This window comes from Phaseolus vulgaris, chromosome 4 (genome assembly GCF_051622355.1).
Source record: "Phaseolus vulgaris cultivar YP4 chromosome 4, ASM5162235v1, whole genome shotgun sequence".
NCBI lineage: Eukaryota > Viridiplantae > Streptophyta > Magnoliopsida > Fabales > Fabaceae > Phaseolus > Phaseolus vulgaris.
In genome coordinates, this window is record NC_143501.1 from 37,664,323 (window position 1) to 37,736,411 (window position 72,089).

Consider the following 72,089-nt stretch of genomic DNA (forward strand, 5'->3'; position numbering starts at 1 on the left):
TTTTGTTGTTAATTGTATGCTTGTGGATCATCATTTGGTTCGACCATGTCCACCATTGATGTTACCTCATAGCTTCTCTTTTCCACTTTGTATTCCATCTATCACCATATACTAATTTTGATTTTTGCTTTTGTGAAGTGAACCTTCAAACTTACTTAACCACTTGGTTAAGTTCGTGTCTAGTGAGAATCTTCCTTAGGTTTCATCACTAATTGTTAAAATCCCAACTCTAAGTAAAGTGTCACCATAAAATGGAACCCTTTAAAAATCAACTCACATCAGGACTCTAACATTGATGTCCAACATGTTGATATAGCAACAAAGCTTCAAATTTGGAAGGAAGTTGCTAGAGGAAAGAGTAGAGGTTGAGTGTATAGTACGACAAACTTAGCTTATAACTTCCACCAAGGAGTCTCTTCTCTCACTCAACCCTACTTTGCTGCCGGCGCTTCTCAATCTGATTATTTGACTGAAAAACAACAACTTTGTGTAGATCTTAGTGTGTAGGGTCAAAAGTATACACACTTGGAGGATGAAATGAAGCAAATAAAGGAATACCTTGTCTCAGTATTGCAACGTGACAATGCTTCTTCCACTAGCACAAGTCAATTCCACCACCAGTATGCTTCAGAGCATGATGATTAGCCCCTTCCTTGAAGTGCATCCCAAACTATAAGTTTAATTATTTCACATTTTTATTATATACTAAATATTTTAGTTATTCACATTGTTTGTATTTTTTTACAAGTTTTTATGGATCACATTGTTATTCATGGGATGCATTTTATATTTTCATTTTTAATTTTTTTATATAATTATATTATCGTACATTTTAAGTTCAAGTACTTTTAGTTAATTTCTAAATTAAAATTTTATTTTATAAGTGTGAAGTTAAAATAAAATGATGATTAGATAACACATATGTGCTATAATTGGATTGTAAGTATGTTATTCTTCTTTAAAATATGCATTTTGTTATCTGAAAAACTAATGCTTTGTGGAAGCCCAACCTCATTATAACCTTGGAAAAGACCTCAAGATTCATGTTTCTAATATGTTTGTGATACGAAGATGAAAAGAAAAACAACTATGACTTATTGTGATTCAATAAAAATAGAGAGAAATACTTACATGTGAGCATATGAGAAAAAATTCCTTAATGAATTGTCATTTTATTGTTTTGATTTGATCTTGGAAGTTGATTATATCTACATTTTTCTATATTTTAATTTGGAAACATAAGTTTCTGATTTAATTTGTTGTTTAGTCAATTAAGCTGTTTTGATATTTAAATTTAAATATGATTTAGCTATATTCATTTACTTTGCTTGAGGTCAAGCAAGATTCTAAGTTGGGAGGAGTTGATAAGTGCCAAATTTTAGTAATTTTTCATATTAAAATATAGGCACTTATGGATATTAATTGATAAAATAAGTATAGAATAAACCCTAATTTATGAATTTAAACATTTTTACATAATTTGTGATTTTAATTTGAATAAGAATGATTTATTCCCAAATTTGTGTTAATTTCAAGATTTTAGGGAAGAATGGAGATGAAAGGGCAACCGGAGAATATACAAAGCTAAAAAGGGAAAGTTGGAACGCACAAACACTCACCCAAGCTGACCCAAACTCACCCAAGATAGAAGCCCCAGAGGATCTTTCCCAGAGGATCTCGCCCAATCGAGATCACTCAAATGACGTTGGGCCTTTTTTTGTGCAACTCGCCTAGGCGAGCCCAATCACGTCCAAGCGAGAAGTCAGATAGCCTAAACCCAACTAGGTTAAATATGAGGAGTGAGGCACAACCCTAGACATTCAATTGAGAGAATAAGAGGTGTTAGAAACCCTAGAGAAGGTAGTTGTTAAGGAGAAACATCCTGGATCTTCTTTTCTTGCTCTCCATGCTTGTAACAGCCAACATGAGTGGCTAATTCTACCCTTTGGGATTGGGAGTAGTCTGTTAAAACTCTATGTATTGAGGAGATATTTAAGTATAATATTTTGTTCTTGATTGATGATTGCTATTGTCATTTTTTTTGTAATGCTTGTTTACCATGATCTAGTTCCTTAGATTTGACTGGAAAGTACTTTTATGTTTTTGACTCAATGATATTACTTAGCATATTTGAATGCTAGGAATAAATTTGAAATGTTAATTGCTATCGACGTTTGATCGTAATGATAAGAAGTGTTTATAAATATGCAAGGAATCAATATTTAGGAGACTTCTTAATAATTTTATATGTGAGGAATCGATATAAATGATTTTTATACGGGCATCAATATCAATCAAAGGATAAAATATTATCATGCTAATCAAAATACAAAAGAGTAAGAAGGATGAACCCCAATCCTAAATTTCTCAATTGAATTAACTAACTCTTTTCTTTGTTTTTATTTATATTTCATGTATTGTCTATATCAAATCAAATAATTTTTTTGTACATATTCTTATACTTAGTGAATCTTACTATTAGAATTTTAAACAACTGTTCTTATGAGTTCGATATCCTTTCTTAGGGACAAATTATTACTTCTGACCACACGATGCACTTGTCGTAAAAGAGTCATCACCAAGGTCACAAATAATTTTTAGTTTTTTTTTTTTAACTTCGATTTATGCATAGTCTAGGCCCACAAAATATTTTTTTTTCCAGTTTTCACCAAACAAACTCTAATTTGACCTTTTTTTTATTTCTTTTTCATCGGCTAGCCAACGATATTATGTTTGTGTTCTTGTCAGCCAAACCAACAATACTGTTGACGATATTATGTCCTTTTTTACGTTGGCCTAACCAACAATTTTCGTGTCCGTCTAACATCGACTTGATCCACGCAAATTGCGTCGCTCGTGTTGGTCGATGCAAAATGTACTTCGCTTCTGCATTATTTTCATCCGCTTCTTGACCAACAGAAATCCAACATTTGGTTTTGGTTCATTTGCGTCGATTTTTGACCGATGAAATACACTGTTTTTTTCTGGTGTAAACAAAAGGATGAACCATGATAATAAGACCTACCTGTTGATTTTGGCTTAATCCCAAGTCCCACATCGGTGGGTTCATTGTTTGGGAGGAGGTTTGAGGGTTATAAATTAACCTCTCCTCCTTCACTGTTAGATATCCCAATTTGTAATATCTTCTCCCATAATAATAAAAGCGGGTTGTTTCAGCTGTGCTCGGAGATTAGGCTAAATTGGCTGAACTCCGTTAACAATTTTCTGGTGTGTTTTTTCCTCTTTATCTTTTTTATTATTCCGCTATATTTATTCAATATTATTTTTCGGGTAGCTCTGTTAGTGTTCTGTTTTAGTGGGAAAATTACCCATTTTTCCCAACAAGTGGTATCAAGAGCCGAAGGTTCGCCCTTGGGTTGTTTGAAATTGTTTGTAATATTAATACTATATTTTGAGTTTGTGATGGCAAGAGGTCGTCAGCAAAGCCAGACAAAGGGGAGAAGAGGGAGGTCTAAGTCTAAAGGTCGAGCCATTGCCAAAGATGAGTGTGCTTTCTGTCATGAGAAAGGACACTAGAAGAAAGACTGTCCAAAATTGTAGAAGAAAGGGAAGGCTTCGCAAGATGCAAATGTTGCAGAATGCAAAAGTGATGTTGGATCAGATATCTCTTTAATTGGATGTTTACTATGAAGAACAAAAAAGATGTGCTTGAAAATTTCCTTAAGTGGAAAGCTCAAGTTGAAAACCAGATAGGAAGGAAGATTAAGGTTCTCCCAATAGACAATGGAGGAGAATACAAGAGTGATCCGTTCCTGAAGGTATGTCAAAATTATGGCATAGTTCGACACTTCACTGTTAGAAAAACACCACAGCAGAATGGGGTGTCGGAGCGTATGAACAAGACACTTGTGGAGAAAGTTCGTTGTATGTTGTCTAATGCTGACTTAGGTAGAGAGTTTTGGGCTGAGGCTGTGACATACGCTCAACATCTCGTGAATCATTTGCCATCATCTGTTATAGATGGCAAAACCCTGCTAGAGGTATGGTCTGGAAAACCTACAACTGATTATGATTCTTTGCATGTTTTTGGTTCTATTGCATATTATCATGTGATTGAATCAAAGTTGAATCCACGGGAAAAGAAGGCTCTTTTCATGGGCTTTAGTCCTTGAGTGAAGGGATACCGTTTGTGGTGTCTAAAGGCAAAGAAGACGATTATCAGCAGGGATGTTACCTTTGATGAATCTGCCATGTTAAAGAAGGTAAATCCAGAAGGAGCTGATAGTACTCCGCAACAGGTGGAGTGTGCCCGGAAGCATGTGGAGTTTGAGCAGACAGTGGTGATCCCAACACGAAATACCACAAGTGACTCTCCTATGGCAGAAGAAGAGTTAGATGAGGAAGAGGTTCCTACCCAAAAATCTCAACAACAATCAGAACCAATTGCAGTTAGAAGACAGAGACGAGATATTCAGAAGCCTGCTCATTTCATGGATATGGTTGCCTATGCACTTCCAGTTGTTGATGACATTCCATCCACTTACCCAGAAGCCATTCTGAGTTCAGAGAGTGGTAATTGGGCAAGTGCGATGGAAGAGGAGATGCAGTCTTTGAAGAAGAACAAGACGTGGAAGCTGGCACAATTACCAAAAGGTAAGAAGGCAATTAGGTGCAAATAGGTATTTGCAAAGAAAGAATGATTTCCTAATAAAGAAGATGTTCGCTACAAGGCAAGGTTGGTTGCTAAAGGCTTTGCTCAAAGGGAGGGAATTGATTATAATGAGGTATTTTCTCTAGTTGTTAAACATTCCTCCATTCGAATTTTGTTGGCCTTGTTGAATTTGGAGCTAGCTCAACTTGATGTAAAGACCGCGTTCCTACACGGTAATTTGAAGGAGGAAATCTATATGACTCAACCAGAAGGATACAAGGTTGCTGGTAAAGAAGATTGGGTTTGTAAACTTAGCAAATCGTTGTACGGACTGAAACAATCTCTGAGATAGTGGTACAAATGATTTGATAAGTTCATGAAGGATCAGAAGTACAAGAGAACCAAATATGATCACTGTGTGTATTTGCGCAAAATTCAAGATGGTTCCTACATTTACTTACTCTTATATATTAATGATATGCTGATTGCAGCAAAGAGCCAAGTTGAGATTGACAGGTTAAAGGCTCAGTTGAGTAAAAAGTTCGAGATGAAGGATTTGGGGGAAGCCAAGAAGATTCTCGGCATGGAAATAAACAGGGACAGAGAGAGGGGAAAACTTTGGCTGTCATAGAAGCAGTATTTGCAAAAGGTACTACAACGTTTTTGTATACACGAAGATACAAAACCTGTAAGTACCCCGCTTGCTTCTCATTTGAAATTGAGTAACCGTTTATCTCCGACGAATGATGAAGAACGAGAATACATGGCGAAAGTCCCATATGCAAATGCAGTTGGAAGCTTGATGTATGCAATGGTGTGTACGAGACCAGATATTTCACAGGCTGTGAGTGTTGTTAGCAGGTACATGCATGATCCAGGCAAGGGTCATTGGCAAGCTGTGAGATGGATTCTACGGTACCTCCAAAATGCCTTAGATGTTGGATTGGCATTTGAGCAAGATGAATCACTTGGTCAATGCATAGTTGGATATTGTGATCCTGATTATGTAGGTGATTTGGATAAGTGACGGTCTACAACTAGCTATTTGTTCCCTTTAGCAAAAGCGCCAGTTAGTTGGAAGTCTACCTTGCAGTCTACGGTAGCTTTGTCTACGACAGAGGCAGAGTATATGGCGATTACAGAGGCTGTGAAGGAAGCAATTTGGCTTCATGGGTTGCTTAAAGACTTGGGAGTTGGTCAGAAACAACTTGAGTTATATTCTGACAGTCAGAGTGTTATTCATTTAGCAAAGAATCAAGTCTTTCATGCACGGACGAAGCACATTGATGTTCGCTATCACTTTGTGCGTGAGATTCTCGAAGAAGAGGAGATTATTCTCCAGAAGATTCACACTACGGAGAATCCTGCAGATATGCTCACCAAGGTGGTTACAAAGACCAAGTTTGAACACTGTTTAGACTTGGTTAATATCTTGCACATTTGAAGTTGGCACCCGGAGGCGCAAATTTGAAGCACCGCAAAGTTTGTTTTTGTTATGTTTTGAGAAGATTTGTATTGGGTGGGACTTGAAATTAAGCCAAGGTGGAGATTTGTTGATTTTGGCTTAATCCCAAGTCCCACATCGGTGGGTTCATTGTTTGGGAGGAGGTTTGAGGGTTATAAATTAACCTCTCCTCCTTCGCTGTTAGATATCCCAATTTGTAATATCTTCTCCCATAATAATAAAAGCGGATTGTTTCAGCTGTGCTCGGAAATTAGGCTAAATTGACTGAACTCCGTTAACAATTTTCTGGTGTGTTTTTTCCTCTTTATCTCTTTTATTATTCCGCTCTATTTATTTAATATTATTTGTCGGGTAACTCTGTTAGTATTCTGTTTTAGTGCGAAAATTACCCGTTTTTCCCAACACTACCTCCAATAATAATAGATGTTATTCCAAAATCATATATCCTCCGATTGTTTTCTAAAAAAAATTGTATTACCAACAATCTAAATCAATAGGTAAAACCAAAAATCCATTAAAATTACATATTTTGACAAAAAAACGATGACAATAAATCCTTCAGTAAAACTATTGTTTTTAAATTTATAAATTTTACCTACAGATCTTGTAATACTCACAGTAATTACGTATGAATATATTCTTCGATAATTAGTCACGGATATTCTCCTTCATTAATTATGATCGAACATAACATCCATAGAGCATGTGCATGTTCCGACATACAACTTATATACTAATGTATAATTATTAACAATAATAGAATGAGAATAACATACCTAACAAAATAAGATAAAAATAAATCTAAACTTATTACAACCAATATCGACATGAAATACAAATGAATTATAAGTATCATTAATTAATATAAATATTATTTATATTCTTAATTTTTTAAATAATTTCAAAAGTAATTTTAATAAAATTTCTACAAAAATCAACCACTCCACGTATACATGTATGAAATATTAATAGGTGCATAATTTTTTGTTTATACAATATGCATGAAATACGAAGTTTAGACTTTAATTGCAATGGCATGATTTTCAAGGTGTATTTTTTTGTTTTGTTCCTACAAAGTCGTATAAGGGACCGTGCCACTTTATACTATATCCACATTTTTTGTCTTTATCTGGCAAAGTCATATCTATAAGGTGGTCATGTAACTTCGTAACAACTTCTACATTTATTGTTATTGGAATGCGTGCAATTACTCAAGTATTTTCTCTAAGTCTTTCGTCTTTCTTTCTTTTCTCCAACATATAGAAGATAATTTAACATATATTTTTCAGAAAATTTGAAGGAAAATTAAACATGTTAAAGTTCTTACTTTTTTTTCTAACATAAATACAAGTTTATGACTTATTTGTTAAATTTAAAAGAGTAAGCATACTCTTATTTAAATAGTTTAGACATAAAAATTTAATTTTCTCTGGAAAAGATAAATTGATTTATGGCCATGATAATAACTATTTATAGCTATCACTAAATAATAAAAACTATTTATCGTTTTCAAATAAAAAAAAGGAAAATGATTATTTGACACCTCCAAACCGTTTGCTCCAATTTACACCTGTGTGACGTGGAGGAATGGATGATGTGGCATGGGCAGTTTTGGTATTTTTGTTAAAAGCAACGTGGCATGGGCAGTTTTGGTATTTTTGTTAAAAGCAATGTGGCATGTGATCTGAAAAGGGGGAAGAGTGTATTAGGGTTTGAAATTCAAATTTTACAGCAAGCATAGGAACGTGTAGAGATAGAGGAACGGTGACTTTGGTGACTGCGGAGAAGAAGTTGTGTACGGTGACGGCGGAGAGGGCAAAGGTACGAACTAACGGTGACGACGGAGTAGTGCTAACTTAGGGTGGTTTATTGCGAAGTGACAGCGGAGTAGTGCGAAGTGACGGTGGTGTGCGAAACGCTGCGAGGAAGGAGGAGAAGGTGGTTTGCGAAACGGTGCGAGGTAAGTTTGTTTATTTTGGTGTAGTGATTGACCAAATTTGACTGCTATAGTGGATGTATTTGAGATTGTGCATGCATAGGTAATCCTGGGAACTGAATCTGTATGGGGTGTGTGACTGTGAAGGATTTTGGATTGATGTTCTATTTCGTTGGCTGACGTCCTGAAGGGCAGTTATAGGTTTTTGGTCTCCTAATCCTTCATATGAAATTTCATGAAAATAAACGAAGTCAGTATAACACATTTGGTAAGTTGGAAAATCATGTGTTCATAAAAGTACTTGTAATTCCAAATGCCTCCTCTAAGGTTATTCTTTTTTGGACATTTTGTTAACAGCAAATAGGTACCATCATTTGGTGTACATGTATTATTTAGTTTTTTACCCTTGAGTATGTATTTGTTGTCTAGAATTCCAGTCTCTTATTTTATGTTTCAGCCGACAAGAGGAATTGTCGCACACACCTAGAAACGAAGTCAGTATAACACATTTGGTAAGTTGGAAAATCATGTGTTCATAAAAGTACTTGTAATTCCAAATGCCTCCTCTAAGGTTATTCTTTTTTGGACATTTTGTTAATAGCAAATAGGTACCATCATTTGGTGTACATATTATATTTAGTGTTTTACCCTTGAGTATGTATTTGTTGTCTAGAATACTGCAAATATTTTATGTTTCAGCCGACAAGAGGAATTGTCGCACACACCTAGAAACAAAGTCAGTATAAAATTACTTTCTGCTTGGTCATTGTCTTAAATTTTGTTTTTGCATTCCTGTAAGTGGAACTGATTGTTGTATGTAGTTTAGACATATTTGGATGGTATCAATGTTAATTAGGTGGGTTTTAGCATGATTTGGTGGTCATTTGTACCGTTATAGTGTAAGTGGGGACCCATGTGTTAATAAGTGGGGACCCATGAATTACTTTCTGCTTGGTCATTGTCTTAAATTTTGTTTTTGCATTCCTGTAAGTGGAACTGATTGTTGTATGTAGTTTAGACATATTTGGATGGTATCAATGTTAATTAGGTGGGTTTTAGCATGATTTGGTGGTCATTTGTACCGTTATAGTGTAAGTGGAGACCCATGTGTTAATAAGTGGGGACCCATGAATTACTTTCTGCTTGGTCTTTGTCTTAAATTTTATTTTTGCATTCTTGTAAGTGGAACTGAATGTCATGTGTAAGTGATACATAGTTGGACTGTATTAATGTTAATTGAGTGGGTTTTAACTTGATGTGGTGGTCATTGGTTTTTTGAAGTTTTAGAGAATGGAAACTTCACGGTCCAAGAATTTTGTCCGTCATGCAAAAGCTGATATGAAGGTACTAATTTTACATTTTGTTCATAATAGTTGAATATTTTGTGAATTGGCATGGTTCAATAAATAAAGTTGTTGTTATTGGTTTATGTTCTGATGTTGCAGGTACGAGTTAGGCACAATGTGCTGACTCAATATATTGTTGATGTCAACCGTAAACTTAGTAGGTTTCAACAAGAAAGGATTAAACAAACTCCATTTAAGTGGATGCTTGAAATGGACAAAGTGTTGGATATATCTAACAGCCTCATGAGAGAACTATTAAGTAGATGGGCAGCCGATAAGGAAGCATTTAGGATTAGAAAAAGTATAGTTCCATTTTCAACTCTTGATGTGTGTTTTGCATTAGGATTGTCGGTTGTGGGGGAAGAGGTGAAAATGGAGAATGATGGGGGAGGTGTTGTGAATACATTGTTTGAAGAAGGGGAGGAAATGAATTTGTCAACAATTTTGAAAAAGTTGGAGGATAAAAATTTGAACAAAAATGTTGATGATTTTGTTAGGTTATACATATTGCTAGGGTTATATGTATTTTATGTTCCTAGAACTTCTAGAACCTTTACTTCTTTTGCTTTTAAGTGTTTAGACAATTTAGATGCATTACAATTATATAATTGGGGGGGTGCAGTGTATAATGTCTTAGTTACAAGTTTGACGAGGGCATCCCAAGTTTACTACGAAGACAAGAATGTTAGTGAAATATATTTGGCAGGTTGTGTCGTTGTTTTGCAGGTTAGTTAAAATTTGTAAAATTATGTTGTCTTAAATTATTAGTGATTTTGTTTAATTGTTAATTAGTTACGTATTATATTTTTGGAAATAGGTGTGGGCGGTCCACCATGTGGGTGTTGGCGACCGTGCCCAGTGTATTGGTTTTCCACGATTTTTGCATTAGCCGAGTGTTAATAATCGTGGAAGAAGGTTACATGAAGTTTTTTTATCTGCTGAGGTATATTTGCGAATTGTTTAGTTTTTTGTGCATGTTATTGGGGAAAATTAAAATTTACTCAAAAGTAATTGTTTTTTCAGATTGTATGCGATTGGCCAGTAAGTGCTGAAGAGGAAGGAATCCAAATTTTGAAAGAAGCCTTAGCAGATTCTGATGATGGTGTTGGGGAAAATAGTGGTGGTAAAAGTGAGTGGGACGACTTAGTTTACCAGCACAAACTTTGTGAGAAGAAAGTTGTAGATAACGAATTAAAAATTGATCATTTGGACAAGCAAATTAAAGAGGTCCGACAAATGCTTGTTAAAGAAAAGGAGTGGTCAGTTGGATTTGTGCGTGGAGCCAACCCAAGCTCTCATGGAGCAAGCTGTGCTGGTCCAAGCTCATGCAGTTTGGATATTTCCAAAATTTATAAAACATTTTTTGCATTCAAGTTTGGCATGAAACGGTAAGTACATATAATTGTAGGCATTACTTCATTTGTTGTTATTGCTTGATTATTGAGTTGGTGTTAAATGTTGATGTAGTGTCATTGTGGATATACAAAACAACATGTTGACGAGGCTGGATTTGCAATCATTAAGGCCGCAATCAAGAGTTGACAATATGGTAAAAATGTACACATTGTATTAGTTGTTCTATTTACTTGTAATATTTACTTAGTTATATTTAATGTGTTTGTAGGTTATGCTATTTGTAACCGGCTTCTTAAATATGAATCAAATTGTTCATTTTGGAGTGGTGAATCGGTTTTCATTCAATCCGTTTTTTGCGGTTAGTGTCGATTTAAATTCATTTTGATTTCTTTTAAGTTTTGGATTTTACTAATAATAGAAATTGTTGTTGCAGACTCGTGTAATTGAGGAGATGATCAACAAAAGGGTAGAAAATTCATGGTCCAGTTTGGATTACATGTCATTTTATGAGAATGCTTTATTCCCATATCAGGGAATATCTTATTGTGATTATGTAAGTTAATATTATTGATGTTTTCTGTGAAATTTGTTGGTGTTTGTTAGAATGGTGATGTTGAGTGTGACTTTAAACTTTGCAACGTTTTGTAGGTGTTTGTCCCAACCGTGTTCCAGGAACACTGGTGGCTGTACGCACTCAATTCTCGAACCAGGCAATTGCATGTATTGGACTCCATTGGTCATGGAATTCAAGATCGATTCAAGATTGATAAAGCAATGGTAAATACCTGCATGTTGTTGAATACTTATGAATATATTTGGTTTGGATTTCTTCATCATTGTTGTTAAATTGCATGTGGTAGGTTGATCGTCTACAACACCTTTTTGAAATTCTTGACGAATTTTCTGGAAAGAGTGGTCGTCAAATGTTATTGGTAAAAGAAAATGTTCCCCTACAACCGAATAGGTTAGTATTGACAGTAATATTCATATTTATTTTGATTTGATATTTTCTCTAATTTGGTTTGGAGTTAATATTTTGAATTCTCCTTTAGGGTTAAATTTATTTTGGTTGTATGCAGTTATGACTGTGGTATTTTAGTTGTGAAATATATGGAGTTGTGGGATGGTTCACAACACTTGGAAGGGTATACCTTTCCAAATTACACCACAGTAAGAGTTATTTTAATAACTTAACACGTTTTATTTATTTATAGTTTGGTGATTGCAAACTGATTCCATGATATATTATTTAGAAGGAGCTCCTACGCTTTCGTCAAGAGATGCTAACTTCGTGGGTGCTGCATGAGTCTAACGTTCAACGAAAAGCTGTATTGACAGATTTGGAAGTAGATTGCCCTTGATTTTTATTGGACACTTTCAATTGTAACAAAAAAAAGTGTTACTTATTATGAGTTTATGTCAACAATGTAGATACTTTTATTTAATGAATGGAAGCATTCTCAATTTCATTTAATTTATTTAATTTAAGAATTTTTTTATATCATATTTTGGGCAGAAAGTTGTCACTGGAGCACATGAATGTGAAGGTCTTTGTTAATAAATTAATTGGAACCCTTATAGTGTAAGAGGGACCCTTGTGTTAATAAGTGGGGACCCAACAATAACTTTGTGCATGGTCATTGATTTCAAAAAAAAATTTGGATTCCTGTAAATGGAATTGAATGTTGTGTGCAAGTGAGACATACTTCCAGTGTATGGATGTTAATTGGGTGGGTTTTACCCTGATGTGGTGGTCATTGGAACCCTTGTACTGTAAGTGGGGACCCATGTGGTAATAAGTGGGGACCCAACAATAACTTTGTGCATGGTCATTGATTTAAAATAAAATTTTAGATTCCTGTAAATGGAATTGAATGTTGTGTGCAAGTGAGACATACTTCCAGTGTATGGATGTTAATTGGGTGGGTTTTACCCTGATGTGGTGGTCATTGGAACCCTTGTACTGTAAGTGGGGACCCATGTGTTAATAAGTGGGGACCCAACAATAACTTTGTGCATGGTCATTGATTTAAAATAAAATTTTGGATTCCTGTAAATGGAATTGAATGTTGTGTGCAAGTGAGACATACTTCCAGTGTATGGATGTTAATTGGGTGGGTTTTACCCTGATGTGGTGGTCATAGAAACCCTTATACTATAAGTGGGGACCCATGTGTTAATAAGTGGGGACCCATGAATTACTTTCTGCATGGTTATGGTTTTCATGTTGCTTTATCTCACTGCAACTGCATGCATGCAGGGGAGGGGATTACAATAATTTTATGACCAACCTAATTGTCATTCAATTCAACGAAATTCAATGCAACAAATTTAAAATGATTGTATTTTGAAGACATCATGGTTATCATTTTGTTCAATACACAAGGTACAACCAAATGGTGCAAGAATGATTTTTATATAACCATCTGTTGAAACAAAGAAGACATGAAATTGATTTGTAACTTAACATTGCAGTACAACAAGTATTATCAATACATATAGGAATTTATCCCATGTACGATGTTCAAATAGTGAGGAGTTGTGATGCACCAAAAATGATAAAGGTTCTCTTCTATGTCATATAAAAGACTTCCTTGTGTGCAAAAAGTTTTGTGGATCCTTCATTACAACCTGCAACCAAATAATGAATTTAACTTACATGAACAAATTGATATGTATAGAACATTTGTTGGGTTTAAGGTCACAAACCTAAACAACTCTGAAGCATTTGATTCTTCAGATATTGGTAAATTACTTTGGACTGAGTTCAACAATGAAAGAAAGCCAACAGACCCCGTATTTGACACCTACACTTTATTTCGTAGTAATTAAACAAAACAGGTAGTTCCAAACGTGAAAAATAGTGAAGAAGTACAACAACAAATACAATAGACACGTACCCCTGCAATTGCATTAGTCATCCCATTGAATGTATTCATGTTTCCTTCAGTTTGATCAGGCAGATTTGCTTGAACACCTCCCACATAACTTCCTTCCTCAATTCCCTAAGGCATTTAGTTTTGAATTAGATATAATATTTACATTTGACATATCAAAGTAAACAAAATAATGAAAAGAAATTGTTTTACTAACCGTAGTTGGCTGACTAGGAAGTTGACGTCTAGTACATGTATTTTTTCTTCTCGGAGCCTTTTCACACCTGGATTTTTGTCGTGTTGATCGCGGCCGACCCTTTCTTTTCACAAGTATAGGGCTACGGATATCACCGTTCATGTTGATTGTTGTGGTAGGAGTACTTGGTGTTGGTTGTTCAAGAGCTCCACAAATGTTATGCTTTGTCCTATGTTGATCATGTCTTTGTTGACCATATTCCAACACAAATTTGTCAAGTTGTTTATGGAAGATTTCTGTTGTATTAATTTCCCCGCTGGCATGTTTAGCTATGTCATAAAACTTCTTGCACAATCCATCATACCTTTGAACTTGTGGATCCTTGTCTTTTGTGCCAAAGGATGATCTTATGTACGTGTGCTTTCGCCTTAGATTTTTACTCCACCTTTCCAATACATACTTTTTTGGGACTTTCGTCACTTTTTCTTGAGCAAGGACAACAAGGCAGTGCCGACACAAAATTCCCCTAAATTCAAATAACAAGCAAGTGCAACATACATCTAGTTGTTCACGGTCAAAAAGAACTACTACATTGCGGTGTTCAGGTTTACCATTTTGGAAAGACTCCTCTACAACAGTGAAACGACATGCATGACCCTCAATATAGGCATTAGTAACAGCACAATTCATTTTTCCTCTAAACTCCCCTTGCACCTCATTCAATTTTGCATGTGTGTATTCCGATTGGAACTGTCTTTCAATGCCTGATTGAGATGTGCAGGGAATTATGGTGTTAAGAGAAGCAAAATCCGCTTCACACTCTAATTCGGCCTTATGTTGCAGAGCGTTCTCATACTGTTGCACAAATTGTTGGAGACTTGTGCTTGAATTAATGTACCCGTCAAAAAAAGCATTCATGCTTTCACTCCTTTGCGTTGTTGACATTCCGGCCCAAAAAAATGATTTTAGATAACAAGGAACCCAACGATGTCGTTCTTCAAATAATGTACTAAGCCAATCGTTTGTACTTAAGTTAAACGTATTTATCAAATTTGCCCACGAAGACAAGAAATCATCAACACTTGTGGACTCATACACTACTGTCTTCATTCCACGTTTCATTTCCTTGTACTGACTATATCCTTGAAGTTTTTCTGGAATTTTTTTCATAATGTGCCAAAGACACCACCTATGACGTGCATTTGGGAACACAACTTCAACTGCAATTTTCATTGCCCTGCATTGATCGGTCACAATGCCTACGGGGGGTCTGTTTGACATGCAACGCAACCAACTTTGAAAAAGCCACACAAAAGCATCAGTGTCCTCAGAAGATAGGAGTCCACATCCCAACAATATTGATTGACCGTGATGATTTACACCAACAAAAGGTGCAAACGACATATCATACTTATTTGTTAGGTATGTGGTATCGAAACATAAAATGTCTCCAAAACTATCCCATGCTGCCCTGCTTCTAGCATCAGCCCAAAATACATGTCGTATGCGGTTATCATCGCCCAAATGAATGTCAAAATAAAATTGTGGATTCAATTCCCTCATGCGACAGAAATGATTTAAGAGAGCTTTTCCATCACCTTCCTTCCCCAATGCTCTCCTACTTTGGGCAACATAATTACGCACATCTCGTTCAACAAAGTTGAGATTCTCGTAACCACCAGCAGCAGACACAAAAGACCTAAAAGTCTTATTTATACGAACCCCAGCATTGTCATTAATATCCAACACTCTTTTTGTTTGCAAAGATATTTTCCTATTACCGTGAAACAATCTAGAATTCGTCGGGCTCAATTGATGTGAGTGTTCCTCGTGTACCGACATAATATACCACTTGCCTTCTTTTATTCCAACAGTTATACGAGCCGGACATTCAACCGTCTGAGTAGGGTGAGTGCTTAATTCTGGTGGAATCGCAGACATGTAATTTCCCGCCCTAGCACATACCAAGATAAAGTACCTTAATTCCTTGTCAGGTCCTTTTTTTGAACTTCGAGTTCTAATTGCAAAACCCTTTTTAATGCCATATTGTCGGTAATAACTTTTCACGGCATCTGCAGTGTCAAAACACATTCCAACTGTAGGAGCTGATTCATCAACTACATTTGGAACAGACTCATCAATATTGATCTGGGAATCTGTATCAGGAAGTATATTTTCCACATAATCATTCCCAGCTAAATGATTCGAATGCTGAGATTCTTCTAAGAACGGAATGTCATCAAGTGACAAATCTGCCATTACCTTAAACCTGTTGTGTGTACAATGCTTAGCTTAATTGACGTTCACAAAAAACATTAATGCACATGTATACTATTTTCTTTATATAACTTAACTTAAAAATTTAAAACAATGAACAAAATAAATCTACTGCATCATTAAAGAACTATGACTACTTTTATGCATTATTTAACAATTTGCACAAAGTTACAAAATAAGCTATGTATTGAATGCAAGAGTACCTTCACCAACAGAACCTTCAATGGATGCTGACCGTGGTGGACGTTAACTGCTCTTGAATTTGTATTTAATGCAATGAAGAACAATGAAGATTAGTGAATGCTGACAGTGCTGGACGTTATCTGCCCTTGAATTTCTAGTTAATGCAGTGAAGAACAATGAAGAAGAACTGTTGCTATCAATGAATGCTGACAGTGGTGGACGTTATCTGCTTTTGAATTTGTAGTTAATGCAAGGAAGTAGAATGAAGAAGAACTGGTGCTATAATGAATGCTGACAGTGGTGGAGGGGATGCTGGACGTGGTGTTGGACGTGGTAGAATGAAGGGCACACACTTTCTCTTTAATGTGTGAATGGAAAAATCAGCATTTGTGGCATTGAGGAATGAACCCCACCTGCAAAAAACTAAAGATAAAGTTGGAGCAAAACTATCTTTGCACGTAACATTCATGGCAAATTAGCATTTATTGCCATTTTAAGAAGTACCGTACTGCACCTCACTTTAAAACATATTTTAAATTAAATTATTGATGCATTTATGCTAAGTTATTATTAGACAAGACATTTACTTTTTCCTTGCTTGAAACGTGAACATGTGCCCAAAGTTCATCTTTAAATGCCACTCACCTAAACTGTACCACACCTAAACTGCACCTGATATTAAAAATTATTTAAAAAAACAAATTATTGTTGCATTTATGATATGTTATTAAGGGTTATTAATTAGACAATACATCTGCTTTTTCCTTGCTTGAAATGTGAACATGTGCCAAACATTCATCTTTATATGGCACCCACCTAAACCGCACCTAACCTTTAAAAATATTTTAAAAAACAAATTCTTCCATTTTCGTCCCTTTTCCTTCCTTCAATAACATGTGCCCAACGTTCATCTATATATAGGGCATGCGATAGGATGAATTTGTTCAACTATACATCCATTCCAAATGGAGTCATGGGAAGGGCTTGATATCGACGACAATGACATTGGTAGTTATGTACGACGTTGCAACTCTACTACCAATGTCATTCCGGGACCAGCTGGTAATGTGCAAGCCATGATCCTTAATCGGAACTCTGACCAGCCAGTGAACACTCAAGAATTTATAAACTGTATAGGTCAACAAACTTATGATCGTGATTTTACATCCAACCAATGGAAATGGGCAGAAAAATTCCTTCAATTCCAAGGTAATACTCAATCACCTTTTTTAGAATGGAACAACAAAAGTTTATGTCTAATGATGTTTTCATTTTATTGAGAAGGAGAAATTGAAGGACGTGGTTCTGAACAGAGATCATTCCTGGGAAGTTTGAAAGAATTAGATGTTTTCCCACTCTTAAGTTGTCTAATCAAATCATGCAAGCACAATGGTCTAGGAGACATGTTAATAACAATTAAGGTAATATACCTATTATGTAATCTTTCTTACATTTTGCAAAACAAGTTGTATATTAAATTTCTTGCTTTAGAGGATCGGACGGGGACTGCAAGTGCAAGTGTTCATGGGAAGGTTTTAAAGAATGAAGAATTTGGTTCTCTAATTGAAGTTGGCTCTGTTTTAGTCTTAAAGAATGTATTAACCTGGTGAAAAACAAACTTTTCTTTTACAATTCCATATGTCATGTCATTCATACAAGTATTTTTGTGTGTTTTTTAGGTGGGCATTTTCACTCCAAATCAAAGGAACTTCTACCTTAATATCACTCTTAACAACATTGTCAAGGTATGTAGTCAATCAAAATAAATGTAATACAACTGTGCAAGTTAAAATAATAATCGTCTTCTTTAGATTACATTACATGGTTGAAATTAAATTGTCATTCATGTAGGTTTTCAATTCTGACATATGTCCACCCACTGATGACTTAGTTCGTGCTTGTCATCCAGTAGTAAGACTTCCACCCACGACTCTAGGTAAAATACAAGAAATGAACAACACTTTAAAAATTATAATGAAAGTTGCCCATGTATATTGTCTAACATTTGCCTTCCTCATCAATTTTCAGATGCAGAAAAGATGGAGTTATTATTCAAGGCCATCAAAAAATAAGGAATTAGACAATCTTCAATATTATGTAGTTCGAACTTGTATGTGACGTCAAATAATGTTAAATGACGATTATTAACATCTCAGTTTTTTTGCTGTTTTTATGTAAGTGGGGACCCCATTTATTTTAACTGGGGACCTATGTTGTAGTTTGTGAAAAGTAATTTAATCCTACAACTGGGTAATTTAATCCTTAATTTCTGGTGTATTTATATAAGTGGGGACCCCTGTTATTTTCACTGGGGAGCTATGTTGTAGTTTTTGCACAGTCACTTAATCCTACAACTGGGTCATGAGTTTTGGATTTTTCGTCTGCAAAGAGGGTTCAGATGGGAGTCCAGGGACCTCATTGGAGGTTCAGGCCATTCATTGGTGAAAGTCTACCTCAATTTCTGGTGTATTTATATAAGTGGGGACCCCTGTTATTTTAACTGGGGACCTATGTTGTAGTTTTTGCACAGTCACTTAATCCTACAACTGGGTCATCAGTTTTGGATTTTTTGGCTGCAAAGAGGGTTCAGATGGGAGTCCAGGGACCTCATTGAAGGTTCAGGCCATTCATTGGTGAATGTCTACCTCAATTTCTGGTGTATTTATATAAGTGGGGACACCTGTTATTTTAACTGGGGACCTATGTTGTAGTTTTTGCACAGTCACTTAATCCTGCAACTGGGTCATCACTTTTGGATTTTTCGTCTGCAAAGAGGGGTCAGATGGGAGTCCAGGGACCTCATTGGAGGTTCAGGCCATTCATTGGTGAAAGTCTACCTCAATTTCTGGTGTATTTATATAAGTGGGGACACCTGTTATTTTAACTGGGGACCTATGTTGTAGTTTTTGCACAGTCACTTAGTCCTGCAACTGGGTCATCAGTTTTAGATTTTTTGGCTGCAAAGAGGGTTCAGATGGGAGTCCAGAGACCTCATTGGAGGTTCAGGCCATTCATTGGTGAAAGTCTACCTCAATTTCTGGTGTATTTTTATAAGTGGGGACCCCTGTTATTTTCACTGGGGACCTATGTTGTAGTTTTTGCACAGTCACTTAATCCTGCAACTGGGTCATCAGTTTTGCATTTTTTGGCTGCAAAGAGGGTTCAGATGGGAGTCCAGGGACCTCATTCCAGGTTCAGGCCATTCATTGGTGAAAGTCTACCTCAATTTCTAGTGTATTTATATAAGTGGGGACCCATGTTATTTTAACTGGGACCTATGTTGTAGTTTTTGCAAAGTCACTTAATCCTGCAACTGGGTCATCAGTTATGGATTTTTTGGCTGCAAAGAGGGTTCAGATGGGAGTCCAGGGACCTCATTGGAGGTTCAGGCCATTCATTGGTGAAAGTCTACCTCAATTTCTAGTGTATTTATATAAGTGGGGACCCCTGTTATTTTAAATGGGGACCTATGTTGTAGTTTTTGCACAGTCACTTAATCCTGCAACTGGGTCATCAGTTTTGGATTTTTTGGCTGCAAAGAGGGGTCAGATGGGAGTCCAGGGACCTCATTAGAGGTTCAGGCCATTCATTGGTGAAAGCCTACCTCAATTTCTGGTGTATTTATATAAGTGGGGACCCCTGTTATTTTAACTGGGGACCTATGTTGTAGTTTTTGCACAATCACTTAATCCTGCAACTGGGTCATCAGTTTTGGATTTTTTGGCTGCAAAGAGGGTTCAGATGGGAGTCCAGGGACCTCATTGGAGGTTCAGGCCATTCATTGGCGAAAGTCTACCTCAATTTCTGGTGTATTTATATAAGTGGGGACCCCTGTTATTTTAACTGGGGATCTATGTTGTAGTTTTTGCACAGTCACTTAATCCTGCAACTGGGTCATCAGTTTTGGATTTTTTGGCTGCAAAGAGGGTTCAGACGGGAGTCCAGGGACCTCATTGGAGGTTCAGGCCATTCATTGGTGAAAGTCTACCTCAATTTCTGGTGTATTTATATAAGTGGGGACCCCTGTTATTTTAACTGGGGACCTATGTTGTAGTTTTTGCAAAGTCACTTAATCCTGCAACTGGGTCATCAGTTTTGGATTTTTTGGCTGCAAAGAGGGTTCAGATGGGAGTCCAGGGACCTCATTGGAGGTTCAGGCCATTCATTGGTGAAAGTCTACCTCAATTTCTGGTGTATTTATATAAGTGGGGACCCCTGTTATTTTAACTGGGGACCTATGTTGTAGTTTTTGCACAGTCACTTAATCCTGCAACTGGGTCATCAGTTTTGGATTTTTCGTCTGCAAAGAGGGTTCTGATGGGAGTCCAGGGACCTCATTGGAGGTTCAGGCCATTCATTGGTGAAAGTCTACCTCAATTTCTGGTGTATTTATATAAGTGGGGACCCTGTTATTTTAACTGGGGACCTATGTTGTAGTTTTTGCACAGTCACTTAATCCTGCAACTGGGTCATCAGTTTTGGATTTTTTGGCTGCAAAGAGGGTTCAGATGGGAGTCCAGGGACCTCATTGGAGGTTCAGGCCATTCATTGGTGAAAGTCTACCTCAATTTCTGGTGTATTTATATAAGTGGGGACCCCTGTTATTTTAACTGGGGAGCTATGTTGTAGTTTTTGCACAGTCACTTAATCCTGCAACTGGGTCATCAGTTTTGGATTTTTTGGCTGCAAAGAGGGTTCTGATGGGAGTCCAGGGACCTCATTGGAGGTTCAGACCATTCATTGGTGAAAGTCTACCTCAATTTCTGGTGTATTTATATAAGTGGGGACCCCTGTTATTTTAACTGGGGACCTATGTTGTAGTTTTTGCACAGTCACTTAAGTCTGCAACTGGGTCATCAGTTTTGGATTTTTCGTCTGCAAAGAGGGTTCAGATGGGAGTCCAGGGACCTCATTGGAGGTTCAGGCAATCCATTGGTAAAAGACTACCTCATTGGGTTTTTCAATAATCAGAACAAAGTTCATTAATAAAAACAATACTACAAAAGTAATGAATAACAATACTGTTAATGAATAACAAAATTAATCCACTTACACATTCAGAGTTTCCACAATAATTACTCCTCAACAAAATTATTGGTGCAATACTACAAATTACAATGGTTTCAACAATGTCAGCAAAGCATACATCCACTAACTTAAAAACAAAAAGCACCTATAAACATATCCATTAATGAAGTATCATTTTTTGGGTTTTTTTGGCTTCCTCTTTGAATATGTGGTCCAAGGTGTTTTCAAAACAGCACTCTTGAAACGTTTCCTCGGTTCAACGTTCATTTTAGGAAACATGTTGACTTCTTCATTAGGTTGGACTTCTTCTACATGTAATTGTTTATCTTCATGTACATCTTCATGACTGTTAAATTCTTCATTTGGTTCTACTTCATCTACATCTTCATAACTGCTTTCTGCCTTTTTCAAGTATGTGCAATCCATTGCAAGAGGTTCAACTTCAACTACTTCTGACTGAGTATCACGACGAAGACAATTTCTCCTTGCAATTAACTCAACTATGTCATTAACCTCTTTCTCCATACTTGTGATTAATAATTCCTGCTCCTCAGATTTCCGCATCAGTTGAAGAACTTTCACCCTCATTGCACGGACTTCATCCTTTGTTGGTTTCTTCTTCGTAATTCGACACCCAATTTGGTCAAAAGCTTCTTCAACAAATTTACTGCAAACTTCTTCATTGGAAGCACATAATTCAACAACAACCTGTTTGTTGACATATATAATTCCAAAAATAATTATCTACATTCAAAACAACATTAAGGTAATACAAATTACAAAAAAAAAAAAAATACCTTATTCTTACGTAGACCACGTTCAAGTTCATGGTCACCAACTCTAACATTCATCCAATGCATGATACGGGGATATTTATTCCCACTAGTAGGTACTTGACGCTTATAAGAGAACAAATGTTCCATCGTCCATATCTGAACAATGAATACAAAAAAGGCATTTATTAAAAGGTCAACACAGATGCACAATTATTACAAACATTTACTGATAACAAAAATGTTTCATTTTACCTGCAAGAGGTAAACGCAACCATCCACATGGATATACGACATATTTCACCGCGTAATCCATTTTGAAGCTGAACACAAACTATCAACCAAAATCTCATACACTAAACCCCCCCAATTATACATATCAAGTTTGTCTAAATCATCAACAAGGTTAAATAACCCATCATGAACTAAACCCAATCTAGTAGGGAGAATAAACTCCGACAAACCTAACAAGACATACAACTTACAAAAGTCCTCTGAGGAAATATCATTCCCAAGTTTCAAAATAACAGAATATATCATTTCCACAGTTACATGACCTTCTTCAAAAAAACTCCTTATGTGAGATATAATACTACTTTTCCTTAAATCAATTTTTCTACCACCTACTCTAAGACCACACCTAAACACACATCTACCAAACTAAACGACACAAATTGATTATGAATTGAAAAACATTGCTTCCTCTCCACCCAAGAACTACATAACTTACTTAAAAGTCCACGGCTCAATTTGATGTCCTCACGAACAAACAAAAGCCATCCAAATGGGGTGGACTGTATAATACTCTTTTGTTCCAAAGTTATAACCATGTTCACAACAGCCAAACACTTTGACCTGCAATTATGCCTAAACACCTGTATATCAAAATCAAATACAAATACAGTATAATAATTAAAATTAAAGATAAATAAATGTAATTGTCATGTCTACTTAAAAACAAAAAACATCATTTCAAACAAACCTTAGCTTGACCCTCAGGATAACGATCAATTGTAAGAACCTCCTCATCTGAACATCCGCTAATTGACATTATATCCTCAAACAATTTTGTGAATGTTTCCTGTTGAGAACGAAACCACCATACACTCTTATAACATCAGTATGCTTATGCTTCAATAATAGAACATTCAGTTAATTTAGAGCAACATGAATTGTTGTGCAGTTCTATTAATACCTCAATTCTTAAATATATGTGCAGTTCTATTAATAAATAAGTTTTTTCATTTGAAAGGGGCAACATACACTTATAAATGGGAGCAATCAGATTTTCATTTAACCAAGCCTTTTCCATCACCACCTGGCGCCACATCATTAACAACTACAAAGGGATTTAGAGAGAACATAAAACAATATTGTCCCACAATTTCATCAATAACTAACATAAAAGAATACTGCCCTATAGTTGTTTGTTACATTAGTGTCTCACAACCCATCCATTGCAAATTTAGGAACCAAATACCAATTTCAACATAGTTGCAAATTTTAAAACTAAATAACTATTTCAACAAATTTACAATTTAAGAACCAAAGAACAGAATAATTTAAAACTAATTTAGAAGGTACATGGTGGAATCTTCACTCTAACAGGAAGGCTTGTAACATCAATGACGTAAGGCTTTTCAAGACACCAATAACTAAATTGGGGAAACAAAGGTTTAATGATATTTTCAAAAAAATTTCACAACGAATGTAGAATGCAAATGAGTCAAATGTAGACCAAATTTACTCAGCTAACTAAACTGCCAAGAAATTAGATGAAAATAAAATAACATTTTAACAAAAATTGATTCTACTAACCTCTTCTTCATCTTTGGTCGGATCCAATATAATACAATAACTATCTGTTACAGAACGACATATTGAAACCAAACAGACAAGGATGACAATTAATTACTATTAATAGAATTAAAATGTAGAAATAAACCAACAGACAAACTAACTAGTGTACATTACCAGGAACATGCTTTGACGAATTCCAGTCTCTATAGGTGCATCACATGCTGCATAAACTGTACATGGAAGAAGATATATGTTAAGTTAAGTTAACAAAAAGAAGCAAAAATACAGAAGCATATATTTTAAATATTAAGTTAGGATAGGATTACGTTTTGGAAGCAAGCCTGGTTAGCCAACAAGAACTCATTGGCTTGAGATGCAGCTGCAGCTTCAGACACCAACGCCTTTATGACCAAAGTCTTAACCTCCCGGGATTTGTAAGGAAAACCCTCTCTCCCATACGAGTTAACCAACACTGCACTTCCCTCCGTCACCAATTGCTAGGAAACCCTAAAAAGTCAAATCCAAACCAATACAAAGGTCATTCAACATATAGAAAATCAAAACACCAATAAACCCCAGTGTCCAACAATCCAAAACCCCAACATCCAACAAATAAACGAAATCGAAAAACCCTAAGTCCTAAAAAATCAAAACGAAACCAATGAAAACTTGACGAAAAATTATATGAAAATAGATGCCAAATCAAAGACCTCACCGGAATCAGAATCGCAGACGTTACCGGAATCAGAATCGCACACGTTACCAGAATCAGAATCGCAATTTCAGAAATATCCAAACAAAAACGAAATCCAATGTAATGCGGTACCGATATCGCACTACAAATGGTGTTGATCGTAGACTTCACCGGAATCGGAATGAGAATCGCTACCACTCCAAATCGCACTGAGAAAATGGGGCTGAAAACGAATTCCAATGTAATGCGGTACCGATATCGCACTACAAATCGTGCTGATCGTAGACTTCACCGAAATCGGAATGAGAATCGCTACCACTCCAAATCGCACTGAGAAAATGGGGCTGATTTTGCCTTTCTAAAACCTAATTTTTTACTACAGAACCCTAAATTTTAAAATTTTGCCACCTCAACAATACTGCCCCACATAATACTTTATTATATTTTAATCCACATCAGCGGGCGTAATCTGGGGCAACACTTAATTGGGTGTCAAAATATCGGTTCCAAAAAAAAATATGCCACTCATTGCATTTTTACTGGTTCAAGTCATATAAGAAATTAAGATTGAAGCAGTCATGAGTTGTTTCGCAATAAACAAGGCAAAGTCCGCTTTTTTAATTTTGTAAGCAGAGACTGAAGTTGTCTTCTGCTCTTACTGTCATACTTTGTTTGGTGAGTTATGGATGCAAGAAATGTAATATATATATCGTTAATATTGACAGAGTTAAACTCATACTACCAATCTATTTCCAATATTGAGTGTGTTTGATCCATTACCTTTCCTTTGTGAGGATGACGAATTCAGTTGGTTTGAAATTCATGATTTTGATGGTGTGTTTGGTGACGCAGGTTGTTTATGGTGAAGAGGAAGTAAGATGCATAGAAAGAGAGAGGGAAGCACTTCTCCGATTCAAGGCTTCCATTGTTGATCGCTATGCCATGCTCTCTTCTTGGACCACTCCCGATTGTTGCCAATGGGAGGGAATTCGCTGCAGCAACCTCACCAACCATATTCTAATGCTCGATCTACACGGAGAGTTTCATTATGAAATTACTTTCAATTTTTACATTGAATTTATGTCAAAACGTTTTATCAGCGGAGAGATCCACAAGTCGTTGATGGAGTTGCGGCAATTAGAATATTTGAACCTCAGTTCCAATTATTTTCGAGACATCAATATTCCAGAGTTTCTTGGCTCTCTTAGCAACTTGAGATACTTGATCTTTCATCATGTGGTTTTGACGGAAAAATTCTAACCCAGTTTGGGTCTCTTTCTCACTTGAAATATTTAAATCTTGCTGATAATTTTTTGGGGGGTTCAATCCCTCACCAACTTGGAAATCTCTTCCAGTTGCAGCATCTTGATCTCAGCGGCAATGATTTGGAAGGAAATATACCAATTCAACTCGGAAATCTCACCCAGTTGCAGCATCTTGCTCTCAACGGCAATGATTTGGAAGGGAATATACCAAGTCAGCTTGGAAACCTTTCAAACTTACAGGAGCTTTATATTGGAAATGGTGGCAGTCTGAAAATTGATGATGGAGGTCAGTGGTTATCTAATCTTATTTCTTTAACCCATCTTTACTTGTCATCCATATCAAATCTTTATCGCTCTCATACTTGGCTGCAAATGATTGCTAAGCTACCAAAATTAAGGGAACTAAGTTTACGAAATTGTAGCCTTTCTGATCATTTTTTACTTTCATCGAGACCATCTGAATTCAATTTTTCTACTTCCCTCTCAGTCCTTGATCTTTCGGAAAACACCTTCATGTCACCAATGATATTCCAGTGGGTCTCAAACTTCACTCCCAATCTTGTTGAGCTTCAACTTTATAGTAACCTCTTGGAGGGTTCCATATCCAATCACTTTGGTTTGGTAATAATGAATTCACTCCAACACCTTTACCTCGACCATAATTTATTCAAGGGTGGGGATTTGAAATCCTTCATGAATATATGTACATTGCAGTCTTTAGACATGGGTGGAAACAGTTTCAACCAAGATCTTCCATCAATTCTTCATAATTTATCTACTGCTTGTGCTAGATATTCACTACAAGAATTGGATCTGAGATTTAGCCAAATCAATGGTTCTTTATCGGATTTCTCCATATTCACATCTTTGAAAATATTACATCTTGCTGGTAATCATTTAACTGGGAAGATTCCTGAAGGCTGCATATTACCATCTCGATTGGAGTCATTGTCAATCGAATTCAACTTTTTAGAAGGTAGAATTCCAAAATTATTTGGAAATACATGCACTTTACGCTCATTGGACATGTCTGATAATATGTTGAGTGGAGAGTTTTCAATGATAATTCAACACTTATCTGGATGTGCTAAAAACTTGCTACAACATTTGAAATTGGGAGGGAATAATATCAATGGTACGTTCCCTAATCTTTCAAGATTTTCAACTCTTAAAATATTGGATCTTTCAGAAAATCAATTAAGTGGAAAGATACCAGAAGGGAGTAAATTGCCATCTCAATTGGAGTCTCTCTCAATTGGATCAAACACTTTAGAAGGTGGAATTCCAAAATCATTTGGCAACTTATGCTCTTTGCGGTTGTTGGACATCTCTAACAATAGCTTGAGTGAAGAATTTCCATTGATAGCCCATCACTTATTTGGGTGTGCTAGAAATTCATTGGAAATCTTATATCTAAGCATGAATAAAATTAATGGTACATTACCTGACCTCTCAATTTTCTCATCTTTACAAAGTTTAAATCTTAATGGAAACAAGTTAAATGGAGAGTTTCCTAATAATATTCAATTTCCACATCAATTGGAAGCACTATATATGCAATCAAACTCATTAAAAGGTGTGCTAACTGATTACCACTTTGCCAATATGTCAAAGTTACTATCATTAGACTTATCTGACAACTCTTTATTAGCTTTGACATTTACTCAAAATTGGGTCCCACCTTTTCAATTACGGGGAGTAATATTGCGATCATGCATTCTTGGTCCAACATTCCCCAACTGGTTGCAAACACAAAATGAGTTTAAGGATTTGGACATTTCAAATGCTAAAATATTAGATAAGGTTCCAAAGTGGTTTTGGACTAAATTAGCATTGCAAAAATGGGTTTCGATGAATATTTCATGCAATGGTCTATATGGTATAATTCCGTATTTTCCAACAAAGAATCCTTATTCTTCCCTAATTCTTGGATCAAATCAATTTGAAGGCCCTATTCCCCCATTTTTGAGAAGTTCTACATTGCTTGATTTATCCAAGAATAAGTTTTCAGGTTCTCTTTCATTTCTGTGTGTGGGTAATTCAGTTGAAATATTATATCAGTTAGACCTTTCAAATAATAAATTGTCTGGAAAAATTCCAGATTGTTGGAGCCATTTCAAGTCTTTAGCTTATTTGGATTTGAGTCAGAATCAGTTGTCAGGAAAGATTCCTAGTTCAATGGGATTCCTCATTGAACTTCAAGCATTGCTTTTGAGAAATAATAACTTAACAGATGACATCCCTTTCTCCTTAATGAGTTGCACAAAGTTGGTGATGATAGATATTGCAGAAAACAATTTATCAGGATCTATCCCTATTTGGGTTGGGAGCAAATTAGGAAACTTGCAGTATCTAAGTTTAAGAATGAATCATCTCCATGGAAGCTTACCATTGCAAATTTGTTACCTAAGAAACATTCAACTATTGGATCTCTCGCTAAACAATTTGTCTGGTCGAATTCCTAAATGCATAAAAAAATTTACTTCAATGGCTGAGAAGACATCTTCAAGAGAAGGTCATTGGTATAGAGTTGAGACCATACATTTCTATGGTTATCAATGGTATAATTTGAATGCATTCTTGATGTGGAAAGGTTCACAACAAATCTTTAAGAATAATGGATTACTACTTTTAAAAAGTATTGACCTCTCAAGCAATTACTTTTCAGAAGAAATTCCAGAAGAATTTGAGATTTTATTTGAATTAGTTTCATTGAATTTATCCAGAAACAATTTGATAGGAAAAATTCCTTCAAATATTGGAAAGCTTACATCACTTGAATTTTTGGATATTTCAAGAAACCAACTAGTTGGTTCAATTCCAGCAAGTCTTACTCAAATTGATCGACTCAGTGTACTAGATTTATCACATAACCATCTAGTTGGTAAAATTCCCGAAGGCACACAATTACAGAGTTTCAGTGCTTCGAGCTATGAAGATAATCTCAATCTTTGTGGACCACCACTTGATAAATTGTGTATTTATGAAGTACCATCAAAAGAGCCACGAGATGAAATTCACGAGGATGATTATTCCTTTTTCAATCGTGAATTTTATATCAGTATGTCTTTAGGATTCATTATAAGTTTTTGGATAGTATTTGGCTTAATATTATTCAGAAGTTCTGGTTCATGAACGATTTATCAGACAAATGTCTGTATTAAAAAGTAACATGTTTATTGAAGACAGCAAAAGGTTGAGAGGTAATATTATTGTAGCCATTCATTAAATAGTTGTTTTTGCTTTTGGCTTGTTTTTGATCTCCATACAAATTAATTTTATGTACGTTATATAATATTTTCACACATCCTAATTTATTACTCCTATCCTTATATTTTTTCATTGATTAAAATAGTAACTTCTTTACTTAGTTTAAGACCTGAAATAACGATTACAATTCCTGTTTTTCCTTTTTAAAAACCAAATAAACAAAAAATACTTTTATAAATAATTTTAAAAGTGTTTAAAAGGTTTAGATTTATAAAAATGTTTTTTTAGATGCAAAACAAAAACAAATGATATCTCTGATTTATTTTGGTTTACTATTTGTAATCTTCTATTGCTAGTTTTTTCCTTTGCATTCCATTCTTTTACTCTCTAAATAATATATTTTTGACAATTAAGTTTTTAAAAACTAATAAACTAAAATACAATGAAATAAACTCCATATCTTTTTTCTTCACTGTTTTCTTTTGCTCCCGTTAAGTTTCTCTAATTTTTATTCTCTCTAGTTAACTTAAACTCTCTAATTTGTATGTTTTGAAATGGGAAAATTATCCAGATAAATTATATTTATTTAAAATCAGAACCACAGTAATTTTCACTCTTCTAACTATTTTTCCAATCATGATTTTTTTAGAAGCGATTGGATTTCTTTTAGTGGATGTTGAGATGGGGATCGATTTATGTGAAATCCTATTGTTAAGAATTTTAGCTTTTCCGTATATCAATTCTTTTCCGTTGATTTTTTATGTGATCCCTTATATAGTTTATGCCGTTATGCTGATTTATATTTTGTGTAGTATGTTATAATTGGATTGGAGAGATAATCACAAGTCAATTGCATGTAGACGTTAGTCTCTTAATTATTAAAAGCAAACGTGTTCCTTAAAGTTGTAAGATTGGTTAAATTCGAGAGATGACATGAATATATATATTTCATTATAAATTATGTCATTAAAATTCTAGTTCTTTGAACTCTCTTTTAATTTAGAGAATAATTATAACTCTTTTGTATTGTCAGATTACATATATGGGAAGATAGAAAAGATCAAACTGAGTCCATCAGAATATTGATTCGAGTAAGTAATTTATTCTTCACCAAGGATCATATCTCTTTCCTTCTGCTCTTAGACACGTTATAAATGAGAGATGTTATTTTGTGTAGGGCTTGATACTTGGAGCGTACTGGTAAATTAGTTGGGTTTATGATAGTATATATAAAAAAGAAGTTGCAAAGTAGGCACACTAGTTTCAAGTAAGGGGTCTTAATATTAACATCTAATCATTGAAATAATTGTGTTATTGTTGGATTAATAAACATGTTGAGTGTTCATATACATCTTTGTACCTATGCATGGTAATGATTGCAAAGTATATATGGGATTAATATTTAGTATGAAGATTATTATCAATAAATTGATTGGTTTTAAGGCTTTGAGTAAAATATGAGTGTCAATATCCTACTTGAATTCATAATTGTTTGTGAAATGTTTCTTTTGGCTGTGATAATACTCTAGCAATGCTTTGTCGTTTAAGTGATGCTTGAGTAATGTGTAATGATGACATGTATTGCTTACCATTGCTCAATCATTAGAAAGGTAGCTCAAGTGAGAGCTTAGAACTTGATCAAGAGAGAGGTGAAGACAACTCTCTCTTGTAGAGCAACCATGGTCATGCAAATTCGTCAAGCGACACAGAGGACACTTAAGCGATCATGAGCATGCACATGACTTATGGAACATACCAAACCATGCAACAATGTGTCACTCCTCAAGTAGTAGTCTAGTCGCCCAACTGAGGTGAAATGTTTTAATTAATGGTTCTGGAACATGAAATCGAGTGGCATCAGTTAAGTGAGAGAGCAAAGCTTTAGCGATAAGCGCTTAAATGAGGAAAGGACATTCGAGAGAGAAAATAACATAAGCAATTATACTCTTTAGAAATATCTTATTCATATAGTGGGAGACTGCTAAAGTGAGGAAATCTGTCTCAGTTGTTGGAAACAATGTTGCTTGAGTGACACTTAGTTGTGAGGATGAAGATGAGTGAGATTTAATATATTGTTAATTACATATGTTAGTATATATGATTATTGTGTGATATGCATGTTGATATATGAATTTATGGGAATGATAAGATGAATTATTAAGTAAAAAAAAGGAAATGAGATATCATATGTTTCACCATAATGACTTCATAAAGTAGATTAAGATATTACGTAAGATGCTAAAGAAAGTTTGTACATCGAGTTGTTATAAAATAGGTTCATGAGCTATCTTGACATAGGAAGTTGATGATGAATTTTCAAAATGCCTTTGATTGGTTAGGTGTTAGTCTCTGATGAAACATATTTAATACAAGTCTTTCAGATGGTGTCAAATATGACAAATTATACTATTTCATTAAAATGTACTTAGTAATTCTTCAACCTTAGGTTAAAATTATTTAACTGTAATTTTGTGTGTGTAAGAGATGTTGATATATAGTATGGTGTGATAAATATATGTACATGTATATCAGGTTGTATGATGCTTATTTTTAAATTAGATGATGTTGCAAGTGGTAGCAAAGCTGCATAATGATGATATTATGTTTTAATTTAATAAAACTTATTGTACATATTCTTTTGGAAACTTTAAGTTTCGAGTGTTGTGTAAACATACTATATATACGTACTAGTAAATCCATGTTATGTTATATTATATTATATATTGAGTAGTATGAGTATTACACTCTATGTTACATATACATACAGAAATACTCCTTTTCATAACAAATGACTAAGTTGCTTTTATAACTCATTATGTAAATAACTTAATTCAATAAAATTAAAAAGTGTAAATGTAGTACGCTAATCGATTAAGATCCATTAACAGAAAAAGAGCTTTTTGTGTCACTGATATGTTGGTTGCAAAAAAAAGTGAGTATAAAATTGTCCGATAAATTTTTTAAAATAAGTTTAACCTTTTTACATCAGGTGTCCTAGGTCTGTTATAGAAAATTCATTTTTACTTTGAGCACCCAACATAAAAAGTGTTTTAACTTCATCTTTGTTGTTGCAGCTATGCATAATGAAGCTCTATTAGTCTTGTGATCTCTCTCTTCTTTGCCAAGGAATTGTGTTGGTGGTTCTCTTATGCTTTAGTAGCACTTACCTTCCATCTCTATGCCTCATTTTCTTACTGGACATTTGTGTCTAGTCACATTGGAGCATCTCTTATTACAATTCTTTTTACAAATGTCCAACATACTTGATTGTGAGGTTGGTATTCTATATCTTCATTTTGTTATTCAAATTAATCTTTGGTTAATTTGAAGATTTTAATCACAAAGAATGGGTGAACCTCTCTGTTATTGATTGATCGTTTTTATACTGAAATATTGGAAAAATATTAAAAATTGAAAGACAATGTTTTTTTATTTATTTTAAGTTTAAAATTATGTGATTTAAATTAATTTTTTGCATGTAAATAAATATTATAAGTTATTTAAAATTTTAATTTAGACTTTATTTATAGAAGTTTGAAATAGTTAAAAATATGGAGACTAATTAGTTATTTATTAATTAGAAGTGACCAATTTTTAGTCATTTCAATTTTATAAGATTTTAGAGACTATGTTATAAGAAATTTATAAAAACTATACAGTGGAGAAATTATAGGAAAAAATTATATATTTATTTGTATTGTTAAGTTATAAGATAAAAGTTTAAGAAATTGTTCAAAATTTTAATAAATCTTAATAGTAAATCTTTGATTTTTTTTTAAAATAAGGGACTAAATAGAAGAAAATGTTTCAAATTATTTAATATTATAAGGATTACATAATTATACTTTTTTTAAATAGTTTAAATTTATAGAAATTAAATTATAACAAATTTATAAATATTAAGATCTAATGAAATTATAACTAATAAATTATGTATTCATTCCTATTATAAACTATAAAATCTAAAAGTTCAAAAAATGTTTAAAAATATAATTTAGACTATAGGAGTTGACACTACAAGAAAATCATGAAATAGAAACCAATTTTTAGAGACCAAAATAATTAGTTGCAATAGTAACTAAATTAGAGACCATTTTAAAAACTAAAACAAAAATAGTTTCTAAATTAGTTTATATTATTATTAAATAGTTTCTAAATTGGTATCTAATTAACAACCAAGGTTTTAGAGACCAAATTTAGAAACTAAATAATTGGTAGTTAAAACTTGGTTGCTAATTGTATACCAATTTAGAAACTATTTAACAATAATAGAAACTAATTTAGAAATCACTTTTTTTTTAGTTTCTAAAATGGTTTCTAATTTAATTACTATTGCAACTAATTATTTTGGTCTCTAAAATTTGGTTTCTATTTCATGATTTTATTGTAGTGTAAAAAAAATTGGTTAAAATTATTTTAGTTAAACTTTAAAATATATGTATGTTTAATTGATATTTTGTGTTTTAGTAATTTTATTTATATTTGGTTTTGTATTCAGACACACATTGAGACTTGGTTCTTGTTTTAGATTTATCACAAATGATTATTAATCATTTGTAAGAACTAAGTTTTAATAGTTTGAAAATAAAAAATTATAGTTTGTTAATGCATAAAGATTGAGTTTAATCTTAAATTTGATAGAATTTTGGTTCAAACATTTAGTGTTGTTCTCTATTTTCTTGTGGTGCATTGTTTATCACCATTTTCTTTCCTATACTGTGGAAACCAATGCAAAATATTGTCAAAAATTTATTAAATTAAGCTAATAGACTTAATTTATTTTATTAAATTAATCATAGACTTAATTTATACATATTAAAAAATTATGAAAAGTATTTTTTTAACTGGTAGGGTCTCACCATCAATTATAGAAGTGAGAATCATATTATATGATTGAAAAAGCTTTGAATGCATGTAGTTATGAATCGAGGTTAGGTCACATTAGTCAAGAATATGAAAATGCAGATGACAAGTTCGTGCAACTTGATCGGCAAAATGGAAAACATATTAAGGGAACATATTATTATCCATCCGTTTTGTGAATCAAAAGCATAAAAAACTCTAAATGTCTAAATGTCTAATCATCTATTTATGTTTGGCATTAACTCTGCAACTCAGTCTCTACAAAGTCGAAGAGGTTTATCTTCTGATCCAATTCTTTTTATACTTTGATTTGATTGTCTTCTATAATTTCTTAGTTAATCTATTTCGTTGGATTGTTAAACTTTCAGTTCCGGCCCTGATCACTGCCAGCTTCTCGATGTAGCTCATCCTAGGATAGTGTCGATGCACAAAGTCAATTTCGATGCCAAGAATGAGTACGAGGTGATTCAGAACTACAATGTCCTTTAAGATGTCTTTAACAAACTCAAAATCACCAAGGTAATACTCTCCCTCTCTCCTCTTTCAATCTCGTCTCTGTTTTACTTTAATTTTGGACGATCTTCAATTCGGTTGTTGTTCATTGTGTTTGTCAGTACATCGAGATCAACAAACTCGTGAAAGGAAGGCCACTGAATAACCTCGAATTCATGCAATGGATGAAAAGATACTGTCATTCTATACATTCCGGACAGAACAAGTAATCCAATCTTAATTTGATTCTCATGGTATTATCGTTGCAAATTCCTATCTAAATTCGCTGAAATTAGCTTTCAGGATTAAATGGTTGCTTTGGATTGATAATAAGGACTTAGGATTGAAATTCAAACTGATCAGGAGGAGAATCTTGTGAACTTTGGATTCTTTAGTGCAATGTTTTTGGTATTGCTCATATAAATTATTTGAATTAAAAATACTGAATGCTAAATTTTTATAGTTAATTCTTTGGAGAGGAGAGAGGTTTGCAGAGGAGGAAGAGAAACGAGTAAGAAATCTGCAAACACCCAAGCCTCTACTAACGGTTCTACTTCGCAAAGACCTCAGTTTTCCCATAATAATAATAATAATTAAGAAGAGGACAAAGTTTTTATTGGAGTTATTTTAATGTTGAAGGTTTATCAAGTGGGTTCCGGAGGCGTTTCCTCCCGGTGGCATTCAGAGCAGTGTGTGCGCAGAGGAGTTATTTATGAGCAGTGTGTGCGTGCCTTTTGGCATTCAGAGCGCTATAAGGATAATCTGCGCTACCTCAAAGTGTGGCTTGAATATGTGGGTATTCTTATGACACTCTTGTGTGTATTAATGTGGTGATTACTGGAATTATTTGTGACAATTTAAGAAATGTTGTAGGCAGATAATTGCTTTGATGCGGACGTTATTTATGCTTTCCTGGATGCAAATGGAATTGGAAAAACTCATTCCAATTTCTACATTTTTTATGCTTTGCATTTGGAGTCTAAGAACAAGTTTAAAGCTGCCAACCAGATATTCGAGTTTGGCATATCCAAGTAAGGACCCTAATCTCTTGGAGCCGGGGAATGAAGCCTTTTCTCGTTTGATAATAGTGAGTTATAGCATATTTGGATAACAATTTAAAAGTACTTCCCAATGCGTAATAAGGGACGGGAAATGCACCAACATTTCCAAATTTGTTTGAAATGAAATTACATGGACAAGCACTTGGAGTTATGCAACTGTTTTTTAGTCCCCTTCCAAAAATACTTTTTAGACCAAAAGATACAAAGGGTGTTTAACAACCAGAAGGGACTTTGTGGTTCACGGTGGTTTTTTCTTTGATGCCGTATTTTCCTATCAACATTTTGAGTTGCAAACCTGCAAATGCTATACCTCATTTGATTGCTCCATTTTGCAGGAATGCTCAACTAGATGATAAATTGAAGGTTTCTTTTAGAAATTTTCTTGCACACTCACTGGCAGGGCCAACAAAAACTAAAGATGTATGTGGTGTTCCAATTGAGTGCTTCTTTGAAACTGTTATAGTTGTAAAATGGTCGTTTGATCTATCTACTATATTCTTCTGTTGTCCAGGATTCAGTAGAAAAACTGGCACCCTCGCATAACTTTTGGAACTGTTCTTGGAAATTGAGAAAATCGTGAGTCCTTTACTTGGTGCACAATCATTTGTCTCAAAATCATGAGTTTGAATTCTGAACTCCTTTCCCCGTGGTTGCATGTTCTGCCCTGTCCACCTTGACCACGACTTGTGATCTTTCTGCCAAGAATGATAGGTAATATGATTGTTTCTTTGGCATTATTTGGTTGGAGTTTGCCATGTGATGGTTATTTTTCGAACTGCACACTACAGTTTTTTCTTGTAGAGAAATATCTGAAATTTTAACTCAAAACTCTCACAAGGCATTTCTAATGTGAAGGGTTTCTCAGCTTTCTATGAGTTTTTCTTTAGAATTCTTGATGAATGTCCATCATATTGTTCTCTCTTCATGTAGGACTCGAGCAGATCCCTTTTTCATTTATTAAGATTCAACTGCAACGGATTCTTGAAGAAAAGCTGATGTAAGGCAGGTAGGTTGTTGTTTCTAGCTCTTGGGGCAGAGGAGAGTTTCACATGCCAGTGCTGGAAAGGGTAGCTTTCACACCCTGTAACTGGTGCGGATCAGTAGAGTCAGTTTAAATAGGTTGATATAGGCTTGCCTATTGGCAGTTTTGTGTTGTGGCATGGTGGGGATGTGTTGTTTTGTATTCCTATAGGAGGTGACACATAGTCAACCAAAACACAAGAAGCATGTAGCTGTAGCACATTGGGAATGGGCATATTTGTGAGTCTGTCACTCGTGCAAAGCTAGGAGTCCACACTTGTAGGACGGAGGAAAATTGGAACTCTTCTGTTTTGAGATAAGGTGTGTCCGGAAAGAGCAAACTAGGAGTTATAACAAATATCTATAGCTACGGTCCAAAGCAAAGAGGAGGAGCAAAATAGGATTAAAGAGGTTCCAAGTGGAATTTGGGTGGTGGCTGCTGGTTTTCTGGCTGCTGCAGGTCTACGAAGATCTGATTTTATAGAAGGGAAGCAGGAAGGCACGGTCTAACCGTAATAGGGAAAAAGTGTCTCAGAAGGTGTGGGGTGGTTTTGTGAAAGGAACCTCGAGCATACAGAAGGAACTGCAATTTGGTCTGTTGTAATTTGCTATAAGGCCTGGATCATATACCAAAAGGGCTGATAAAAGGCGTGAGGTAAGTCTTTAGGATCAGCAGGGTGGTTCCTGGTTTGATGCAACACAGGGGTGTTGGTTTTCTGTTCTTCTGAGAAAATCTTCCCAGCTTACAATTGCTTATATCTAGTAATAGGGAAGCAAGTTTAAGTTTCTCTACATACTTGTGTATCTAGTGAGTAAAAAGGAAAAACAAGGTTTTTTTTATAAGGGTTGGGATAGCCCTGAAGTATCCCATTAATTTAATTTATTATTTACTGATAAAAAAAAAATCAGACCAATCGCACTCTTGGAGCTCGAGCTGACAGAAATAAGGAAAACAATGCAATTCCTGACAAATGGAAATCTTTCAAGGTACTAAAGTTTCAACCTTTTGCCTGCATTTCATGGTTGATCATAATAATCTTACAAAACTGTACTTAATTTTGGGTGTGTGTTTCTACGTTCATTTAATGCCCAAGTTCTTGAATGATTTCAGATTCCATAGCGATTTTGGGCAAGAGCTGGAAGGGCTGCTCCAGGTACCTATATCCCAATGTTTGTTGATGAAGAATGTCAAGAGTAAGTGGAATTTGCACAAATTCAGTTTGGCAGTCAAATTTACGTTGATATGTTTCTTAATTGGCAACCTCCATCATTTAACTTTCATAAGATTTTAGGAAGACAACAAATGTGCGTATTCCTTTTTTATTAATTATAGATTCACCACCAAGCTTCTTTTGGACTGAAGTTTCTGCAGAGAATAATTGACTAAATCTGATTTCTAAATTTTGAAACAATTTAATGAAATGATTTTGTTGATTTGGATACTAGTTTTTTAGGCAAGCTTCTTTTGCGGAGGTCTCATGCGACACAATATTTTGGGGCTTTGATACTTTATTTCATAAGTCACTCATTTTATTGTTGAATATTGCTCCCAATGATAATTTTTTAAGTGCATGGTGAAAATTGTATTAAATATTAAATAAGGTTTGCAAATGACTTACTACAAAGGAAAAATGGTAATGGCTATTTTCTGTGAAACTTAAAAAAAGTAAATTAATTAATCAGATTCAGTGTTAGTTGTTTTGTTTGTCCTGTTATGATATCATTTTTTTCTTGCAGTTTTTAAGCATATTTTTTATTTTGTTTCCAAATTTGGTCTGTTATTCAAATCTTTATGCATTTTATTGTTTCATGATTGATTATAATGTCTTTTATAATTATAATTTTGTCTTTTATTTTATAATTATAAATATTCAAAATCAATAACTTAAAATTATTTATTTTAGGCATAAGATAGTTAAAGTGGTGCTCCATCACCTAATAAAATAATAGGATCAAGTGCTGGAAGAAAAACTGAATAGGAATGAACCATGTGTGTTTTAATTTTAAATTATGTACCAAATTTTTAACAATTATATGTGTTTTAATTTTAAGTTATGTATCAACTTTTGAATAATTATTTGTGTTTTAATTTTTAATTATGTATCAACTTTTGAACAATATTATATATGTTTTAATTTTCAATGCAATGAATGGATGCTTATAACTTTATACATTATTTCATTTTATTAGTCTTTTATTTTTTTATTATGAAAATATATTATGTTTAGTTTAATTGTGCAAAGTAGATTATAAAAAATATTATAAAAAAGTGGTGGTTAATTTTTATTTAGAATTAAAATTAAGTTAGTTGAAACCGAATATTATTTTTACAATTTTATTATAATATTGACAGTTAAAAACGCCACATTATACTCTATGTAATGACACTGAAATCTTTTTCAATGAATTAAATTGCGACAGTTATAACTGACACTACTTACATATAAAAATCGTCACTTTAAACATAGTGTTAAAGTGGCGGGTGTTGTGGCGTGTTGCATAAAACCACCACATTAAACTTTGTGGCGGCCAGTTCTATGGCGGTTTGGAAAACCATCACATGCTAATTTATACGAAAATAATCGCTACATTATACACGATTTTTTGTAGTATGAAGAAGGAATAAAGGGTCCCCCTGTTAAGGTATTATGGTACTTGGCAATAAAACCTAGATTTAGAAGACTCTTTAGAGAAGATGTAAGAAACCTGAGATGAGATACAAATGGTAGGAAACATAACTAGTTACTTCACATCTAGCTAATTCTTCACAATGGAAGATGATAGATAAAAAATTTCTAAAATTTGGAACAAAGTCAAGGAAGAATGGAATTGAACTTGTTATAAATTGGATGAACCCTTAAGCCGTGAGCATAGTTCAATATTTTTTAGTAATTTACAATTTACTTCCTTAGTTATGCATGAAGAGAAAATATGTAACATTATGTATTATGATTTCAAGCCCACGACAATCAGGAAATTACATAGTTATATATCTTAGTCCTTTGATTGATAATTTGAAAATGTTTTGGGAAACATGAGTGAATGTGTTTGATACATATTGTCAAGATAATTTTAGATTGCATGTGATGTTATTTTTCACCATAAATGACTTTTCAGTATATGGTAACTTCAATGGTTTCAATTTGAATAGCCATTATGCATGTCCTATTTGTGAAAAATCATTAGTTATACATAATTGAAACATGGAAAAAAGACCATGTACACTACGTATAAAAAAATCCTCATTTGTTTCCACCCATACCATGATGAATGTTAGAACGATGAAGTTTCATCGACATCCCAAACTAATGAACATTGTGCTTGGAAAGACACAAAAGACTTCAAGTAAGAAGTGTTGAATTTAGCTCTTACCACCAGGCCAAAATATATATTTGATAGTTAAAGCGCAACTCGTACTACTTAAGAGCATAGCAACCCAAACACCACGATTTGCTTGTGACTTAGCCCACCTGACCTCTACCATAAGATAATTGATACCCTTCAACAATCTTCCCTAACTAATTGTCCCATAAGAGTCAAAGTATTTGATTGTGACTTGACCCACAAAGCCTATGCCACGTGTTAATTGATACTACATACAAGAATCTCCCTTTTAACATTGTTCCAATAGGAATCAAACTAGTGACTTTAACTTTGATACTAATTGTTGAAATGAGCACTTACCATTGGATAAAAAACTATAGCTAATAGTCAGAGTACAACTCTTCTACTTAAGAGCGTAACAACCCAAACACCACAAATTGATTGTGACCTGGTGATGTGAGTTGATTTTAGGATTGCACATTTTAATTGGTTGCTCTTGTTTATGATTTTGAGATTAGAAATTTAAGGTGAGAACCCTAAAAAGACCCCCACTGGACATGAACTTAACCAAGTAGTTAAGTAAGTGTGAAGGTTCACCAAGGGAAAAGAGTAAAACACAAGAATAAGGTGATTATGATGCAAGGGGTGGAATTTAAGAACAATGGAAATAAAGGATGAATGAAGGTGACCAAAAGGAAATGACATAAACAAGAACATAAGCAAATAACATAAATGGCACAAGGAAGGATGGAAAAAGAGATGAGGTAAAGGAAGCTTATGGTGACAATGGTGAAGATGAACACGCCACTTGGAGGGTGGGGACTCCAAGATAAGTGAGGAAGAGTCGCCACTTGAAATGCTCACACACTCAAGATAATACCTAAAATATTTAGGAGACAAAGCTCATTAATCCCTCAAGCACAGTTTCTTTACTATATTCAAAATCTAGGTGAAAATACATGAGGCAAGACACCCTATTTATAGGAAAGGGTGACTTGGTGGGCAAGATAGGTGAAGGGTAGAAATGGAAAGGGAGAGGGGCATCTTCAAAACCGCACCTTTAGGCATAGCTTCTAGAAGGTAGGTTAAAAATCCTAATTCTAGGTGCCTTGTCTTGAAAAAATGGGCTTGGTACAAAGATGTTTTTATCTTTTAAGAAAACCAGAAGAAAGAACAATTGATGTTCTAGTCTATGCCCAGTTCTTCTTCTGGTGAGGTCTGTCTGATATTTGGTAGGGCCTTGTCTTGATTGCTGAGATGACTGATCACAATGTGAAATGTCTCTTGAGTCCTTGGTCATCTTGGCTACTTGGATTGTATCACCTGGTTCACTTAGCTTATACCATGAGGCAATTGATGCATCCTATAATAAAAAGAACATTTGAAAGAAACCATCTATATTATTTGATCTTCCTTATTGGTATAAACTAGATGTAAGACACTGCATAATGTGATGCATGTGGAGAAAAATATTTGTGATACTATAACCGAGATATTGCTTAATGATGACTTTTTTATAGAAAGTGCACCGCGTTGTCAGAAGTAATAATGTGTCCCTAAGGACGGATACTGAACCCACAAGGAACAGTTGAATAATCAAGTAATTCACTAAATATAAAACAGAATAATAAAAGTTTGTTGAGAATTGTTATGATGACAATGATTAATAAGAAAACAAGTCAAAGAGTTTGTTGCTTCAATTGGAAAATAGGGATTGAGTTTCATCTTTCTCACTCTTTTGTATTTTGATTAGCATGACAATATTGCGTCGTTGATTGATATTGATGCCTGTACAAAAATCATTTATATTGATTCCTCGCATATAAAATTATTAAGATGCTTCCTAAATATCGATTCCTCGCATATTTATAAAATCAACTTATCCTTAAGATCATACATTGATAGTAATTAACATTTCAAATCTATTCATAACATTTAAATATGTTAAGTATTATCATTTAGGTCAGAACCTTAAAAGTACTTGTTGAAGATGAGAGCTTTGATGTATCAAATCCACATGAAGCCTGAAGTTGTGCTTCCTTCTAGGTTTGGGTTTAGATTAGGGTGTTTAGAATCTTTGTAAAATAAGTCCTTGAAAGCCTACACAAAGCTTTATTAAATATGTTTTAAACAACTAAGTGTTTTTTTTCAAGCAAAGGAAAAACAACCGATTGATTTATAGAAATAACCAGTTGTTTGTTACTTAGCTGGTTGAAAGTTCTGAAACTATTTTTAAATCAGTTGTGTAACTGCTTGACTCATTTCAACCGGTTAAATCATGGTTTCAACTAGTTAAATGTATGTTTTCATAACAGAATTTTGAAAACCTGTTTTAATTGATTTAGTGAATCAAAAATGCCTACAACGGTAACTTTTCAAAGGCTATAAATATAGCTTCTTTTTTCAAATCAAAAGACAAAAGAAATACAACAAGTATTCATTCAGATTTGAGAAAGAGTTTTGATTTGTGAAAGAGTTTTAAAAAGCAAGAGTGCTTTCAAGCTTTGTTGTGTGGTGACAAGTGTTGATCCTATGATCTCTGGTTCTGTAAATCCATGTTCTTTCTATTATGTGTAGTGTCTTGTAATTGTTCTTCTACATAGAGTTTGTTGTTGAAATCATGTAAAGGCAAAGGGTGTTTTGTCTTGAGGTGTTTTGTGTGCAAAGGGGGTGAGTAGGCTTTGTGGGATTCAAAGTCACCTCTTTGTGGTGTATGCTTGTAATCTGTGATTGATTGCTAGTGGAACTTAGTGGTTTGACTGAGAACTGGATGTAGCTCAGGGATTGAGTGAACCAGTATAATCTCTGTGTGTAAATCTATAATTCTCTCAAACTCTCAAACTGTTTGATATTTTCGCTGCTATAAACAACCGATTAAATCGTAACTTTAACCGGTTGAAATTCTGATAACTGTTTTGTTGGATTGTTTGATTGCCTTCCTTAAGCGCTTATCTGATTTTTTTTGTTAAGGATTCATTCTAAAGCAAGTATTTGCAAAAATCTTTGATAAAATAATTCACCCCCCATCTTGTTTCAACCATCAGTTCTTACAGTACTTTTCAATCAAATTTAAGATTCTAGATCATGGTAAACCAAGCATTACAAACAAAAAAATTACATCAATCATCAATCAAGATAATAATATCATGTTTAGATATCCCCTTAATACATAAGAGTTTGAACAAATTACTCTCAATCCCAAAGGGTAGAATTAGCCACACATGATGACGGTTACAATCAGGGAGAGCAAGAAAATAAGATCCAGGATGTTTCTCCTTGACGATTGCCTCCTCTAATGTTTCTCACACCTCTCATTCTCCCGATTGGGGTACAAGTCACTCAATGGTGTTTTCCTCTCAATCTTGCACACTAGGGTTATGCCTCAAGCCTCCTATTTAACCTAATTTTCTTGGACTTAAGTGTATTCTCGCTCAAGTGAGATTGAGCTCGCTTGAGCAAGTAAAACATTGAAAATGACCAATGTTGCTGGAGCAATCTCGCTCAAGCAAAAATGAGTTCACTTGAGCGAGATGCTATGATGGTGAGTTGGGCTTTTGTGAGCTGGGTGCGTGTCGGGGCCTTCCAGCTTTCCCTTTTTAGCTTATATTAATCTTCTTTTGCCCAGTCATCTCCATTCTAACCTAGAATCTTGAAATTAACATAAAGTGTGTGAATAAATTGTTCTTATTCAAATAAAAATCACAAAATATGTAAAAAGGTATAAATTCATAAATTAGGTGTTATTTTAGCAATTAATACTCATAAGTGCCCATATTTTAATATGAAATATTACTGAAATTTGGCACTTATCACTTAAAATCAAAGGAAAGACAAAAGATGAAGTGAAATTACATTAGGAATTGGTTGATAGGTATATGTTATGAGTTACACCCATAATATATTGGTAAACGCACTTACTTGTCCCTAACTTGCCAAACATTGTCCAAAAAAATGAAGTTTTTTTGTGTGTTAACATGGTGTGTAAGGCAAGCTACTCATTAAATGTTAAAGGTCTTGTATCCATGCAAGACTCATCATGACAGGATATTAAGGTATATTACCATTGCTTAATGATAGTGATTTATTTTTGCTTAATTGAACAATCTATAATTTTGTAATATCTTTTATGTTGTTAAATTTACATCAAACTTCTAAGATTTAAAGCATTGAAGCCATGAGGAAGAGGATTTTATCTACCATTACCGCTGGATGGAGGGACTTGAAGACATTTTTTTATGCGGGAGTATGTATTTGGAAATATTAAGAGGAAATTCCATGTATAAAGTAGCATATAAGCAAAATGGATTGGAGGCAGTTGCATGTCAGTCAATTGAACTTGAGTTAGCAGGTTATTTCTATTTGTTTTACTAAGTACATATATATGTAGTTATAAGTTTTCCTAATATTTGTGTTATTTGAATTACAGGAGAAAAGAATTGTTGCCCATGAATGTCTAAAGTTGAATGAAGTCCATGTTAAGACACTAAACAATCTAGTTACCTCTAGACAACATAATACCCCACAAGATGCTCCTATATGGATAAGAAAGTCTATGAGATTTTGATAATAACAAAAAACTATAATATGCATAAAGATTACTATCAAAGTTGTGTTCATGTGCATTAAAACACTAAACAATCTTACAATGTTTAACGTGTTAGAACATCCTTAATATGTTAGACGAACTTATGATGTTTAATGCATTAAACACTTAACTAGGTCTTACTAGGTCAATATTGGTGTCTCACTCAAGGGGAAAAGAGTTCTTCTCCCACCCTCCTTTCCCATACTTGAGATTGTTAACACCCCTAACTTTTCAGTTTCATCTTGCCTGAACTCACTCGAGGGTGAGAAGGACTTTTCCTAATGCCTCAACTTGCCCAGGGGCTACATCTCCTCCTCCCCCGGATGCACTGAGGGCTTTCAACTTGCCTCGATTTTCTCACGCAAAGAGGTCTTGTGATTTGTTCTTGCCTGTGCTCGCTCAGGGCGAGGAGGACTTTAATCTTTTCTCGCCTGCGCTCGCCCAAGGCGAGGAGGTCTTTCAAATCTCTTTCTTGCCTGCACTCGCTCAAGGCGAGGAGGTCTTTTAAATCTCTTTCTCGCCTGCGCTCGCTCAAGGCGAGGAGGTCTTTTAAATCTCTTTCTCGCCTGCGCTCGCTCAAGGCGAGGAGGTCTTTTAAATCTCTTTCTCGCCTGGTGGCGGTTAGAAAAGTTAACACTTGTGCCTCCGATCGCCGGGAGGCGGTGAGGACTTAAAAAACTTTATTCCTGTGCCTCCGATCGCCATATGGAGATGAGGACTTAAAACTTAAACTTGCGCCTCCGATCGCCGGGCGGTGATGAGGGTTTAAAACTTAACGTTTCGAAAATTTTGTACTGGATGCATGCGGTTTGGATTTACCATTTTGAAAGCTACATAAAGGCAATAAAATCTCTCCCCACAAACTTGGCAAACAGATAACATGCAAACTTAATAACTGGGAAACTTTGATAAACTTCGAAACCCTCTTTACTGGGTGGCCTCATTAAAACCCTCCTTAGGGAAAAAGAGTGCCCCCTTGAAAAATTGTTTAAACCGATACATCTTAAACTGTTCGAGTTAATTGCTACTTACAATGTCTTAGCTGTAGTAAAACTTGAGATGGGTGGCGTTCCAAGTGCGAGGAATCGCCCCTCCCTCCAGCGTCTCCAAGCAGTAGGCGCCGTTCCCAAGTGCTTCGGTTATTCTGAACGGTCCTGTCCACTTGGGTGACAATTTGTTTTCCATCTCGTACTGATGGGCCTTCCTCATCACCAGGTCACCATCTCTGAACTGCCTCGGCTTTATCTTGGAGTTGTACTTACGCTCCACTCTTCTCTTCACTGCCTCATCCTTCACTCGCGCTTTCTCCCTGACCTCGTCCAGCAAATCCAAGTTCATTCTCCTTTCTTCGTTCGAATCTTCCGCCACGAAGTTCTGGAATCTCAACGAGCTTTCCTGGATTTCGACTGGAATCATCGCGTCGCATCCATACACTAAGCTAACCAGGGTTTCATGGGTTCCCGATTGCTCAGTGGTATGATATGCCCACACTATGCGGGGAACTTCTTCAGCCCAAGACCCCTTGGCCTTTTCTAACCTTCTCTTCAAGCCTCTCAGCAGAACCCGATTGGCTGACTCTACTTCCCGTTCGTTTGGGGGTGCTCCACAGAAGCAAACACCTGTTGCGTTCCGATGTCCTCGCACAACTTTTTCAACAGGTGGCTCGCGAACTGAGTCCGATTGTCTGATACTAGGCGCTTGGGCACGCCAAAATGACACACAATATTTTTCCACACGAAGCTCTGAATTCTGTGTGTAGTGATCTAGGCTACTGGTTCTGCCTCAATCCATTTCGTGAAGTATTCGATCGCCACAACCAAATACTTCATTTTCCTGATCGCCAACGGGAAGGGCCCCAGGATGTCGATTCCCCACGTGTGGAACGACCAAGGGCTGTAGATTGACTTTAACTCTTCTGGGGGCGTCTTGTGCCAGTCGGCGTGCTGCTGGCATTGCTTGCAACGCTGGGCATATCTCTTGCAATCTTCCCTCATTGTGGGCCAGTAATAGCCTGCACGGACAGTCCTTGTCGCCAGAGATCGACCTCCAATGTGGCTCCCACAAATCCCCTCATGGAGATCAGCCATAATCCTCGTGCATTTCTCTCTATGTACACATACAAGAAGAGGGTGTGTAAATCCGAACCTGTACAGCTCGCCATCGATAAGGGTAAACTTGCTGGAGCTCTTCTTTATCTTTCTAGCCTCTGTTGAGTCCATTGGAAGCACGCCATCCGCCAAATAGCGATGGTATGGCGTTATCCATGTATCTGGCTCGTGGATAGCGCAGAATTGTATCGTTTTCACTTCATGCGCAGGGCGCGCTCTGACTCTCGGCGCCCTCAAAGTTTCCTGCGTTAGGGACCTATGGCTCCTCGCCGTTCTTTCCGTCGACCTGCAAACATGAAGAACCTGGTGGTCTTTCACGAATGCTCGAGGCGCTTTCAAGGTTTCTTGAATGACAGTCCTCTGTCTTCCCCCCTTGCCCGAGCTGGCGAGCTTGGCTAGCAAGTCCGCTCGGGCATTCTGCTCTCTTGGCACGTGCACTACTTCGAACAAAACAAAGGATTTCTTAAGCTCTCGCACGTATTCCAGGAAGGCTACCATCTGCGGGTCTTTGGCTTAGAACTCGCCAGTTACCTGCCCAGTGACTAACAGCGATCACTCTTGGCCATCAGCACCCTTGCCCCCATCTCCTTTGCCAACAGAATACCAGCGATCAAAGCCTCATACTCTGCTTGATTATTGCTTGCTTTAAAAGCAAACCTCAGTGATTGCTCTATCAACACACCGTTGGGTCCCTCCAAAATAACGCCAGCCCCGCTACCCAGCTGGTTAGACGACCCATCCACCGAGAGCACCCAACGAAAATCACCTTTGGCGTTTTGGGTTGTTTTGGAAGACAGCTCGACCACGAAATCAGCGAAGATTTGCCCCTTGATTGGTCCCCGGGGCTCATACTTGATGTCGAATTCCAACAGCTCCACCGCCCACTTCACCATTCTTCCAACTACATCTTGTTTCTTGAAAACCTTCTGGATGGGCAAATCGGTCATTACCACCACAGTAAAGGTCTGGAAGTAATGACGCAGCCTCCTCGCCGAAAATACCATCGCCAGCGCCGCCTTTTCCAAAGCCTGATACCTCACTTCTGGGCCTTGCAGCACCTTGCTAACAAAATAGATGGGTTTCTAGACCTGATCTTGATCTTGGACGAGCACCGCGCTTATTACCCTCTCGGTTATGGCAAAATACAGCCTGAGGGGCGTTGCTACGTGAGGTTTGCACAGAACTGGCGGGGTCGCCAAGTATTCTTTGAGCTTTATGAAAGCTTCTTCACACTCCCTGGTCCAGACAAACCTGTTGTTCCTCTTCAAGCATTGGAAGTACGGGTGACCCTTTTCCCCACTGGCAGACACAAATCGGGACAGAGCGGCCATTCGCCCCGTGAGCTGCTGCACCTCCTTCACAGTGGCGGGGCTCCTCATCGCCAAAATGGTGGCACACTTCTCAGGGTTAGCCTCGATTCCCCTCTCCGACAGGAGAAATCCCAGAAATTTCCCTGCCTCCACGCCAAAAACACACTTCTCAGGATTTAGTTTCAGCTTGTACCTGGCTATGGTGATGAACAACTCTTCCAAATCGGCGACGTGCTTGTTTTTTTCCAGGGACGTCACGACCATGTCGTCAACGTATGCCTGTACATTCCTTCCGAGTATAGGTGCGAGCACCTTGTCCATCAGCCTTTGGTACGTGGCTCCCGCGTTCTTCAGCCCGAAGGGCATCACCTTGTAGCAGTAGCATGACCTTTCCGTCATGAAGGCAGTCTTCTCTTCATCCATGGGGTGCATTTTGATTTGATTGTACCCTGAGAAGGCATCCAGAAAACTGAGTAGCTTGCACCCTGATGCACTGTCTACCAAGGCGTCTATACTCGGCAAAGGATAAGAATCCTTTGGACAGACCTTGTTCAGGTCTGTGAAGTCAACACACATCCGCCATTTTCCGCTACTCTTCTTAACCAGAACGACATTGGCGAGCCATTCTGGATATTGGATCTCCCTGATGTGGCCTGCTGCAAGGAGTTTCTGCATTTCATCCTTGATCGCCTGCCTTTTCTCCTCGTTGAACTTTCTCCTTCTCTGGCGGATGGGCCTGACTTGGGGGTCCATTGCTAAGCGATGGCACAAGAAATTGGGGTCGATTCCCGGCATATCTGAAGCAGACCACGCAAATGCATCCAGGTGTCTGCTGATTACTTTGGCGATCTGATCTTCCGTCTCGCTGTCTAGGGTTTTCCCTAGTTTAAACGTCTTGCCGCTGATCTTCTTCTCGAGCCATTCCTCCACTGGCTGAGGCTTCTTTTCGCTGGCGACCAGCGCTCTCGCAATACCTGCTTCCCTGGCGGTCTCCGAGCAGTTTCTTTCTCCCTCCACCCGGATGGCGCTCTCGGACCTCGCCTCCATATCCTCCATTGGAAAATCGCCCCCGGCGGCCACTTCCAAAGTCGTATCTGAAACTCGCCGGATTTCCCGTGTAGGCTCCACACTAGGGGGCGGTGTCGTGGTTATGTGACATACAGACCTCTTGTTCTTGAGGCTGTTTTCGTAGCACTTCTTCGCCTCTTTCTGGTCAGAACAGATGGTGATGATCAAACCTTCCATGGAGGGCAGCTTGACCTTCATGTGTCTTGTTGAAGGCACAACCCTGTCCTGTTGAGTGTTGGCCTTCCCAACAGTATGTTGTACGCCGATGGAGCGTTCACTACGAGATACCTGATTTTCTCTGTTCGTGAAGCCAAACCATCTGTGAACGTCGTCCTTAACTCAACATATCCTCTTACCTCCACTTGATCGCCGACGAAACCATACAAACAACCCCCATATGGCCTCAGTTGATCGGGGGACAGCTGTAACTTTTCAAAAGATGGCCAAAACATTACATCTACCGAACTTCCTTGGTCGACCAGCACCCGGTGGACAGTCCTTCCTGCTGTGACAAGCGAGATCACAATAGGGTCGTTGTCGTGAGGCACAACGTCTCTAAGGTCTCCTTTGGTGAACGTGATGTCCACATCGGGTGAGTGATCTTCAAAAATTTCCACTGACATCACCGACCTCACGTACTTCTTGCGCTGCGATGCAGTACACCCCCCCTGAGAATCCACCAGCTATGGTGTGGATCTCACCGTGAATGGGCACCTCGTGCTATTGTCCTTCATTCGCCGGTTGGGAACTTGTTGATTGGCCCGCTTGTTTCTCCAGCAAGTAATCCTTCAAGAACCCACATTTGACCAACTCGGCGAGTTAGTACCCCAAAGCCAAACACGAGTTAAGAGAATGGCCAAAACTCTTGTGGAACTTGCACCACGCGTCTGGTTTGGGTCCCAACACCTTGTCTGTTGTTTTCTCAGGCACTTTGACCCTGGCAGCGATATTTGGGATGGCGATCAGGTCATCCAATCCCATTACGAATTCATACCTTGGCGGGCGATTAACCTCTTTGGGCTTTCCCGGACCCTTGCCCTTACCTTTCTTCGGGTCGTAAGGATGGCGCATCCTCTGATCCCTCTTTCCCGCCGCTGCCTCCATCACCCTCTGCGGCTGGACCCTTGCTTGGGCGCACGGTTTAGCTGGGGCCACGTTTCCCCTTTTCTCGGAGACTTCGCTTTGGGCGGCTATGTGGGCCACAACACGTCGCCGGATTTCAGCAAACGTGGCGGGATGACTCCTGATAAGCGACTCGCTAAAGGGCCCAGGTAACACACCCTTTTTGAAAGCGTGTACAAACATTTCTTCGTCTTTACCTGGCAAGCGGACTATTTGAGCTCCGAATTTGTTCAGGAAATCCTTCAAGGACTCCCCTTGGTACTGCCTTACGTCAAACAGGTCGTAAGACACCAATGGTGGTGCCTTGTTCACTATATACTGCTCAACAAACATCTTGGAAAACTGTTGAAACGTGGTGATGTGGCCAGTAGGTATACTGACGAACCAGTCCAACGCTGTTCCACTAAGAGTGCTCATCCTTTCTCAGCAAACTTAGCAGCTCAAAGAAACTTTTATACGACCCCACGGTGGGCGCCAGATGATCCTACCGGTTGACTTGGCGCTAGAACGTTGCCTCGTCACGAACCTCCTCACCAGCTTGACTCCACGTGCCCTTCAAGTCCACTCCACAAAAAGCCTCTCTTAGAACCTGAAAAGCACAAGGTGGCGCCTCTGCGGCCGGTGGCGCTCCGACGCTCAAGTCAGGGACAAGAACACCCAAAAACTGAGAGAAAACTATACTCTGCAGAACCGTACTAAAGGCACACAACCCTAGCAATAAGCCGTAATGAAAACGTACCTCTGCAAATTCTGTTAAGTTTACCTTTATAGCTAGGTTTCTTCTCTCTGCAGGCCATTATGCTTTTGGACGCGTGACTCGCATCCAGCCCTGCACGTGTCGCCATCTGGGCTGGGATAGCAGGTAGCGCCCAGCCCTACACGTGTCATCATCTGAGCTAGGATAACTCGAGCGTCATTTCTCTATTGCATCCAACCCTACACGTGTCACCATTTGGGTTGGGGTAACAGGTAGCATCCAACCCTACACGTGTCGTCATCTGGGTTGAGGTTAACTTGAGCGTTATTTCTGCGTAGTAACCAGTCGCGCGGCGAAGTCTCCTACTCAGGGAGTAATCTAGCATGCATTACACTCTGGAAAACCACTGGACAAGGCGAGTATCGGATGCAACAAAGTGCACCATCTCTGTGATACCGTTTGTCGCAAGTGCTACCTTCCTCACTGCTACGCCGTGCATGTTCTGGATGAGGGAACCTCGCCACCAACGAATGTTCACGTCTGGGAATCCCGTCGCCGGTGGGCAAGCTGTTCCCTCCAACCAACTCGACCTCCGCGCCCCATGCTGGCGCAGTAATCATCTTAATGGACTCCCCCGTTTGAACTTACTCTTTGAGTTTCCAGCAGCCCAGACCACCCGATCTTCCATCGTCCAACGCGTCGATGTCATACAATCCCGACGACAACCGATCATGTACATTATAGCACGCCGCTTCCCCGAGCGGCGACTATACTAGCTTTTGAACCGCTCGCCTTCCTCTAGCCCACGTGTTCTGCTAAACATACCCCACATAGTCACGTGCTAGGCACGTCATCACACCCGATGACCTGGTCGTTACATTTGTTATGATATACACTAATTAAATAGAGATAAAAGTGTTGAACCAAGTGGTGTTCATGTTTTGAAGAATCCAAGTCCTTTGAAGGATGTTGAAGCCTCTGCTATGCTTGATGTTGTTGTGCTGGTTTAAGCTTTGTTCTGGGGTAGTTTATATGTTTTAATCCACCCTGTGATTAAATCTAAAGCATTAACATTCTCAATCTTTGTGAAAGTAAAATGTTTTTCAAACTAAGTTAAAACAACCGATTGTTTTGTCGAAACAACCGATTGTTTACACTTAGGTGTTTTGAGAAAAAGATTGAAAACTGTTTTGAATGGTTGAACTGTTAAAATACCAAAACAACCGATTGATTCGAGGAAACATCCGATTGTTTGTTTTGGGACCATAACAAAAAAACTGTTTTCTCTTTGACTGAGCTTTAAATGTTTTAACTGCTTACGCTCTAGTCATTAAATTCTTTGTCCAATCTTTTAATGCAATTTAAGAGTTTGTTAAGATTTGATAACAAACTACATCTTTGAATAAATTCAGAAAAGCAGATTTGACAATTAAGAATCTTTGACAAAGTTTTTCCTAAGAGTTTTTCAAAGTGCTGAGATTGCTAAGAGTTTGTGATTGATCAAAGTGTTGGAATAGGATTCTGCTTGTATTGATTTCAGATTATCTTCTGTAACAAGTGTAATCCTTGTACTCTGTTGAACATTTCGTTTCTGTGTTTGCTGAGACTGGCTGTGTGTTCTTGAGGTGTTCAAGATCAGCAATCTTAGTGTTGGCCAAGGAGAGTGTGTTTCTTGAGGTGTTCAAGGTCATTCTCTTGGTTGTGGTGTAAGTGATCAAGGTGTGGTTGCTTAGTGGATTTCCTCAGGGTTTCTGAGAAGACTGGATGTAGCTCTGGTTTGGAGTGAACCAGTATAAACAACTGTGTACAATCTCTCTATCTCTAACTCTTTAATTTCAGTTTATTTGTTGTTTGCTGGTATAAACAACCGATTGTTTCTACGAAACAACCGATTGTTTTTCTGGTACTACAGCTTTTGCTTGCTATTTTGGCTAACTGAATTGTTGAATCAATTGGTTTCTAAGATAAATTCATTCTAGTTTTGAAAAGTTTGCGAAAACCCTTTTTAAACAATTCACCCCCCTCTAGTTTAAAGCCATCTTTTCTAACAGTTGTATCTCCTATTGCTACTATTGATGTCATTGTTAAGAAAGTTAATAAAGATTTATATGTTTTTTCTAACCCTATTCATGATATAGGAACTAGGTCCGGATCTCAGGATGATATTTTTTATGATATGCCCTCGTTATAGAGAGTTCATGAGAAGAATTGCTACAAGAAAATGACTCCTTGTCTATTGCTGACAAACAATTTCATTCTAAACCTTTCTCTAATGATTTGACCTTGTAAAATTGTTTTGAATCCCTTATAGGTTTGGAGAATGTAGTGATACTGATGTGAATCCAAAATACATGAAGATGAGTAAGGATGCCAACTATGAAGGGTCATTTCACTAAGCAAAAGAAGACCTCATCACTAGAAGGAATGGACAAGGTCCAGAACATTTGAAGTTCTTCCTATTAGTCTTCTTAAACTGAGGCCCAAGCCCAAGCCCAATTTGAGGCCCAAGTCCAACCCATGATTTCATCATCCATCATGCCTCAGAAGATAATAAGAGCAAGGGCACAATCATTAGTATATGAGCATCAATTGATGTCTCGTTTTGTAATTTCTTTTTTGAGTAGTTTTTAGTAGAACATAAAAGGATAGTGTAGATATAGATATAAGGAGTGTCAATGTACAAAGATAAGTCACACCTTCCATGTGACATAAAAAGAAGGTGTAGGTGTAGTTTTAGGAGCTGCCAAAGAAAGAAACCAAGTCACACCTCCCATGTGACTTGTTTTTGGTGGCAAATTCAAATGAGTTTCATTTCAATTTTCCCACCTAAATTTCAGCCCTCTCACACTATAAATAGAGGTACTATGCTCATGTAAATTCAGAATTGAAATTTTAAGAAAGGTTACTCTACTCAAATTGAGAGAGAATTGTGTGAGACTTGTTCTCCTTCATCTTGTCTCATCTTGTGAGTGTTTGGGAAGCTTCAAGTGGTGGCATTCATGCACTTATCTTGGAACAATCACCTCCAAGTGGTGTGTTCTTCCCTTCCATGACTACAACCACATAAGTTCCTTCTTGCTTCATCTCCATTTTCATTTCCACACATTATTCTACAATTTTATTCGGTCATTTGTGTTTGTTATTCATTTCTATTCGGTAGTTTTTGTTCTTGTTCAATTCAATCGGTTCAAATGTGTTTAGTTGCTGTTTTAATCAACTAAATATCTTGTTCTTGCTTTCCTTTAAGTTTCCGCATCATATCTTGTTCTATTGTTGTTGTTTTGTGTGTTTTGTCTATTCAATTGTTGTGTAAGGAGTTGGCACTCATGTTCATGAGTTTGGTTCATCATTTGGAAGGCATTGAACTCCACTGATGTTTCCTTAAGCCTCCTTACTTTGTTCTTAAAGTGTCACAATTTAAAGGATCTCCTAATCAACTCACATCATGTGGTATCTAGAGTTATGGTTGTGTGCAAAATTTGTTTTGAGTTGATTGGCACTTTAATTCTGTTTTTGTGTTAGCTATTCTGTTTTTTCTTGAATTGAGTCTTTCTTGCTGTTTTCTTTGGTACAAATTCATTGTGTTTGATTCAATTTTTTTTTTGAATCCATATATGTTTTGTCATGTCATGTTTTTCCTATAATGTCATCACTTCTATGTAGTACTTTTCTTGCTAATTTTTGGTTGCTTGATTTTTACTTGAGTGCAGTTTTCTATTTCTGTTTTTGATCCTTTGGTGCATTTTATTTTTAGATTTCAGTTCATGCTTATGTATTAGATCTATACAAGTTCATATACATCAATTCTATTGTGTCTTTGAAGTCTCTTAATTTTGTTTTTTAATTCCAGCATAGGTTTTCTCTGTTTTCCAGTTTTTTGTGCTGACTGAAATTGTTTATGAAAATTAATTCTGTTTGAGAAAATTTCTGAAACTCTGGATTTGAGTAGTTTGAAGTGCTATAAAAAAAAGTGGAAAAAACAGTGTATCAAAATTCCAAATACAAAAAAAATGATAAATCAAATAAGTAAGAGTGCAAAATTATGACTCTGTAAAACAGTGAGTGGCAATGATTTTAAAAGATTTATCACAATTAATTGGCACACTGTTTTTGTGTGATTCCAGTGCCTAATTTGAGATTAGGTCTTGAACATTCAGTGGTTTAAATTTCAACTTCCAGTTTGCATTATTCAGTTTAGCATAGATCTTTAAAGTCACGCACATTTTATACAAAAATTCTAGTAGTACTGTTTTTTGGTTTTCTTCATCTTATTCTAGTACTATTCTTTAGGTTCCCTTTGTGTGCTATCTTTTCATTGAGTTCCTTATTTTCTTGATTGTCATTTTCATTTCATATTCCTTTCCAAGTTTTGTCATCTCTTTTACTTCTATTTTGGTTTAGCTATTTCTTGTTTACACCTTTTCTTACTTGTCTTTTCTTGTTTCCTCAAGTTTTGTGGTGATTTGCTCTTTGAATAAGTGTAGTTTGCTTTGACATCTTTCACTTGAGGCTCATCCAATCCACAAGAGAGGTTTGCTTAAGGAAAGAAAAATTTTCTTGGAGTTGTTTGAGTGTTCAGCAAGCATCTTTTTCTTCTAACAAGTTTTTCTTTAATAGTTTGTTCTTTGTGTTTTGTGTTTGTTTGTTGTGATGACTAATATGACAAGTGTTGCATCTTCCAAAGCTAAATCCTATCACAAAGCTCACCTTTTGGGAGAACTTGTGGAGGTCAAGAAGCAAATTGTCCAAAAAGATGAGAAAATAAGCCAACTTGCACAAAGATTGCAAAAACCAGAAGAAGCTCAAGCAAGGCAAAATCAACAAAATGGGGACAAATGGAGTTTGCACAATTTTTCCAAAAGGCACCATCAACATCAACCACAACAACAACATTCTTTTAATTTTGTAAAGTTGCCTAGTTTTCATGGGTCTAATGATCCTTCTTTGTATTTAGATTGGGAAGCTAAGGTTGAACATTTTTTTCATGTGTATAAGGTCACCGAGGACCAAAAGGTTAGGCTAGCTTCCTTAGCTTTCTTAGACTATGCCAACCAATGGTGGCATAAAATTGTAATGGACATTGGGCTAAACAAGAGACCAACCGTGGTTTCTTGGTATGATTTAAAAGTATGTATGCGCACGAGGTTTGTTCCTCCTCCTTATAGGAAGGAACACTTGTTGAAGTTCCAAAGGCTTCATCAAGGACATAGGACGGTAGATGAATACTTTCAAGATTTAGAAACTACTTTGACTAAAATGAATATGCATGATAATGAAGAGTCAAAGATACAAAGGTTTGTAAGTGGTTTAAGAAGAGATTTTAAAGATTTTGTAGAATTACATGAGTACTCTTCTTTAAAGAAAGTGGTTCACCTAGCCATCAAGGTAGAATCACACCTTTTGAAAAAAACAACTTTAAAAAATACTCATGATGATGGTTTCTACAAATCTTCTTGGAAGGATACAAACGAAAATTTTACCAAAAATACTCCTTCCACTTTTTTCAAAACACACCACTTCTTCCCAAAAAGTTTCTACACTAAATCCTTATACCCCTAAGTCACCCACCAAAACTTCAAAAACCAAATGTTTTAAATTTTTAAGTTTTGGGCACATAACTGCCACATGTCCAACTAAACAAACCATAATGTTACAAGTGGTTAATCAATATACCAACTTAAAATACAAACCAAAAGTGACAATGAAAGAGTAAAAGAAGGCCAAGATACCATGAGTCTTATCCCTTCACTTCCAAGGTGTTTTCTTTCCTTATCTTTTTCATTACTTAAACATTCTAAATACTTGACATTTTTGCTTAAAAAGTTTAGGGATGCTCTTCCAACACCTCCTAAAGGTTCCCACCTTCTAAGAGGCTTTTTCACAAAACATTTCATCCCCAAATATTCTTTACAAACATGTCATGTAGCTAGAATTCTTACATATCATCTCCCTGCACTTAATGAATCTAAGTCAAGTTTGCCTTTCTCTTCTTCCACTGTTTTACTTGATAGCAAACTACCTTTGTTATATGCAGGAGTTCTAAATTTGAGGTCGAATTTCTCCAACTTGGAGGGCATGATGAGAATCCAAAATACATAAAGATGACCAAGGATGCCAACTATGAAGGGTCATCTCACCAAGGAAAAGAATACCTCATCACTAGGAGGAATGGACAAGGTCCAGAACATTTGAAGAGTCCTTGCTTTTCTAGGATCTTCATCTATAGGTGTTATTTTGGTTATTTTGTTTGCTCCATAGTTTCTCTTTGGGGTTCGTTCTTAAAATGTTTTAAAATTCTATGTTCTTATTCGTCTAGATTTGATGTTATGTATGGGTTTTGGTGTAGTCCCCCACACTTTTTCATGTAACAACAACAAAGAAAATTCACAAAGTTATTATTTCAATCCCAACATTAGTGCTATATTGTTACTTCCTAACTTCAGTGATTTATCTTAACTTCACCTTTCGATGGATAATTATACTTTAATATCATTAATTCCCTGTGGATACGACAACCCTCAAATGTACTATAGTTGACTCGATCTGTTTGCCGAGTAAAAATAATGGGGACTTAACTGAACTGAATTTGATTTAACTTAGCCCACCACCACTAAACTCTTCTAGACATCCTCCTAAGTGTTGGTCTAACCTCATTAAGAATTCAAACACCAAACTTCATCTCTCATACATGTCTCTTCAATTTCTTCTCCATGCATTATGGTATTCTTCCATCTCCATTTAAGAAAATTAAATTCAAAACATCTTGAAGAAGGTACTAGCCACATGCAATTGAAGATAAATACCATCACTTGTGGTATAGGTCAGATTGGTCGAGTCACAATCGAAGAGATTGATTGCTAATGGACAATTGCTAAGGAGAAGATTGTTGAGGTGACATCATCTGTCCTATAACAGAGGTTAGGTAGGCCAAGTCACAATCAAATTATGTGTTTGGGTTGTTATGCTCTTATGTAGAAAGATTTGTGCCTTAGCTATAAACTATAGTTTTTCACCTAATCGTAAGCGCTCGATCCAACATAACAATCACCACTCATGTAGCTAACAAGATCTGGTATAGGAGATTCAGTGAAATGCCCCCACTCTGTGATTGTTGGACAAAGTTTTGTACATTATAAACCTTGACCCGATCCTCTCGCTTTCTCATTATGGCAAATTCTTCATGCGCCTCCATACCCTCCCTGCACCTTCATTTTTTTTCAATTCCGATAATACCCTTTTGAGTATAGTGGAGAGTGTGGTGTTTTCTTCTTCATTTTCAAGTGGTGGTGGTGGCTGATGGTGAACATTGGTGGTTGAAGTAAGTTTTTTAGTGTTTTTACTTGTAATGACTGTGTTTTTGTTCGCTTATTTTTTATAGATTTTTTTGGAAGCCACAAAACCAAAAAAAAAAAAACATGATGTGCAAAAATAGAGTGCACTAAAAAAAATCATCTCACATTGGAGAACGTAAAATACAAAGAATCTTCTCATTAACCCTCTTACGCATGCTCAAATGATGGAACTACTCAAACGGTGTGACAAGATAATAATGGAAGTGTTGCGGCTGGAAGAGAGATATGAAGGTGCGAAGATGCAATTCAAATTATTTAAAAATGTGAGATTATGTTTCATTTAGAGTTATTTAAAACTTTTAAAAATATTAAAACCGAACTTTTATAATTAATAAGGAGGTACATGGAAAAGATAAGGAGTTTGATGAAAATTTTGTCCTTTTATTCACTTTCTCTCTCTAAAAATAAAAAATTCACTTTTTGTTTCCACTCAAAATTCCAAAAACCTTCGTAGGTCTTATTCCTTTTCCTAAAATCTAAATCCCACCAGCCCCATTTGTAGTTTCAAGCCAAAGACCCGAACTTTTCAACTTATGCAAAGACTTGAACCAAGTGAGGAAACAAAACGCGTTCGGTTTGTCCAACTCTTTTATGCTTTATGCAGTTTTATTTATATAGAATCTGTTCCATAAAGGAAGGAGGAGGAAATAGAGGAAACAAATGTTGTTCTGTAACTGGTTCTTCTATCACTAATAGAGTTCTTTTTTAAGTAATGGCGAGCACAATTGCAGTGTGTATTAAAATCTTGATTTTGCTGGTTTAAAAATTTTGCAGGTTTGCTGCATAATCTGGTTATGTAATGGCAGTGGGTACTTCACTAAAAAAGCTTAAGAATAATTTTTTAGCTTTAAGTATAGTTTTACCTACAATGCTGATAAAAAAAAAAGTTTTACATACCATGTATTCTGAACTTTTAAATTTTGTGGAATTTTTATTTGGGAAAATCCTAAATTCTCTCATTTTATTTTATACCTTCTTAAAAATATCAAAGTTGGGGGCACACAAGATTGGAGGTTACTTAGGATAAAAAGGTAACTCAAGTTAGGGGGCACATGAGATTGGAGGTTACTGACAAAGCTATAACCACAATGGAAATGGTTAAGGCACGACATATTCGAAGGGAATAATGGAAATGGGTAGGGCACATCACATTTAAAGGAAAGAGTTAGTGATTAGAGTACCAAAAATTACATACAGGTATTTGTAAATAATTAATAGTTATTTTTCTCACATCTGTATGTAACACATGAATTGATTATTCATGGATGTAATCAACCTTATCCATGAACTGAACCCTTCAAAAATATTTTTGCTCTAACATGCCAAAAAAATTTATTGGTAAAAATAAATAAATTAATAAAAGTATTTAAAAGATATCCTAACTCTTATAAACAAAAAAACAATCATAACATCTTCTAACATTACAAAAATCTCACAAAAATACTGCATAATTATATTACCATCAACACAGCTTACAGCTTAGAGTCAGGACCAAACAAAAAACCAAGATTCAGTACTGTAATTCTAAATTATGGATCACAGCTGCAGCAATTGTGCTTTCTGCAGCACCAACACTAACATGCCAAAATGACATACAAATTATGTTTACAAAAAGTAATTACAGAAAATTTGCATACAAACTCCAATTTGTAGATACACATTTTTAGGTCATGCTCAAATTATCTATGAATTTCAATCTGTACCTAAATATCGAAACGTAATTAACCAATTTCTTGTGTTATCCAATGTATGAAACTTAAAGTCTAACCTAGACGTCATTCGAGTTCATTATACTTGAGATTGGATTATAAAATCTTTTTTTAGCATGTACTATATGCTAACATTTATGTAATGTAGCACATGAATTGTGAGATAACAATTTTTACTACATTCATCAGTTGAGTGAGTTTATGAGTGTGAATATATGTTGGTGTAAAGGTTATGTTAATGCATATGAATATTCAATTCTAAAAATTTCTTTATTTTTTAATTTAGAAAAGTGATATATATGTATTTTTTTACCCTTTTTTTCACATTTTATTAATATTTAAGAAAATGCTTTTGACTGTTGTTTGATATAATTAACTCCAATGTAGTGCTTATAATTGTTATGGAGGGTGCATGGTAACCACTTATTCAATCACTATCGCAATATCCTAATTTTGTATGACTTTATAAATGCAATATTATCTTAAATATGTTTTTGATTTCTAAAATAAAATTATCTAATTTGTATTCTAATAAAACTTGAATCATCATTGTTATTTTTTTTAAAAAAAAAGAGGTTTTAGTATTTTTTTTTATTTTTCATCTTTCCAATATTTGAAACAACTAATTTAAAACTTTGATATTCGTTTCAGAATAGATTAATAATATATACTTTACATGTCTTAAATTTATTATTGAGAGCGTTCCTTATTGATATTATATAACATTAGTAAACATTACTTAAAATAATTATTTTTTTATTTAACATAAGGTAACAAATAAACAAATTTAGAAGAATGGGGTATTCATTAAATTGGATTATCCGATGAGTCAACTCAATTTAATTTAATTATTAGGTCGAGTTGAATTTTATTTATGAATAAACCTGATTCAATTTAAACTAAGCCACTCTTATATGAATTGGATGATGAGTTTAATATGGGTGAATTGAGAACTCACACTCAATCACAACTAACATATCATTATACAAATCTAAAATTCTTGCACACCAACAAATTACTTTCTTCCATTTTGGAGGGGCGATATCAAACCTACATTCTCATCTGTGTTGTTTACTTTCGCTATTTATCTCTGTTGTACCTCCGCCACATTTGAACCTTAACATTAGACAAATAAACATACATATTCTTGCGGGTGCGTCTTCTTTACATCAATCCTAACATTTGCACCTTTATCGTTCTCTTCCACCATCCATTTGCCTATGTTATTTGTCTCTCCACCTTTCACCTTTGTTATTTACCTTTGTATCATTTGTCTCTATCGTTCACCTATGTCGCCTCTTTTCCAAAATAATCTTGTCTTCAAACTTTTTTTCAAATGAAATCTTTTGCATTTTAACTTTTATTATTTTAAATAACTACATTAACTTTCTTCTTTCGTCACCCTTATCAATCAGTTTCTTGCTTATACTTTTTTTTCACTTGATTTTGTAAATCAAGTGGACACGGTGGGTGGGTGGTGATAGTATTTGTACCGCCCTGGTAGTCGGAAGTGATGACGTGACAGCAAGCTATTATGAAGGCGTGTTGAGCGGGGCCCATGGCTGGCAGAAGGGAATGAAGTCGGAGGGCTCGAGCGGTCGCCAAGTATTAAGTTGGCGTGCTCCGATCTCTGTTGTACCTAAACCGGCGGTCATCGAGTTTGAGATGAAGTCGCCAGATGCGAACCCAGACGACCTGATGGTTAGAGATTGCCGAGAGAAGGACATCGCCTCGCCGAAGGATCAGGGAAGCTTGTTCTAGGCCCTCGAAGCAAAGGATAAAGTTGTCAGATAGTCATTTCGTAGCTAACCAGAGGATGAGGTCGGGAGACAGCTTACTTGAACATACACGGTGAAGCAGGTAGAGCAGATCATGAAGGCGGCCGGCGAAACCACAGGGAAGGTGTATATGAAGGCACCCGAACTCGCCACTCAGAAGAGATCACGCTCCAAGGCAGCTTTGCGCTCCATGCGTAAGTAACTTAGCCAAAAGCCTGAAGAGTAAGAAGTGGCGCCCAAGTCAAGGATGCTCCAGATGGTGACACGTGTACAGCTGGATGCGAGCCACGTGTCCAGATGTGTAACTGTCAGGAGAGAGAAAGTGCCCAGGTATATAAGAGTTTCCAACGAACTTTGAGGTACGCACGTTCAGACTACTTCTTTACCCTTGCGAGTTTTGAGTACGCTGAGAGAGAACTTTGCACGGTTCCTTAGAGTTCTTGAGTTTTCTCTTAGTAATTGGTGGTTCAGTCGCTGACTTGGGCGTTGGAGCGTGATCGGCCGCAGCGGCGCCGTTCTGTCTTTTGCAGGTTCTTGAGGTGGATCGCGGTGAAGGACGGAGGCTAACACGACGCAGAAGTCGATCCAGGTTTGACGAGGCAAGGCTCCAGCGTTTTGGTCAACAGGCAGGATCATCAGGCGCCCACCGTGGGGCCATGTAAAACCTGTTCCCAGCGTGAGTTCTTGGAAGTTTCTGTGTGGTTGTGTGCTGGTGCAACCATTTTTCGCCGTTCATCTAAGCTTTGTTCGGCAGTTTCGTGTTTTCCATCGTTCGTTTGAGTTCTTGTTCGGTGAGGTGAAGTTTTTTGCTGCTTACGCAAGTTTTAATCGGTGAGATCTGAGTTTCGCCGCTTCGTTTGGATGTTCATGGAAGAAACGGTGGTTTGTGGTGGAGTCGTGAGTTTCTGCGAAGGATTGATGTTGAGGTCGTGTTCTTGAAGTTCTTCAGAGTTTTGCGAAGTTCTGACCGATTGTTCGCTGAATCGATCGTCGCTGAGGAAGGTGTTGTTTGTCGCTCTTTGTGATCTGTCAAGTTTTCATGAGAAAGATGAGAAGCAACCGTTCAAGTCCAGTTGCGCCCGTTGCTGCTGAAGGCGCCATGACTATGGCACAGATGGTTGAAATCATGCGTTCGCTGCAGGCGAATGTGGAAGCCTCGCGCATAGAGCAGGCAAGAATGCACGAGGACCTGGTCGCCTCTCAGGCCAGGAATGAAGAGCTTAGCAGAGTGACTGAGGAATTGTGCCAAGCTCTTCAGGAGCAGCGAGGGCGTCCAGTCTCGCGTTTTCCCTATGCCTTTCGCTCAGGCGATTACAGACACGCCAATCCCTGCGAGTGTGGTACCCGTGAAGGCTGTTTTTACCGGCGTGGAGGATCCTGAGGCACATCTCACCACGTTCCACACGCAGATGATGCTGTCAGGAGGATTGGATGCTGTGTATTGCAAGATGTTTGTGAGCACATTCCAGTGGACGGCGCTGGAATGGTTTGTGAGCCTGCCTACAGGTCACATAACCAACTTCAAACAGTTTTCGAAGATCTTCGTCGAGCAGTACATAGTGAACAAGGCGCCGCCTAAGGTGTCTTATGATCTGTTCGACATAAGGCAGTACCAGGGAGAGTCCCTCAGGGACTACTTGAATCGTGTTGGGGCGCAGATGGTCCGCTCGCCGGCCAAGGACGAAGAGATGCTGGTATACGCATTCAAGAAGGGCGTGCTGCCGGGACCCTTCTGCGAGGCGTTGATTAGGGCTCACCCCGCCACGTTTGCTGAGGTTAGGCGACTTGCGGTGGCCCACATCGCCGATGAAAGTGAGGTCGCCGAGAAGAGGGGAAGCGTGGCCCCCGCTAGGCCACGCGCCCAGACCAGGATCCAGCCACAGAGGGTGCTGGAGACAGCGGCGGCCAAGAGGGATAAGAGGACTCGCCATCCTTATGATCCAAGGAAGAACAAGGGCAGGGGCCCAGGGCGCCCTCAGCCGGCACGTCGGGAGTACAATCGCCCGCCGAAGCATAAGTTTGTCATGGGGTTGGCGGACCTGATCGCCATTCCCAATATATCAGCTAGGCTGAAGGCGCCCGAGAAGGTGGGCGACAAGGTGTTGGGACCAAAGCCGGACGCCTGATGCGAATTCCACCAGGGCTTTGGCCACACCGTGGACTCGTGTTTGGCTTTAGGGTACCAGCTCGACGACCTGGTCTAGAGCGGGTTCCTGAATGATTACTTGCTGGATAGAAGGACCGGGGGCGCGTCGAGCTCCCAGCCAGCAGGTGGTGAGGCTCAGCAGCACGAGATGCCTACCCACGGAGAGATCCACACCATTGCAGGAGGTTTCTCGGGTGGTGGATGCACCGCATCACAGAGGAAGAAGTATGCGAGGTCTGTGATGACGGTGGACATGTTCGAAGACCACTCACCAGACGTGGACATCACGTTCACAAGGGCCGATCTCAGGGACGTTGTGCCTCATGACAACGATCCAATAGTCATCTCGTTTGTTACGGCGGGAAGGAAGGTCCACAGAGTACTGGTGGACCAAGGAAGCTCGGTAGATGTAATGTTCTGGCCGACTTTCACACAGTTGCAGTTGCCCCTTGACCAGCTGAGGCCCTATGGAGGGTGCTTGTATGGCTTCGCTGGCGATCAGGTGGAGGTTAGGGGGTATATAGAGTTGAGAACTACCTTCACGGATGAGGCGGGTTCAAGAACAGAGAAAATCAAGTACCTCGTCGTGAACGCTCCCTCGGCATACAACATTCTGTTGGGAAGACCAACACTCAACAGGATAGGAGCTGTGCCTTCCACCAGGCACATGAAGGTGAAGTTGCCATCGATGGAAAGGGTGGTGATCACCATCAAATCTGACCAGAAAGAAGCGAAGAAGTGCTATGAGAATAGCCTGAAGAACAAGAGGTCAGTGAGTTACATCACAACGACGCCGCCTCCCGGCGTGAAGCCCAAGCCAACAGAGTGGCGGGTTGGTGGTGCAGCGATGGAGGTGGCCGCTGGGGAAGACGTCGCCATGATGGATGCTGAGGCTGAGGGAGAGAACGCCGAGCGGGAAGAAGAGGCGAGGAATCGCCCTAAGGAAGCGAGGGAGCTGGGAATCGCCAGGGCGGTGATCGCTAGGGAAGCTAGACCCAAACCCGTCGAGGAATGGCTCGAAAGGGAGATCGGGGGAAAGGTCTTCAAGGTGGGAAGATCCTTGGAGGCTGAGCTCCAAGAACAGATTACCAAGGTGATAGAGCGGCATCTGGATGCTTTCGCATGGTCTGCTTCAGACATGCCGGGAATGGACCCCGACTTCTTGTGCCATCATCTAGCAATGGACAACCAGGTCAGGCCAGTGCGACAGAGAAGAAGGAAATTCAACGAGGAGAGAAGGCAGGCGATTAGGGATGAAACCCAGAAGCTCCTCGCTGCAGGCCATATCAGGGAAGTCCAGTACCCTGAGTGGCTAGCGAATGTTGTGCTGGTGAAGAAGAGCAATGGGAAATGGCGCATGTGCGTCGATTTCACCGATCTGAACAAGGCCTGCCCAAAGGATTCGTATCCTTTGCCAAGCATAGACGCCCTGGTGGACAATGCTGCAGGGTGTAAGTTGTTGAGTTTCCTGGATGCCTTCTCGGGGTATAACTAGATCAAGATGCATCCTATGGATGAAGAGAAGACTGCCTTCATGACCGAGAGATCATGCTACTGCTACAAGGTGATGCCATTTGGGCTGAAGAACGCGGGGGCCACGTACCAGAGGTTGATGGATCGGGTACTTGCACCAATGCTGGGAAGGAATGTGCAAGCGTACGTGGATGGCATGGTTGTGACCTCGCCGGAGAAAAGGAAGCACGTTGCGGACTTGGAGGAGTTGTTCACTACGATCGCCAAGTTCAGGTTAAAGCTGAACCCCGAGAAGTGCATCTTTGGCGTGGAGGCGGGGAAGTTCTTGGGATTTATCTTGACTGAAAGAGGGATAGAAGCCAACCCTGATAAGTGTGCCGCCATCTTGGCGATGAGGAGCCCGGCAACCGTGAAGGAGGTGCAGCAGCTCACGAGTCGGATGGCCGCCCTGTCTCGTTTCGTGTCGGCTAGCGGAGAGAAGGGCCATCCGTATTTCCAGTGTTTAAGGCGGAATAACAAATTTTCCTGGACGAAGGAGTGTGAAGAAGCCTTTGTCAAGCTTAAAGAGTACCTGGCGAGCCCGCCGGTTTTGTGCAAACCGCTGATGGGGACCCCTCTCAGGTTGTATTTTGCTGTGACTGAGAGGGCGGTAAGTGCGGTGCTCGCCCAAGACCAAGATGAGGCCCAAAGCCTATTTATTTTGTCAGTAAGGTGCTGCAGGGCCCCAAAGTGAGATATCAGGCCCTGGAGAAAGCTGCACTGGCAGTAGTTTTTTCGGTTGAAGCTTACGCCACTATTTCCACAGCTTCACAATACTGGTGATGACCGACTTGCCCATCCAGAAGGTTCTGAAGAAGCCCGACGTAGCTGGGAGGATGGTGAAGTGGGCGGTGGAGCTGTCGGAGTTCGACATCAAGTATGAGCCCCGAGGTCTGATTAAGGGGCAGATTTTCGCAGATTTCATGGTCGAGCTCTCGTCAGAAGCCACACGAGTTGAGGGGGATGACTTTCGTTGGGTGCTTTCGGTGGACGGATCGTCGAACCAGCAGGGCAGTGGTGCTGGAGTCATCTTGGAAGGGCCCAACGGCGTGCTGATCGAGCAGTCCCTGAGGTTTGCCTTCAAGGCCAGCAACAATCAAGCAGAATATGAGGCGCTGATCGTCGGTATCTTGCTGGCCAAGGAGATGGGAGCTAGGGTGTTAATGGCTAAGAGTGATTCGCTGTTGGTCACAGGACAAGTAACAGGCGAGTTCCAGGCCAAGGATCCACAAATGGCGGCTTACCTGGAGTATGTACAGGAGTTGAAGAGTTCCTTTGCCTCCTTTGAAGTAGTGCATGTGCCCAGAGAGCAGAATGCCTGAGCTGACTTGCTAGCTAAGCTCGCCAGTTCAGGCAAGGGGGGTAGGCAGAGGACGGTGATTCAAGAAACTTTGAAGACACCCAGAGCATTTGTGGCAGATCACCTGGTTCTTCAGATAAGCAAATCGACGGAGAAAGCGGTGAGGACTCACAGGTCTTTGACCCAGGAGACCTTGAGATCGCCAAGAATAAGGGCATGTCGGGGAGAGAAGGTGAACGTGGCACAGGTCTGCGCTACCCATGAGCCAGACACCTGGGTAACACAGTACAAGCGATGCCTGGCGGATGGCCTTCTCCCGCTGGATCCGACGGAGGCCAGGAAGATAAAGAAGAACTCCAGCAAGCTCACGATGATTGATGGCGAGTTGTATAGGTTTGGGTTCACTCACCCACTCCTGGAATGTGTGCACGGAGAGAAATGTACAAGAATCATGGCTGAGCTCCATGAAGGGATATGTGAAAGCCACGTCGGGGGTCGAGCTCTGGCCGCAAGGACTCTCCGTGCAGGTTACTACTGGCCAACAATGAGAGAAGACTGCAAGAAGCACGCGCAGTGTTGCAAGCAATGTCAGCAGCACGCCGATTGGCACAAGGCGCCTCCCGAGGAGTTGAAGTCGATTTACAGCCCTTGGCCGTTTCATACATGGGGGTCGACATTTTGGGACCCTTTCCGTTGGCGATCAGGCAGATGAAGTACTTGGTGGTGGCGATTGAATATTTCACCAAGTGGATCGAAGCAGAACCAGTGGCCCAGATCACCGCGCACAAGATCGAGAGCTTTGTGTGGAAGAACATCGTGTGCCGGTTTGGTATGCCCAAGCGCCTGGTGTCAGATAACGGAACTCAGTTTGCAAGTCACCTGTTGAAGAAGCTGTGCGAAGGGGTGGGAATTCAACAAGTATTTGCATCTGTTGAGCACCCTCAGACGAATGGCCAAGTAGAGTCAGCCAATCGGGTATTGCTAAGAGGTTTGAAGAGAAGGCTAGAGAAAGCCAAAGGAAGTTGGGCTGAGGAGGTACCCCGTATAGTCTGGGCGTACCACACCACCGAGCAGTCAGGAACCCATGAGACCCCATTCAGCCTGGTCTATGGATGCGACGCAATGATTCCAGTGGAAATCCAAGAGAGCTCGCCGAGATTCCAGAACTTTGTAGCAGAAGACTCGAATGAGGAAAGAAGGCTGAATCTGGATTTGCTGGATGAGGTCAGGGAGGAGGCAAGAGTGAAGGCTGAGGCAGTGAAAAGAAGGATTGAACGAAGGTATAACTCGAAGGTGATGCCAAGGCAGTTCAGAGAAGGCGACCCGGTGATGAGGAAGGCCCACCAGTACGAGATGGAGAACAAGCTGTCGCCTAAGTGGACGGGACCGTTCAGGATAACCGAGGCGCTCGGGAACGGCGCCTACCGCTTAGAAACGTTGGAAGGAGGGGCGATCCCTCGCACCTGGAACGCCACGCACCTCAAGCTATATTACAGTTAAAAGCTTTGTAAGTAAAACAAACATGAAGAGTTTGCAAGCTTTCTGTTAAAACAGTTTAAAAGGGGGCACTCTTTTTACCCTAAGGAGGGTTTTTAATGAGGCCACCCAATAAAGAAGAGTTTTCGAAGTTCAAAGTATTTTAGATTGCATGCTTGTTGTTATTGCAAGAGTTTTGAAAAAAGAAAGACCTTGTCACCCAAAAGTGATTTAAGGCGAGTTTTGAAGTTATGTCGCATGCTTTCTAAAAAATTTTAAAGTCCCCATCGTCTTTCGGCGATCGGCGGCACCAGTTGAAAGACCTCAACGCCCTCGCGTGTCTTGAGGCGAGAAAGAGATAAAGACCTCCTCGCCGTCGAGCGAGTGCAGGCGAGAAAGAATAAAAAGTCCTCAGTGCTTCCAGAGGAGAGAAGATGTAGCCTCTGGGGCAATGTAGAGGCACCAGTAAAAAGTCCTCAGTGCTTCCGGGGGAGAGAAGATGTAGCCCCTGGGGCAATGTAGAGGCACGAGTTAAAGACCTTCTCGCCGATGAGCGAGTTCAGGCGAGTTAAAGACCTTCTCGTCGATGAGCAAGTTCAGGCGAGTTAAAGACCTTCTCGCCGTCGAGCGAGTTCAGGCAAGATAAAATCCTTCTCGTCTCGAACGAGTTCAGGTACGGTGTGGAGGGTGGAAGAAGTTTAAAGGATAGCTAAGGTAGGTTCGAAGAGAACACTTAGCTATCCAGCTCACTGTCCTGAAAGTCAGGGAAGGTAGAGAAGGATCTGAAAGGCGCCTCTACCCCCAGATGAGGGAACAAGGGCCAAGCTATGAAGGCAAGAGGAAGCTGGTATCGCCAAGAATCTTTGGCGATCAGAAGAAATTCAAGCGATGGCAAGAGTTAAGGCCCGTTTTGATAAGGCAGATCGGGTGAGCTATGTTTTAAACTATTAGTTGGGTTGAAGCTCGTTGTTTGGAAAGTGGTTACGCGCTGAGGTTCATTATCTTAAAAGTTCATAAGTTGTTAGAAGACTATCATTCGAAAGTCGGTAGTTCGAAGCAGTTGTTGAGCACTCGCGCTCGCAGAATTGCTAAGTCAATTTCGTTTAAGCGATTTATACAAGAAGAAATAAAGCTAACAGGGAGATTATATAAAGAAGCAGGAAATGTCATAACACAGTGGCATCAGTTTAAATTACATGTACCAAAGGGGGAAAAATTATTACAAGTAAGTTGTGTAAGAGAAAGACAGATGAATAAGTGATGGAGGGAAGCAGCTAGTCTTCAGAAGGAACGATCTTCCCATCCACCACTTCATTGTTTAGCGACACCATGGAAAGGTCCAGATCAGGGTACTGGTAGGCAAATTGCTCCAGGGCGGCGTCAAACCCAGCAGCGAGGATTTGGGCAGAGCTCAGCTCGAGTTCTTCAGTTTGCTTTTTGAGCCCCTCGGTCTGCTGTTTTAGTTCTTCAGCTGTCTCACGAGCTTGAAGGAGGTCTTCAGTAACCCTCTTGTTTTCCGCCTGCGCCTAGGCCAGCTCTGCGGCGATCCCTTCATTCTCCTTTTTGGCCTCAGCAAGTTTAGCCATGGTGTCATCTCTCTCTTTTTCAACTTTCCCCAAGAGGACCTCCCGATCTACTGACCTCTTCTCAAGGCTTTCTACCTTGGCGGCATCCGCTTTGATCAACGCCTCCAGGTCAGCCACCTTGAGACGGTAGGAGACCAGTTTGCTCTCCAGCTCAATTTTCTCTTGAGCTAAGAGGTGCACCCTATGGCGTAGATCGGTGGCCTCCTTGCGCGCCACCCGCAGCTCAGTGCTCATAGCATCCTCCACTCGCGAATGGTCGATCTCCGCCAGCATAAGGTTGCAGGACAACTTCTCCGCCTCGATCCTTATTAGGCGATTCTCCTCTTGGAGCACGGAGATGTCGTCCTGGAGTTTCTTGCTGGAACTCTCCACAGCTTTTGATATGATGGAAGGGAGGTCCTCTGCCATCATTTTGAGTTTTGCTGAGAAGGGTTCCCACATCCCTTTGACCGCAAGGGGAAGGTTTGCTTGTGGAAGCGCTGGAGGAGCCTGGTGCTGGTTCTCGCCACCACCTTCTTGAGTTGGTTGGTGAATTGGCGCTTCTTGGCGTGGTGGTGACGAGGGGGACTCGGTGATGATGATGGGCGAGTTGTGAGCACCTTCATCCCCACCTGCCGCAGCTTCGGCGATTGAGGCGGTTGAAGGAGGACCCTCCCCAGCGGATATGAATGGCGTGGAGGCGCTCGGAGGGTTCTCCATGAAGTTGGGCTCAGTAGCCTCAGCTGCGGGAAATGCAGCCGCCAAAGGTACTGCTTGAACTGGCGGAGTTGCAGCTGGGGGAGAAGGCGGTGTTGGAATTGGAGCTGGTGGAGAAGGCAGTGTCGGTGTTGGAAGAGGAGGTGGAGCAGGTGGTGAAGAAGGTGCCACCCTTCTTCTTTTGGTGATGAGGCGATCTTCAGTTGCCTCATCGTCTTCTTCTTCATCCTCATGAACCACCTGAGGAATTTTCCTCTTTGGCTTCCTGAGGATGAGTTTCTTGCGTTGTTGGGCGAGCAAGGCTTCTGAAGGGGCTGGACCTTGAGGGGGCGAGCTGCCCTGAGCAGCGGCGATCTCCACCACTGAGTTGGGCACAGTCTGGGAGCTCGACGCCAACCCATGAGCTCGGGCGAGCGCCCTCAATTCGGCTAGTTTGCCTTTACCCAGCATGAGATCTGTATAAAGAGAAGGTATACAGGTCAGCTCAAAGACGAAGATAAACACATGGGTAAATATGCAAATGAGACAAACAAGTGGTGCGGAAAATAAAGACCAAGTCTATTGCGCAACCGAGAAGACACCCAGTAACAGATAACAAAGGTGCAGCACGAGGCGATAACTTAGATGTTAAGGTAAGCACTAACCTATGCGAGCCTCGAGTTGGCCTTCGAAGAACTCGAAGGAGATGATCGCAGAGGTGAGAAAGGTGATGTTGGCGTCTGCCACGCTCTTCCAGAAGAGGCACAGGTCCTTGTCTAAAGCGTCCATGTTATCGGGGCTCCTTGGCTTTCTGAAGCTTGCCTTGGAGTCTTTATTTCCCTTGTTTACCCAGTACAAGGGAAAGTCGTCGAGCAGCGAAGCGTCCTGGTAGTTTTGGCGTACTTGGATGAATTTTCCTTTCCAATCCTTGTAAGATTGCTGGAAGATAGAAAGGATCGACCTCCCAGCAATTCCGTTCAGGCTCACCCAAAGGCGATCTCCTGGATGCTTAGCTTCAAAAAGGAAGAGGAAAACGTCCACTGACGCTGGCAGTCCCAGGTGTGCGCACATAATCTGGAACGCCCTCACGAACGCCCAGCTGTTAGGGTGAAGCTGGGCAGGGGCGATGTCGAGCTCAGTTAGCAGTTCTCGCTCGAAACGAGTAAAGGGAAGTCAGAGCTTCACCTTCTTGAAAAGCGTTGCGTAGAGAAAGCAGAACGACTCGCCGTTGCTCGCTTTGTCGTCAGCGCAGATTGGCTCATCAGGGTGGCAAGGCAGCACGGCCATTTTGCTGTCGTGCTCCTTGTGAAATGAAAGATCTGACTAGTCCCCTTTCCTTAGTCGGAGCACCGCCAGCGCAAAGTTTATTGAAGAAGTTTCTTTCAGCAGAGCCGAGCTGGCCCAGGGGTAAAGCTTCTTATAGTCCGGAGTAGGGATGGAGGCTCCTCCGGCGACCGGTGGAGTAGCCTGAGCAAGGATGGGGCGAGAGGTTCAGGCCTCTCGGCCTGGGAAGAGGGAGCACCAGGTGCTCGCGATGGGTTATGCACTTGTGACGGAGGGTTTCGTGACGAAGGGGGAGGATTCGCGGTGATCTTTGTACGAACCATCGCGGGAACTGCAAAGGAAAAAGGAAAAGAGAGGTGAGCGAAGGTTGCAGAGGTTGATTTGATTGTGAATGAAGGATGAAAAATGAACGAACGAAAGTTCGTTGTGATGGAAGAAATGGAAGGCGAAGCCCTAAGTTGCAAAAAAGGGGGAAGAAGAAGAAACAACCCACAGCGTATGCACCAGACAGTTGATGGATGATGCGAATCGATTAAAATGCAGCAAATATCAACAGAGGAAGTAAAAGAGGTACCTTTCGATGATCGGTTAAACGCTGAAGGGA

At 38.5% G+C, this 72,089-nt stretch overlaps 2 protein-coding genes and 1 pseudogene across 7 annotated transcripts; 2 read left to right on the top strand and 1 right to left on the bottom strand.

Annotated features, from left to right (window-relative positions):
• Positions 1-13,339: 13,339 nt before the first annotated feature.
• Positions 13,340-16,046, bottom strand: LOC137838659 (protein FAR1-RELATED SEQUENCE 6-like). Its single transcript, XM_068647892.1, has 4 exons — positions 13,809-16,046; positions 13,616-13,720; positions 13,425-13,522; positions 13,340-13,346 (listed from the first exon to the last, which is right to left on the bottom strand). The coding sequence occupies exons 1-4, from the start codon at positions 16,044-16,046 to the stop codon at positions 13,340-13,342; spliced, it is 2,448 nt and encodes an 815-aa protein (XP_068503993.1).
• A 9,188-nt stretch (positions 16,047-25,234) lies between these two features.
• On the top strand, positions 25,235-30,365 carry LOC150028044 (receptor-like protein EIX1; annotated as a pseudogene). The gene is made up of 3 exons (XR_016520595.1): positions 25,235-26,783; positions 30,051-30,108; positions 30,195-30,365. The product of XR_016520595.1 is annotated as a receptor-like protein EIX1 (transcript).
• Positions 30,366-32,097: 1,732 nt separating this feature from the next.
• On the top strand, positions 32,098-38,618 carry LOC137837534 (mitotic spindle checkpoint protein BUBR1). Of its 5 annotated transcripts, none has more exons than XM_090301738.1 (10): positions 32,098-32,291; positions 34,249-34,399; positions 34,495-34,598; positions 34,836-34,919; positions 35,012-35,164; positions 35,246-35,459; positions 35,769-35,853; positions 35,945-36,144; positions 36,364-37,440; positions 37,565-38,618. In XM_090301738.1, exons 3-6 carry the CDS (start codon positions 34,554-34,556, stop codon positions 35,405-35,407), a joined length of 444 nt encoding a protein of 147 aa, XP_090157864.1. In that variant the 5' UTR covers positions 32,098-32,291; positions 34,249-34,399; positions 34,495-34,553; the 3' UTR covers positions 35,408-35,459; positions 35,769-35,853; positions 35,945-36,144; positions 36,364-37,440; positions 37,565-38,618. The 5 variants fall into 5 exon arrangements, with proteins under 5 accessions (XP_090157864.1, XP_090157862.1, XP_068502652.1 ...); XM_090301736.1 differs by having other exon boundaries at positions 35,246-35,403; XM_068646551.2 differs by having other exon boundaries at positions 35,246-35,403; positions 35,945-36,009.
• The last annotated feature ends 33,471 nt before the right edge of the window (positions 38,619-72,089 follow it).

Bases quoted from the DNA above. Each gene is read 5' to 3' on its own strand.
- LOC137838659 (XM_068647892.1), bottom strand. From the start codon at position 16,046: ATGGCAGATTTGTCACTTGATGACATTCCGTTCTTAGAAGAATCTCAG. The intron at 13,721-13,808 runs GTTAGTAAAACA...TAAATGCCTTAG, and splicing joins TTCCTAGTCAGCCAACTACG to GGAATTGAGGAAGGAAGTTA. The intron at 13,523-13,615 runs GTACGTGTCTAT...AATAAAGTGTAG, and splicing joins TGACTAATGCAATTGCAGGG to GTGTCAAATACGGGGTCTGT.
- LOC137837534 (XM_068646551.2), top strand. From the start codon at position 34,554: ATGGATGAAAAGATACTGTCATTCTATACATTCCGGACAGAACAA. The intron at 34,599-34,835 runs GTAATCCAATCT...AAATTTTTATAG, and splicing joins ATACATTCCGGACAGAACAA to TTAATTCTTTGGAGAGGAGA. The intron at 34,920-35,011 runs GTTCTACTTCGC...TTAATGTTGAAG, and splicing joins CACCCAAGCCTCTACTAACG to GTTTATCAAGTGGGTTCCGG.